The sequence below is a fragment of the Eucalyptus grandis genome, chromosome 3, assembly GCF_016545825.1.
Source record: "Eucalyptus grandis isolate ANBG69807.140 chromosome 3, ASM1654582v1, whole genome shotgun sequence".
NCBI lineage: Eukaryota > Viridiplantae > Streptophyta > Magnoliopsida > Myrtales > Myrtaceae > Eucalyptus > Eucalyptus grandis.
This window is the reverse complement of record NC_052614.1, coordinates 19,124,853-19,196,941: the sequence shown is the minus strand read 5'-3', so window position 1 is coordinate 19,196,941 and position 72,089 is coordinate 19,124,853. Positions and strand designations below refer to the sequence as shown.

The 72,089-nt window shown below is 37.6% G+C and overlaps 4 protein-coding genes and 1 long non-coding RNA gene across 8 annotated transcripts in view; 4 read left to right on the top strand and 1 right to left on the bottom strand.

Moving 5' to 3' along the window:
• Positions 1-8,860: 8,860 nt before the first annotated feature.
• LOC120291706 (strigolactone esterase D14-like) lies at positions 8,861-10,226 on the bottom strand. The gene is made up of 2 exons (XM_039309401.1): positions 10,138-10,226; positions 8,861-9,275 (listed from the first exon to the last, which is right to left on the bottom strand). Exons 1-2 carry the CDS (start codon positions 10,224-10,226, stop codon positions 8,861-8,863), a joined length of 504 nt encoding a protein of 167 aa, XP_039165335.1.
• Positions 10,227-41,594: 31,368 nt separating this feature from the next.
• Positions 41,595-46,023, top strand: LOC120286449 (disease resistance protein RUN1-like). Its single transcript, XM_039309400.1, has 4 exons — positions 41,595-42,406; positions 42,515-43,604; positions 44,508-44,789; positions 45,277-46,023. The coding sequence occupies exons 1-4, from the start codon at positions 41,853-41,855 to the stop codon at positions 46,021-46,023; spliced, it is 2,673 nt and encodes an 890-aa protein (XP_039165334.1). The 5' UTR covers positions 41,595-41,852.
• On the top strand, positions 45,746-47,463 carry LOC120291511 (protein S-acyltransferase 18-like). 3 transcript variants are annotated; one of them, XM_039308996.1, is made up of 3 exons: positions 45,746-46,272; positions 46,483-46,581; positions 46,732-47,463. In XM_039308996.1, the coding sequence occupies exons 1-3, from the start codon at positions 46,216-46,218 to the stop codon at positions 46,840-46,842; spliced, it is 267 nt and encodes an 88-aa protein (XP_039164930.1). In that variant the 5' UTR covers positions 45,746-46,215; the 3' UTR covers positions 46,843-47,463. The 3 variants fall into 3 exon arrangements, with proteins under 3 accessions (XP_039164930.1, XP_039164928.1, XP_039164929.1); XM_039308994.1 differs by having other exon boundaries at positions 45,759-46,272; positions 46,417-46,581; positions 46,689-47,463; XM_039308995.1 differs by having other exon boundaries at positions 45,761-46,272; positions 46,689-47,463.
• A 1,114-nt stretch (positions 47,464-48,577) lies between these two features.
• On the top strand, positions 48,578-50,088 carry LOC108958349. 2 transcript variants are annotated; one of them, XR_005549585.1, is made up of 5 exons: positions 48,578-48,608; positions 48,685-48,875; positions 49,122-49,384; positions 49,490-49,643; positions 49,746-50,088. It is a non-coding gene; the product is annotated as an uncharacterized LOC108958349 (long non-coding RNA). The 2 variants fall into 2 exon arrangements; XR_005549584.1 differs by having other exon boundaries at positions 48,584-48,875.
• An 11,363-nt stretch (positions 50,089-61,451) lies between these two features.
• Positions 61,452-72,089, top strand: part of LOC104436772 (TMV resistance protein N) — a 12,050-nt gene continuing 1,412 nt past the window's right edge. Inside the window, exons 1-4 of the mRNA XM_039309399.1 lie at positions 61,452-61,594; positions 61,701-62,796; positions 65,947-66,726; positions 67,317-67,430. Coding sequence (XP_039165333.1) covers positions 61,452-61,594; positions 61,701-62,796; positions 65,947-66,726; positions 67,317-67,430 — 2,133 coding nt within the window. The remainder of the gene's footprint in view (positions 61,595-61,700; positions 62,797-65,946; positions 66,727-67,316; positions 67,431-72,089) is intronic.

Here is a 72,089-nt window from a genome sequence, read left to right as displayed (position 1 = left end):
GACAATGTAATTCTCAAGTACCGATATGATATGATATCAAACGAAAAAGGATCATTTTACAAGAATAAGTTGATGTGGATATCGTACGGTCCATGAAATTGGTTATGGGGCGAACTTGGAATTGTGCCTAAATCTGTTCATCGAGGACTATAGTTATCTACCAAGCTTGAATTGCACCTTCCCATCTCATGCTTCATGATGGGTGAAAAAAAGGAAATAATATTAATGAGTTATCGAGGAACTTCGCATCTTTTAAAAAATTCAAATATATTCTTATACCCTTTGGCTGCATTTGTCAGTCGGGATAAAATTCGGGATATGATATAATTTATCCTATCCTACGTTTGGTGCTCACTCAGGATAGGATATAGTCGGATATAAGGGGGATATATACAAGATAAAATTATCACATGGGAGGGTGGGATAAAGGTGGATAGGATTTCTAACGTCCATAATAGGAAAGTTATTTTTCTTGAATAACAAATTTATTAAATTAACAAAATTGAAATGATATTTCAATATAAATAATTTTGCATTCTAATTTAATAAAATAAATATAAATATAAAAATTTATTTTTAATTAATCTTATTTTAATTCTATGTTATAATAAACATTCAATCTATAAATTAAATATTTATATTTATTATATATTTTAGGTATTTTTGTATTTTAAATATGTTAGTACAGTTTACTATTTGATAAATTTTTATTAAAGAATGATGAAAGGGAAAAAGAAATAATAATGAAAATAATATAAAAAAGAGGAAAAATAAAATAAATAATAAATAATAAATAAATTAAGGAATAATGTTACGAGATATCTTCACCATCTTCATTTATGAACATTTAGGTTCATTTATAATGATATGCCGTTTATATAAAAAAAATAAAAATGTACATGATGTGAACATATCCGACTTTAATACTATGATTCACCAAACACTAGACGGGACATAAAAAAATCCTAGGATTTCATATCCTATCCTATCCAATCTTATCCCAATTATAAATCCGGACGACCAAACGTAGCGATATCTTCAATGTCCCCATCCTAAAAACACTATAATCTTGATTTCAACTTTAATAACTGAAGTAATCGTTGCCCCAAGCTTAGTCAAACACAAATCTTATCATCCAAGGAGCATATGAATCTTCACCAACATATTCTCAAAAGTTTTTACAGATAGCACAGCTAAAGGGCCCCATGTCTAGAAGAGGGAACTGACGACGACAATGTACGTGTCATCAACGACCAGAGAAAAAGCTGTAATTTGGAACCATCCGACTGTTTTTTCGCGAAAAGCAACAACGCCATAGACCGGCCGCTTTTCGGCACTATCTTGATTGGTAACGTTTGTAAATTAAAAAAGAAAACACACATACACACACACACAAAGATAATCAAGTCGTTCTTAGACATATTAGCCGACGGGCCCCACTTAATTGGAAAGAGGAAAAAGGAAGGCATTCTTAAATAATTTCAATTACTCCTTCTTTTGGGATCGACATTAGGTTAAATTCATCTTTGGACAAAAATGAGGAAAGAAAATCAGCCCACCATCCTTAGTTATTCCCACTCTCTATAAAGAGACAGAGTAGAAGTCAAAAAGAGAGAGAGAAACATTTGTAATTCTAGTTAAATTATGCAATGCCCGAAACTCAAGTTTGCTTGGGGTTAGATGCCTCTTCATCCCGAGTCGAGAGAAACATATTATCTCGAACCCGCACGGTGCTTCTGATTGATGCAATGAACTAAGTTTGTTACGGAGGATCAATCTGCCCAAAAGGGACCGGAAGATGATCGGATGATGATTAGGCATGCAAGGCGGAGGAAATATCCAATGAACGTGCCATGACTTGCGGAACTAAACCATGAGAAGCTCACTTTGATGTCATGCTGGCCTCAGCAATTAGGTCACCATTTGTTCAATGTAGTCATCCATGTTGATTTTGGTTGGAGTTTGTTCTATGATCGGAAGCGAAGACAGGTTATTATACTTTCGCATGCTTCGCTTACTTGGCAACGGATCCCATTTTGTGCTCATAATTACATATTATATAGTCCATATAGTATATTAAAATTGCAAATTACATTCATACATACATACATGCATACATACATATTTATTTTTGTCGTCAGTGAAAAGGAATCTGATCATGTACAAATATTTTATAAATTTGTAGTTTTTTCCTATGTGGGAACTTATTTCGCGTGAATAACTCAATAAAAATAATGAATCTTTAATGCTAAACTTAAAAAGATCTCTAAACACGTGAAAGAAACTACTAGTTACTTTCTAGGTTCTAACCTACTATTTTGTGCATGTCGCTATCTATGTGGGGAAGTTGCTAACTACTAGTCACATTCATAAATATAGAGGTTAAAAGTCACATCATTATAAACAAAATGGAAATGTCCTTTGTTAAGAAATTGTTGACTAGTACAATTCTAACACAGACATTTTACTGACCGTAGTGCCTAAATCGCTCTAAAGCTGGAGGTCGGGAGATTTATAGTTAAAAAATCTTAAGTCATCCATTCAAATCTCATTGATCACGTGCAGATTACATTAGATCAATACCATCGGCACAATCCAAAATATTCTAGACAGAACTGAATCATAGATTTGTTCCATGTTGTATTGAAATTAGACCATTACTTTAACCACACTACATTAATGTATTAGTCGCTTACTTGGCAACGGATCCCATTTTGTGCTCATAATTACATATTATATAGTCCATATAGTATATTAAAATTGCAAATTACATACATACATACATACATACATACATACATACATACATACATACATACATGCATGCATGCATACATATCTATCTTTGTCGTTAGTGAAAAGGAATCTGATCATGTACAAATATTTTATAAATTCGTAGTTTTTTCCTATGTGGGAACTTATTTCGTGTGAATAACTCAATAAAAATAATGAATTTTTAATGCTAAACCTAAAAAGATTTCTAAACTCGTGAAAGAAACTACTAGTTACTTTCTAGGTTCTAACCTACTATGTTGTGCATGTCGCTATCTATGTGGGGAAGTTGCTAATTACTAGTCTCATTCATAAATAGAGAGGTTAAAAGTCACATCGTTATAAACAAAATGGAAATGTCCTTTGTTAAGAAAATGTTGACTAATACAATTCTAACAGACATTTAACTGACCGTAGTGCCTAAACCGCTCTAAAGCAGGAGGTCGGGAGATTTATAGTTCAGAAATCATAAGTCATCTATTCAAATCTCATTGATCGTGTGCAAATTACATTAGATTAATACCATCGGCACAATCCAAAAAATTATAGACAGAACTAAATCATAGATTTGTTCCATGTTGTATTGAAATTAGACCATTTCTTTAACCACTCTACATTAATATATTGGTTGAACAGAGCTCGATTAGGGAGGTTATAGGAACAGTATGATCTTCAAATGCATTAATGAAACGTTTTCAAGATGGTATTTGCCAAATTATTGCTGGTAAGTAACAAGTATCGAGTCAAGGTGGAGATTGTCTCACTTATTTTCTAGATGGGTTGAGAGAATGGAGAGAGGCGAGGCGAAGATTTTATCACATACATGTTGAATATTTATGGCTCATTTTTTACTCATCAAATTCATTCATGGGAAAAATATATAGTCGAAATTGAGGAGAGTGGCAAGATAAACGAGTGGAAAGTGGCTAATTGAGTGGGCAAACCTTGTAGTAAAGTATTGGGGAGAGTAGCTAGTAAGTTGCGGTTCCGAGAGAGGGAGACAAAGAAGGTGATTGAAACATGTGATAAATGCCAATGACCTTGTGGATACACATGAGCCTCATGAACATATTTAGTTAAAGTTTGTGAGTCCTAAAGGTAGTTTGTTTATTTTCAATGTGTAGTAATCATAATGTATATGTTTTTGTGGTCATCAAGTTAGTGGCCAAGCCCAGACTATTATAATACTAATCAAGTTAGTGGCACTTTGTAATCATAATGAGATGCTCATGCTCAAGCCATGTCATCCCAAGAATGTGTGTATTGTTAGAAGTATGAAGGGTAAAGTGGCCTTTATGACTTATTTTGATGTGTGTGTATATGATTTTACTGAATAATACAATAATTAATTCCTCTCACATGGTATTAAAGCCTAGAGCTTAACCTTAGTCAATGGACTAGCCATTCATCGCTGTTGACCACTCGTTGGAACAGTCAGTCATAAATGTCGCAGCTTGTCCTTATCAACATCCCTCTCTTACGCTTCCTCACGCGTTCTCTTGTGCTTCCTTGCACAACTCCTTCCTCGCACAACCCCTCCCTTGCATGACCTCCATCGTGTGGCTTTTTCACGCGGCTCCTTTGTACAGCTCGCTAGGTCATTGAGTTACTGGTTACCTCGCGTGGCTCGCTAGTCTTGGTCACTAAGGGCACAAATGGTAACCATTGTGGCTAGAAATTGATTTCTGTAATAGAAGGAATAGAAAGAAATTTTTCTATTTCTATTCCTAGATGAGTTTTTAAGCAAAAATATGTAATACAAACCTTTTGTTTTTGAAATAGAAGTTCGTTTATTAATGACATAAAATTTCTCCCTCCTCGACAAACGATAGTAGGTAGGCAGCGAGTGGCAAGCTAGGGGCGGCGACGGCGGCCGACCCGGTGGTGGTGGGTGGCGGGCGGCGGCAACAATGACAAACTGTTGGCAACTATGGTAGGGTGCACAACTGGTTAGTAGCGAGGATGAGTAATGAGAAGAGTTTTTATTTTTCATTTCTATTCCAAAAGTAAAAAAGTAAAATAAATAAAAAATTACTTCTCATTTATGTTCCAAACCTATTTCTAAAATAAAACTTTGTTCTAAAAATAGAAAAATGAAAATGTTTTACCAAACATATTTATATTCCAGAAACAAGTCTGGAACAAAAATAAAATAGTTATCATGCGCACACTAATTTGCTGGGTCACCACACAATTGAAGGATTTGGTCACTTTGCAAGGTCTAAATGACGTCTTGAGTCATCGATTTGGTCACCAGACCTGATGAGTTGTTGATTTGGTCATTAGACTTGGTCACCTCTTGGTATAGTTGATATATTTTCTTACGCCTCTTGGGGATGTCTTCAGGGTATCGGTATTTGTTGATTGCTGTAGATATATTGGCTGGTTTTAACATATTTGGTGATGTTTGTAGGTCATGGAGACTCTTTATGTGGTAATATTGGGTTATTGAATTATTGAGGCTGAGTCGTCTAAAGAAAACTATTGTAAGAATTCACTTATTATTATGGGGGATGGATGATTTGACAATAAGTAAAATTGAGGATGATCCTTAGAAGAATAGTTCTTTGATGACGGAGGTGATTTCCTCTTTGTCTAATCGAATTACTGACAAGAAGTTTGAGGGTAATCCTGCCTTCCATCAATGGAAGAAGATTGTGAAACTTACTTTGATAGGTAGGAATCAACATGGACAATTGACTGAGCCTAAACCTAGAGATGATGCAACTTGGAATGTTATTGATGCATGTATTCTTGGTCAAATGTTAAACTCTATAGAGAATAATATAGTCGATCCAGCAATTCGTATTGATGTAGTCAAAGAATTGTGGGAGTATTTGAATGTGTTATATTCTGGCCAAAATAACTTGTTCCTATCACGAGAGTTCTATTGATCTAAAAGGAATGGATGTTTTATTACACATTACTTTGCTGACTTTAAGAGAATGTACGAGGAGTTGAATGATGTTCTCCTTATTTCAGCCAATGTTTAACAAATGCAACTTCAGAAAGAACAATTAGTTGTAATAGGATTCCTAAGAAGCCTTGGTCCAAAATATGAAACCGTTAGGTCTCAGATTTTTGGATGAGATACTATTGCATCATTCACAGAGATGTTTGCTCGGATTCTTTGGATATTTCATAAATCTTCTTTAGATACTACACCTATGATAAATAGTGCAGCTATTATGTCCTAAACTCGAACTAGTAGTGTGTATAGGTATGATAAAGGAAACCATGGAGGATATAATAGACGTGTTGGCTGAGGGGAAGGTTGAGGCACATGAACTAAGAGAAGCCAAAGTCAATAGCATCTTTATGGACAATCTCACATGTCAATTAATAGCTTAGGGGCCACACGAACTTGTCATTACTATGGCAAACCCGGTCATATTCAAAAAATTTATTACAAGTTACATGGAAGACCAAAGCGGCAACACTAATTTGCAAATACAGCTTTTAGTACTGACTCTCCTCTACAGTCTTTTTGAATGCAAGGTGGTAGTTATGCTTGATAAGGAATTTTCTTGGTACAACTAGTTTTAAGATTTCACAGTTTGCTTCTTCCACCGTTATTTTGGTACGGACTGATAATACTACTACATGCCTTCTAGCTTCTTCTCATCCTTTGATCATTGATTTAGGATTTCTAATCACATGTCAGGTCTTTCGGGTATATTTTCCTCTCTTACTCCATCTTCGTCCATAGTTACTATAGCCAATGGATCATCTATACATGTTAAGTGGATTGACACAGTCCATCCAACTCCTTCATTACCATTGTCCTTAGTGTTTTATCTCCCACAATTTCCATTTAACATCATGTTTATCGGTAAATTAATAAAAAAAATTCGGTGTTTAGTAACATTCTATCTTGATTTTTGTACTTTCAAGGATTTGGTTATGAAGAGGACGATTGGTAGAGCACGTGAGGCAAGGGGCTATATGTACTTAAACTATGCATTAGCTGCCCCTCCTCTTGTATTTGATCTTGATCTCCCCATTGCACATTACAAAGGTACATGTACTTGTACTCAACATTCTATTGCAAACTTTGTTTCACACTCTTTTATGTATCTTGCTTTTTAGTCTTCTTCTTTTTTATCTACTATTGAACAATATCCTGTCTCGAAGTTTATAGCCGAGGCATTACAAAATTTTGCCTGGAAGATAGTGATGGAAGAAGACTTAAAGGCTCTCAAGGTTAATTAAACTTGGGACTTGGTACTTCTTCCTTCAGGCAAAGCTACTATTTGTTGTTAACGGGTATATGCTATAAAAGTCAATCCCGATGGTTCTCTTGCTCGTTTAAAGGCAAGACTTGTTGTCAAAGGATATGCTCAGGTATATGGGGTTGACTATCTTGATACATTTTCTCTTGTTGCGAAACTTATTTTTACTCATATTTTGATCTCTCCTAAAGCTACATATAATTGGCCTTGTTTCCACTTGATGTCAAAAATGTTTTTTTTTTTTTCATGGTACTCTTCATGAAGAATTTTATATGGAGCAACATCCGATGTTTGTTGCTCATGGGGAGTCTTGGGGATTGATTTGTAAATTAAAAAGTTTTTATATGATTTGAAGCAACCCCATGGGCATGGTTTCTAAGATTTTCTAAGGTTGTACTTTCTTTTGGACTATCTAGATGTGGATATGATCATTCTTTCCTTGATAGGGAGAAAAATTGTTCTTGATTGTGTATGTTGATGATATTATCATTGCGAGGGATAACTCAAGACCTATTTTCAATAATAGTTTCAAACTAAAGAATTAGGAAAGTCGAAGTATTTCCTAGGAATTGAGATGGCATAGTTACCGAAAGGTATTATTCTGTCACAATGAAAATATGTCTAAAATTTGCTCTTTGAGACAAGTAGATTGGGATCAAAGCCTCTTGATTCACCCATGGAATAAGGGGTTAAACTGGTTGGCGAGGGAGGATAGATTTTGATAATCCTTATAGATATAGAAGATTGGTACGTAAGCTAAATTATCTCACAATTACTTGACTACACTTTGCCTTTCCAATTAGTGTGATAAGTCAGTTTTTGTCTTCCCTTGTATATTTCACTAGAATGCAGTTATTCAAATTTTGAGGTATTTGGAGAAGCCTCCAAGGAATGGAATTGTTTACCACCCATGGCCATATCAGGGTTGAAGGATTCTCTTGTGCTGACTGGACAAGGTCTCCAGATGATAGGAGATCAACCACTGAATATTGGACCTGTTTAATACACATGTGCGCACACACGTTTTTGTTAATGGATGAGCCTAGGCTATATTTTTAGCTTGACTCAAGGACCTATCCATTGATCATCTCTAATAATCATATTATTATGTTTGGAGGTTTATTTAGATTGGGAGGGATGAGAAATTCTTGGGAATATCATAGTGGCATAGTGGAAGCATAGTGGATTTAATTTTATTGAGGTACACAAGAACTGAAGCAATCTGAGCTTTTTTCCGCGTGAAATTTTTGTTTGAGAACACAAAATGGTAGATTCTTAGAAATAAAGGATGCAAAAAAGAATTAAGTGTAAAATACGAGAACTTGAATATGGTATTTTTCCCATATTCAAGTTCTATCAGATGTATCTAGGTGACTTCTTCGGATAGCTCCCTTTGAACATGTGATAGACAAGACAACGAGAATAGGGTCCTACAGCTTTGTGGTGGAAAGTTTTTCCCTACATTTGTGCGAATAACCTATTCGAAAACTCTCTCCTCGAGATCAAATAAAATCCAGTCGAAACAGCTCAAGCCCAAATGGTTTAAATGCAAACTACTCAATCCAACCATAACAACTAATCTAAAGAGACAAACGACATGGAATCAACAAACCCCAATCCTCATCTCACGCATTCCCATTCACATCCACAATTACCACATCACAACATACCCCACCTGGACATTTTGCTTCGACCTTGTTCACCTACTATTTATACATAAAATCCCCACCCCCCACCAAAAAAAGAGTTTAAAAGATAAAAGAAAGAGGGTAATTCTAGTCCAGTCTAGGGCATAAGTATATATTTAAACATCTAAGAGCTTAATCATCTGCTAATGATACTCAAACCCCAAGATTTCACCCAACACATCGAGAAGCTGCCAAATGTGTCGTGAGCTGAGAGAAATGGCCATTGGCTTCGATCATCTCGACTGTCGGTTTCCCCTGGATTTTGTCGTGCATGTGATGGGTAACCGAGCTCGGCACAATGACGTCGTTCGTGATCTGAATTATAGTACATGGGGTCGTCACTCTCCCGAGGACCTCTCTATTGTCAGACAGGAAAACCGCCCTGGCTAAGGAAAGCGCGGCTTCAAGCCTCATCCTTCTCAAGCACTTGGTGAACATCTTGACCGAGAGGGCATCATGCGGATGCACCACCAGAGAAGCAAAGTTGGGTGCCCATTCATTGTAGTCGGACTCTATGCTCAATAAGATCTGATCAATCTGAGCGGTCCCAAATCCGCCCTCGTAGCCGTCCGTGTTTAAGTACCTAACGAAGGCACGAAAAAGTATGACAATGCAAGAACATCACCTTCAGCGTTTATGCTAATGAGGACTGAGAGGGTGCTTAGTTTGAAGTTTTAGACAAATTAAAAGGGAATTAGTGTCGTCGGCAGCTGTCCAAACTATGGATGATTTTATCATCTGCCATCCATATAAAAAGCAAGTAGAGAGTGAAGAGGACCAAAAAAACAAAAATTAAAATAAATAGATTTTAAATAAATTCAACGAAAAATTGAGAATCATCGAAGGATTCTTCCGTGTCCACTCATCTCAATTGTGATGGGTCCTAAAACATTAAATACACTAAAAAGAAAGTGTTTTAGAGTCCGCTAATTTCACAAAAATGAATTATTTAAAAATTATTTTCTTCAAAATGATCATATAAGAAATCAATAAGTACTTAATTAACGATTTTTTTCTTTTTTGGTTTCAATGGTCAAGGTTGTGTGCGAGAAAACGGGACAACACCAAATAAAATCTAAGAACAAAGGTCATATGTTTGTGATAACAAATTCTGTTAATTTTATTAAAGTTCTCATTTGAGTGAATTTTATAACCTGCAATCCACCAATCAAATATATAATGAGGAGAAAACAACCTTTAAAGGTATAAAGATTATCATAACTAATCATAAAGTAACTTTGACAAACTTGAATATCTCATTTCCATAAGTATTTACTTAAAGTTTCTAAAGTTATTTGATAAAGGGAAAATTCCAAATAAGAGCCTGAAGTGCTCTTATTTTTTCAAATAAGGGCCCGAAGTGGACTTTATTTTAAATAATGACCTGAAGTGGCCAAATCGTCTCGAGATAAAGACATCAATTGAAACTTATTTCAAATGAGGACCTAACCACTTTTAGACCAAAGGGCATTTTCTTCTTCCCCTTCCCTCCATCGACCATGGCATAGGTCACCCACACCCTTTCCAGCGTCATGCAAGGGTCACCCTTGCTGGTGTCGTGCGAGAGCCGTAAGCAAGGGCGATCCTCTCCCGATGCCAGTGAGGGCGACCCTTGCCAGCCCATGCGAGGGCAAGGGTCACCTCGCCTGGGCTAGGTGCGGCAAGGGTTGCCCAACGTTGGTAAAGGCTACCCTCATTAGCCTAAGCAAGGGTGACGCGCTCCCGATGCCGACAAAGGTGGCCCTTGGATAAGTTCAACGACCTTAGCCATGGCCAGTGATGGGAACGGAGAAGAAGAAGAAGAAATAAACAAAAAATAATAATTTTTACCAAAATATCCTTTCTCTAATGTTCAAAATAGTCGCTAGTCGGCCAAAGGCACTTTTTTGAGATGATATGATCACTTCAACTCTTTATTTGAAATAAAATCCATTTTGATCCCTTATTTGAAAAAACGAGAATACTTCAGATTTTTATTTGAAATTTTTTCTTTGATAAATGATCTAATGAGATTTTACTTTCACATCATTACTCTCATCATAGTTATGATTGATGTTATTGTTCTATATTTATATTAGAAAATATGTAATGATTTGTAAAGGTAGACGTTAAGAAAGGGAAAGAAAGGAAAGCTACGTCCATTAGAGGAGAGATTTCCACGGGATATCCGTTTCCACATGTCCTTTCAAACATTTAAAGAAAGGACGATTGAGAGCTTTCTAGTGCTAGACAGTTCAATGTATCTACTTTTGCATTGAAGAAGGCCTATAAAGTTGGTCTTGCTTAGCATTCTTACTTTCGGTGATTAATGGCAAAGAATGATAATTCGAGCTCCAATCCTTCAGGATGAGTGTACGCCATCACTAGAGGACAGGCAGAAAACTCACCTGATGTGGTTACAGACCATGCTTTATTTGATCTTGGCGCGACTCATTCGTTTATAGTTGAGCAATTTGTCAAGCTAGTAGGATTAAGTCCTAAGTTGTTGGGGTCAGTGGTTAGCATATCTACACCATTAAAGGATAATGTGTTAGCTGCGTTGGGTTGTCCTAGTTGCAAGTTAGTGATTGGTGAGTGAGAGGGGAAGATAAATTTGTTAGTCCTAGCCATGTATCACTTCGATGTGATAATTGGCATGGATTGGCTCACCAAACAACGAGCTAAGATAAACTCCTATTGTAAAGCGATTCAGTCTAACTCGTTAGTGGGTGAAAGTTTCCATTTTTTGAGAGTCAAGGAAGAACTTGATTTCCTTAATCTCGTCGCTTGAGGTAACCCATTTGTCATATGGGAATTGTTAAGGTTATCTAGCGACTGACGTGAATACGACAGTTGAGGAGTTGAAGATTGAGGACATCACTGTAGTGCAAGAATTTCTAGACTTGTTTTCAAAGGAATTGTCATGCATGTCGCCAGAGAGGGAGATCGAGTTTGTGATCGAGTTAGCACCCAGGACAAAGCCAATCTCTAAGGCTCCTTACCAGATGGTGTTGTTAGAGATGAAAGAATTGAAGGTGCAGATGCAGGAGTTGTTGGATAAGGGATTCATAAGTTCCAGTGCGTCACCATGGGGAGCACCAATTATGTCCTTGAAGAAGAAAGATGACTCGTTGTGCTTATGCATCGACTATCGTCAACTTAATCAGGTGACGATCAAGAATAAGTATCCGTTCCCGAGGATCAATGACTTATTTGACTAGTTGCAAGAAGCGTCGATATTTTGTAAAATAGACCTGAGAACAAGGTACCATTAGTTGAGGATAAAAAATGAGGACATATCGAAGACAGCGTTTCGTACTCGATACAGCCATTATGAGTTCTTTGTAATGCCGTTTGGTTTGACGAATGCCCCAATTTGCTTTCATGGATCGATGAACCGAGTGTTTAAAGAGTACTGGGATCAATTTGTAATCGTGTGCATCGACGATATCCTGGTGTACTCAAGAAGTCCTGAGGAGCACGAAAGGCATTTGAGGATGGTGCTTCAAACACTAAGGAACCATGAATTGTACGCCAAGTTTAGTAAGTGCGAGTTTTGATTAACTCATGTGGCGTTCCTAGGTCATGTGATTTCAAGTGAAGGAATCTCCATGGATCTGACCAAGATCGAAGCAGTTATCAATTGGCCAAGACAGACAATAGTAACAAAGATCATAAGCTTTTTGGGATTAGCAGGATATTACAGAAGGTTCATGGAAGGGTTTTTAGCACTAGCTTCGCCGTTGACTCGACTACTGAAGAAGGAAGAGAAATTTGTGAGAACAGACAAGTGTGAGCATAGTTTCCAAGAGCTTAAGTAGAAGCTGACTACCGCACTCTTGTTGAAGATTCCATCTAGTCCTGGAGGATACGAGATCTATAGTGATGCATCATTTAAAGGATTGGGTTGCATGTTAAAGCAACATGGCAAGGTTGTTGCACACGCATCCCGTCAATTGAGACCTCACGGGCTTAACTACTCGACGCATGACTTAGAACTCGGAGCAATTATTTTTGCTTTGAAGATTTGGAGACATTATTTGTGCAGAAAAAGATTCCAGATCTTCACAGACTATCAAAGTCTCAAGTATCTATTCTCTCAGAAAGAGTTGAATATGTGACAGTGTCGCTCGATGGAACTCCTGAAGGACTATGATTGTGATATTCTGTATCATCCTAGAAAGGATAATAAAGTCGCAGATGCGCTGAGTCAGAAATATTCAGTTGTGCATATGATGGTCAAGGAATGGATTTTACTTGGGAGAGCTTGAGATTCAGTTTTCAAGTTTGAGGTAGGCCACCTTGCAAATCTTATGGCCAACCTCAAAATTGAGCTAGAAGTACAGATCAGAATCAAGACGCTTCAACAAACAAACCCAGAAATTCAGAAAATCCCGCAAGATGATACCGAAAAAAGAAAGGCTGACTTTAAAATTTCTGAAAACGGAACACTAAGGTTCCGAAGACGATTGTGTGTACTCGACGATGCAACACTTAAGGAGGAGATTTTGTCAGAAGCTCATCATAGCAGTTACAACATTTATCCATGCAATACAAAGATGTATCAGAATTTGCGTCAACACAATTGGCGATTCGGTATGAAAGCGGATATCGCCAAACATGTTGCCAAGTGTCTGATGTGTCGGCAAGTAATGGCATAGGATTGTAAGCTGAGAGAACTTCTGCAACATCTCGAGATTTCGGGATTACCAAGGAGTCGGAGGGGTAATGATTCCATGTGGATAGTGGTCGATTGATTGACGAAGTCAGCTCACTTCATCACCGTACGAAAGAACCTTGATTTGGACAAGCATGCATAATTATACGTGCATCAGATTGTTCGTATGCATGGAGTGCCAATGACAATTACATTAGACTGAGACCCGAGGTTCACAATTGCCTTCTCGAAGAGTTTACAAACTACCTTAGGAACAAAGCTACAGTACTGTACAGCCTATCATCCTCAAACGGATGGCCAGTCTGAGAGAACAATTCAAACCCTCGAAGACATTCTGCAAGCTTGCGTGTTGGATTTCAAAGGAAGCTGGAAGGAACGGTTTTATCTTGTCGAGTTTGCCTACAACAACAGCTACTAGCAGGGCATTCAGATGGCTCCTTTTGAAGCGTAGTATGGCAGAGCATGCAGGATGCCAGTGTGTTGGGATGAGGTCGGAGAACGAAAGATCACAGGCTCAAAGTTGGTTCAGCAGTCAGTGGATGCAATTGCCATTATTAGGGACAAATTAAAGATTGCTTAGAGTTGTTAGAAGAGAAAAAAATATTATTACAATAATTGACCATGACCGTTTACTGTTCAAATGGTAAAGCCTTGGTTGGATGAGCCTTATTGATGTAAGTAGATGCGCCCATCCGCTTGTTTCATGAGATTTCCTTGAGTTGAAAAGTTTGCAAGTTCATTTAAAAAAAAATTCTAAAAGGTTAGGGATTCAGCTATTAGTTATATGTAATGATATTAAAAAAAAAAAATAGGGTCCTGCTTTTGTCCAACTATCCCTATTGAGCTACTTCTTCTTTCTCTTGGTTTTTTTTTCCCAAAAGAACATCGCTTATTGCTTCACCCACAAAAAAAAAAAAAAAAAAAAAAAAAAACATGAGAGTACTTATTGCCCAAAGTAGAAACAACAATGACAAGAGAAAAGGTGAATTAGATACTCAATTCAAAGAAGAGACTTTTTTCACCCAATGAGTAGTAACCCAATCAGGAGTTCACTATTAAATTAATTTTTATAGAATTAATTTTATTAAAGTTCTTATTTGAGTGAATTTTATAACCTGCAATCCACCAATCAAATATATAATGAGGAGAAAACAACCTTTGAAGGTATAAAGATTATCATAACTAATCATAAAGTAACTTTGACAAACTCCAATATCTCATTTCCATAAGTATTTACTTAAAGTTTGTAATGTTATTTGATAATGCGAAAATTCCAAATAAGGACCTAAAGTGTTATTGTTTTTTTTCAAATAAGGGCCCGAAGTGGACTTTATTTTAAATGAGGACCTGAAGTGGCCAAATCGTCTCAAATAAGAGCATCAATTGAAACCTTTTTTTCTAATGTGGGCCTAAAGTGGCTATATTAGTTTCAAAAAGGGCCTAACCTCTTTTAGACCAAAGGGCATTTTCGTCTTTTAATTTTTTTAGTTTATTTCTTTTTCTTTCTTTCTTTCTTTCTACATACCCCTTCCCTCCATCGACCATGGCATAGGTCACCGGACTCAGGCGAAGGCCACCCACATCCTCTTCGACGTTATGCAAGGGTTGCCCTTGTCGGTGTCATGCGAGAGCTACAAGCAAGGGCAACCCTCTCCCAATCTTTGGTGAGGGCGACCCTCGCCAGCCCATGCGAGGGCAAGGGTTGCCTCGCTTGGGCTAGGTGGGGCAAGGGTCGCCCAACGTTGGTGAGGGCTGCCCTCATCAGCCCAAGCAAGGGTGACCCTCTCCGACGCCGACAAGGGTGGCCCTCGCCTAAGTCCAATGACCTTAACCATGGCGACGTTGGGAAGGGAGAAGAAGAAAGAAAGAAAGAAAGAAAGAAAAAAGAAATAAACAAAAAATAATAATTTTTATCAAAATATCCTTTCTCCAATGTTCAAAATAGTCACTGGTCGGCCAAAGGCACTTATTTTTTAGATGATTTGATCACTTCAACCCTTTATTTGAAATAAAATCCATTTTGATTCCTTATTTGAAAAAACGAGAATACTTTAGAATTTTATTTGAAATTTTTTCTTTGATAAATGATCTAATAAGATTTTACTTTCACATCGTTACTCACATCATAATTGTGATTGACGTTATTGTTCTATATTTATATTAGAAATATGTAATGATTTGTAAAGGTAGACATTGAGAAAAGGAAAGAAGGGAAAGCTACGTCCATTAGAGGAGAGATTTCCACGAGATATCCATTTCCTCATGCCCTTTCTCACATTTAAAGAAAGGACGATTCAGAGCTTTCTAGTGGTAGACAGTTCAATGTATCTACTTTTGCATTGAAGAAGGCCTATAAAGTTGGTCTTGGCTAGCATTCTTACTTTCGGTGATTAATGGCAAAGGATGATAATTCGAGCTCCAATCCTCAAGGACGAGTGTATGCCATCACTAGAGGACAGGTAGATGACTCGCCTGATGTGGTTACAGGTACTATTTCACTAAACAACCATGCTACATATGCTTTATTTGATCCTGGCGCGACTCATTTGTTTATAGTTGAGCAATTTCTTAAGCTGGTAGAATTGAGTCTTGAGTTGTTGGGGTCAGTGGTTAGTATATCTACACCATTAAAGGATGATGTGTTAGTTACATTGGGTTGTCCTGGTTGCAAGTTAGTGATTGGTGAGCGAAAGGGGAAGATAGATTTGTTAGTCCTAGCCATGTATGACTTCGATGTGATAATTGGCATGGATTGGCTCACCAAGCAACAAGCTAAAATGGACTGCTATCGTAAAGCGATTCAGTTTAACCCGTTAGTGGGTGAAAAGTTTCAAGTTTTCTGGGAGTTGAGGAAGAACCTTGATTTCCTTAATCTCATCACTTGAGGTAACCTGTTTGTTAGATGAGGGTTGTCAGGGTTGCCTAGCAATTGACGTGGATACCACAGTTGAGGAGTTGAAGATCGAGGACATCACAGTAGTGCAAGAATTTCCAGAGGAAGCATAGTCATTATAACAACTAGAAACAAGGATGTTCTTGACCAAGCTAGTGCAGACCACATGTACCATCTCAACAAGTTGTCATTGGATCAATCATTGATTTTATTTAGTAGACATGCATTTCAATAGGATTCTCCTCCGAGTGATTATGAAGTTGTCTCTCGTGATGTTGTATCTACTACTGGGGGGCTCCTATTAGCTCTCAGAGTTGTAGGTTCATTCTTATGTATAAAGAGAAAAAACGTATGGAAAGATACATTAAAAAAATTAAAGAAAGTGCCCCATGAGAAAGTGCGAGATAAGCTGAAAATAAGTTACGAAGCATTAGATTATGGGGAGCAACAAATATTTTTGGATATTGCATGCTATTTCATTGGATCATGTAAACAAAATCCAACTTATATGTGGGATGCTTTTGATTTTTTCCCTGGGAATGGGATTGAAGTATTAAGTCTTATGTCCCTAATTAAAATTGACGAATACGGAAAGTTATTGATGCATGATCAATTGAGAGATCTTGGAAGGGAAATTGTTTATCTAGAAAATTCAAATGAGCCTCAAGAACGTAGCAGATCGTGGATCGATGAGGAAGCCCTAGATGTGCTTGACAATTGCAAGGTATGAGTTTTTCCACTTATCTTAGTTAGTGAATGTGGGTCCATCTTCCCTTTCTTGTTTGAAATAAAAATAAGTATTAGTCTTGAGTCCCCATAACTTGCTGCTTCCACAAGCAAAAGAGTCCTTTTGATTAATTGTTGTTTGCCACGATCCTAGAAATCTATGGTAAAAGTAAGCAAAATTTAGATGACTACTACTTCACCGTGACAAAATCAACACGAAAATGAAAAGATAGCATCAAATATCTGTAGCAATTCATAAATAGAATATTTGATATTACCTATTTTCCTTCATCTATAATGAAAAACACTCACAAAAGAAACACATGATAAGAAAGGAATGTAAAACACATGCATACCTTTTGCAATGACATTCTTGTTTTCATTTTGATATGGAGAATTGCTAAAAAAGTAAACCAAAATAGTGAGGGAATTCTACAATTGGGATTCTTTAATTTTGATAGTTATATGATGGCAAGTTTAATTGATGTTTTTGGATGGTTAGAGTTGTATTGGTTCACAAATACATGATAGAGTAAAGGTAGTGTTATTTCACATACAAAGGGCATGAATTTTGATAGATATATTTGAATTAGTGGATGCATGAAGAGAGGCCTTCCATTGTAGTTGCAAATGGACACAAATTTTATGAATTCAAAAGGTGCAAATTGCGAAGGGTATAGTTGGATGAGGAAAAAGCGCAGAACCAACTGATTGAGCTTCTCCATCTTTACATAGATTAGATGAATAATATGCATCCACAACCTTTCATTTCACAAAGAAGGGAGAAGTGTACACCATAGTAGTATGCCAGCAAATTGAAATAGGTAAATTTTATTTTATATCAATTGGTCTAATCTCATCATTCAAAACTTATAATCTACAATGTTGCCAAATGGTAGGGTACTAGAAAGATTGAGGCCATTGCTCTTGACAAATGGGGTTATGAAAGAAGATACACAGCTGAACAATTTAAAGAATTGACCAACTTAAGATTCCTTCGAGTGGATGGTGCGAATTTCACTAGAGATTGCCAAAGCTTATTTCCTAAATTAAGATGGCTTTGGTGGAAGTATTGTCCCTCAAATTTCACTACGGCCAACTTTCATTTGAAGAAATTAGTTGTACTTGATCTGTCAGCCAGTGCAATTTCGGAGGATTGGGGAGGATGGGTTCCATTCAAGGTAAGATGTAAAGAAGGCATTTAAGTATTTTTTTAATAATATTTTTTTCTTGTATGTATAACATTTGAAAATTGATTTTCATAATTAAACAAGCTGTTTCTCTTTAATTTCATTGTATTAAAGGAAAACACGGTGCCCAATGATTGCATCTCTCTTTCATTTGAATTTGTCATGTGCTTTTTTGATAATATAAGTGGCTTATGTCTAATAAGCAAATATCTCCTTTGTAATGTTATTCAAAATTACATGCAGTTAGCACTTGTACACCATAACATTTTTTTGCAATCAATATGCTTAAAAGATATTCATCTGTTGGTGTGGCCAAACACTAATAAAAGAGACATTCAAAATTAAATAGGACAACCGTGAAGGAGTAGAGGAGCATGGGTAATTTTTGAGGAATTCTAAAAAGTAAAATACATAAGGAGTAGTAACAAATCACAAGTTGCAATAGTCCAATTACACTAACATATCCTTTCTTTCTTCTAGATGGCGACTGAACTCAAAGTTCTCAACCTCACGAATTGTTTATCTTTGAAAAGAACTCCCGACTTGTCCACTTTCAAAAGGTTGGAGATTTTAAATCTTGAAAATTGTTGGAATCTAGAAGAGCTTCATCCTTCTATTGGGGACATCAAGACTCTTGTTTCCTTGGATGCCTCTAGATGTTGGAAACTCAAGGAGCTACCAGAAGGAATAGGTAGAATGGCATAATTGACAAGGCTTGTCATACAAGAAATGGGTATACAAGATATTCCTATTTCGAGTGATAGTTTGATGAAGTTGGAGTGTCTATCTCTCAGTCATTGTAAAATTTCTCAACTTCCGAATCCATGGGCTCCTTGGTTTCATTAACTCAATTACACATACGTGATTTAGCAATTGAAGAATTACCTAAATCCATTGGTGCCATGAAGGAACTTAAGGTTATTCTTGCCAATCAGTGTAAAAAGTTAGTTCATTTTCCTAGCTCCATAGGCAATCTAGCATCTCTGCAAAGCTTGTTCTTACATGGCTGCTCCTCATTGATAGAGATCCCCAACTCGATAGGAAATCTGGCATCACTGATTTAGTTGGTCTTAGGATGGACATCAATTACGAAATTACTTGAAAGTATTGAGAATTTGCAAAATCTGAGGATCTTGTATATTTTTGGAACTGACATAATGGAATCGCCTGATGCCATAGGGATGTTGGCAAAACTCCAAGAGTTGGAAGCTTTGGTTTGCAAAAATCTGGAGTGACTACCTAATAATATATGCAAACTAATTTCGCTAGAGAAGCTCAACCTTCATCATTGTGCAAAGCCGGGAATTACCGGAGGCGCCCTCCGGCTTAACAGTTCTAAATGTTTTGCCGGGGGCGATCCTTGCCCGTCTTTCCCAGCTAACCGGTCTCAACAAGCTCGCTCTTCATTTTGCCACCGGCTTGAATGTGTCCCAGAGCTTCCCATTGGACTATCGGGGCTTTTTATTTCATTCTGCAGAAAATTAAAAGCCTTGACGAATTTGTCAGACTTGAAACACTTGCGATATTTCCAAATTTCTGAATGCCCATCTCTCGAACGATCGCTCGACGTGTCGAATTTTAGGCGTATGCAGAAGACGGAACTTGCTTGAATGTGTCACAGATTGGTCTATCATAGCTTACCATTTGACCATTGGCCTTCCTCTTTGATATCGAGCTTCGAGTCTGCAAGCGGACCTCAAGAGCGAGGGGGGGTAGGAGAGAACTACAGCTCGACGTCCATGGAAGTTTCCGAGGCCCGAAGATCGAAGCCACCGTTCGCACTGCGCGTCCACCGCAGGCAAGTGGGCAGGTCGGTCGGCGTGGCGGAGTTGACAACGGCAACGGTGACGAGGCGACGCCACGGCTGGCAACGCCCTCTCCATCCGCTCCAGGTAAACGCACGCACGCATCTCTCGAGCTTTCCTGCGGTCTCTCAGCTTCAGCTGCATTTTAGAACCCCAATCAGACCGCTGAATTTCTGTGTTCTTGGGGCATGAACTTCTGTCTTCCCACATAAAAGCCCGCTTCGCATTCCACTTCAAGTGATATTAAAGGAGTCAAAATTATTTGATGACACTGATACTTGGACATTCACACATGTTAAATTGTTTTCCCTGTATTTAATTGCCCCTAAACTTTCTTGTAATGAAAGAAGTATCTTACACTCCTTTGTTCGGAGTAAACGGGGTTGTCCAGGTTAACCAATGTCCAAGTATTTTCCTTTTCATCTCTGCTTATGGGTGATAAGCTAGTGGAATTTTCATTCTTCATTGATGCTATTGAAGATGTGATGCTGAAAGCTGATTAGTTCTCTGGATTAGTCAGAGCATTATGACTAGTGGCTATTAATACAACTATCCAAGGTTTTTACCTTGTAAATCTTTTTTAGGATTGCTATCTGTATAGGATGCAATTAAAAAGATGGAAGTTAGTCACATCAAAAATCATTCCCACTTGGGATCAATAATAGGATCATTGGAGATGTAGGATGGGATTTATTATCCCTGTCCCAAATATCCTACTATGCATATTTAATTATCTCTCAACCTCATGGTAAACCAAATTAGGCCCCAATTCTCATTGTGCATGATGCATTGTATGTCTAAAACAATATCTAAAGGCCGAAGCTACTAATTACGGCTACCTTTGGGGATTGAACTATAAGGGGATTACAAATGAGAATGAGGTGTTGCCCCCATCCTGAATTAGATTGGATGGAAGATTTAATTGGTGGTTGTGGCAAAAGTGAAGATACTTTCTATACAGACTTGGGAGAATCCATAAACTTTTCGCTGGAGTAAGAATAACATTTTTATTGCTGGAGTTGGAAGTGGGCCCTCCCTTCATTAGAGCTTGGGTTGTGGGAAATGGAAGGTCTGATGTACCTCCACAACCAGCAATGCAGCACAATGCTCTCATCTTTGTACGGCAACCATCTCTTCTAGCTGAGGACGGAATTCTTTTTTACGTCATAGCATATAGCTCTTTACCTTTTTTATTTTTTTCATCCTTCTGTCTTCTTTTCACTTTGCCATCATCTGGTTTTGTGTTTGTTTTAATCTCTTATTTACTTATGCCCTAGATGCTTCTCTAGTTAACCTTTTTTTAAGGGAAACAAGAGCTTCTTCACTAATATGCTTCTGCTGTGGTGACGCCCGTGCTTTTGTCTTCTATTTTTTAGCTTCATCCCCTCTTTTCAAAGATAACATACAAGTGTTTGTACAGAAAACAGATTAAGAATTGATCACTCTAGACCTTAATTTTCTATGGAGTCTTATGATCATTGATCCAAACTGCGGTCCAATTTTAATCATTTAGGATCAATCTTAACAACCTTTTACCTTGAGGGTTAGATTTTATACTCCATGAATTGTCTCCTATATGTGTACAGATTAGATCATGAACCATCATTATGTGTAGCTACGACATGCCATCTATATATCTAAAAAACAAATGTGCTTGGCATATCTATATGAGAATTGGCTCTAGGCAATCTGTCGGTATGCAAGATCTCAGGTTTGGTACTTGTACTCTAGAATCTAGTATGGTGGAATCCTTTCGAATCTAATATTGTGGAATTATCTTCAGTTTCTCACCTTGTGTATCTAGATTCTCTCCCATGATTGTCCCAAAATTTTACTTTTTGTTCTTCTACTCTTGTATGAATTGTGTTACCTCTTTTTCATGTCTAGTTTGGGATTCATTTCATGATATATCCATTATGGGGATCTTATAGTGTTTGTGTTGTTTGCAAGTTTTCAATTGGTTGGGATCCTCTTCATGAAGATACCTGTATTTGTATTGTACCTTGCTATTGTCCCTTTTGCTTCCTTTTTTGACCATATTTTCATTCTAGAGTGACAAATTTTCTGTGCTATAAGACCCTACTTATAGCAGAAGCTACCAATTTGATGCAAGAAATTGGAATAACTAGAAGTTGACTTCAGTTGTCACTGATGTGTAATTGGTTTTTCCTTGTCCAACATTCCTATGATGGGCTTGAAATGCAGGTAGAAACTTTTGGAGCAATGGCAAAGACATGGAAAAGAGTCCCTTTATTTTTGAACAAGAACGAGTTTTTGTATTGCTTTTAGCCATTTATGCACTATCACTGTGATTGGCTTTCTGATCGACGAATTTTGCAAGTTCGTCTGTTCATAGATTGCTAGGATTATGTCTGTGCACATCCTTTCCCGGAAGATCAGGCCTCGAGTGTTCGATGTAGATCCTTCCAAAGAGAAGAAAAAGTATAAAGGTGTTGAAAACATTTTGGAACAAGCGCCATCTGATATTCCAACTCTTTTGGAGTTGAAACCGTTATGCTATGACTCATGATGCGGTAAATTGGTGTTTCGCTTTTTCTAATGTTGTGTCTACCATCTTTTAACTATTTTGTTTTTGTCGATCAATTGCCACCTTGTATTCAAGACCATGAACTTGTATGGCTTTATATATCTGGCACATACTCTTCTTCATTTCTAGCCTTATCGCAAACTCTGACGTTCTAGATGTTCGTAATAAATTTGAAGGTCGCATCTCATTATACCTTGCATTTATGTGGTTAACAATGTAGGTATAAATGATTACCTTGAGATTTGTCGATACTTGTAAGGCAATATATGAGATTCCATCGGTGAAGGCCAACCCAAAGATACTGTTGAAGCTCTTTCCTTGTTAAGTCTATTCTGAGTTTTTCAAGGCACATCTGTTCATTCTGTGATTTAATTAAATGCATGTTCTAAGGAAAATCTGCTGCTACTTAGTTCTATCACCACATAATTCTGTGCAGTTGAGCCTTCTTAATGCCACTTTAGAAAATAAGCATCTCTCGGAAATTCTCATTCCATCTTTGAAGTGTTCTAGGTAATTGTTTGCACATCTTGTAATATCTCAATAATGCACCATAGAAATTGGTCGACCATGCCTTTGTTATTATAACACAGGTTGTTGCTGAAACAATTGGTCATGGTGGAGGTTATCCAATGGGCACTTCTTTAAAGTACTTTCAAAGATGAATTTGAGAATGAGAAAACTTGCTAGGAGGTGCACTTGTTGAGAAGGCAGCAGAAAATCTTAGACAGGGCCCAATCATAGTCAAAAGAAGAATTTTGGCTTCTCCTAGGCGAGACAAGCTACTTTTAGCTAGGAGCCTTTTCAAAGAATCATCAATCATGTAATGACAGAACTCATCATTTTTCTTCTTTTAATTGGATCATCACTCAGATGTGACTCACTCTATTTTTGCAAAATATTATTGTTGATTTGAAGTATTGCTGGAGAATTACCTTAAAGAGACTTGCAGGGCTTTTATGCCTCATTATCCAGGTTTGATTTTGTGGAACAATTGTTTATGTTCATTGTCCATGTCACTCTTTATGAGTGATTGTTTAGACCCCTCATTTGACCCTGAGCTGCCTCTCTCCCTGTGATCCCTGATTGGCATGGCTGCTGGACTTGGGTACAAGTTCGAAATATGTGTAAAAGAGGTTTTGGCGTGTTGAAAGCCAAAGGCTTGTCATGGATTTGAGAGTGTTCTCTTCAAAGTTTTGTTCCGTACACGTGGCTTAGTCAATTTCTGCTAATAAATTTGTTGTAGCTGTGAGTGTCATTTTCTAGCATTGTGAAGCCATTTCTTGTGCCATGGAACCTGAAATTCTAATGCACTTTAGAAGTGTGGGAGGAATTCTGCTATATTGCTAGAAATAGTTGAGCAAGCTTTTTCTGTTAGTATTAACACTTACCATTTCCTGTGTTACAAAAGTATATCTTGATGGAGATCTTGATTAATTTGTTCAGAAAATCTTTGAAGCTGTTTCACTATAGAAAAAAAGCTTTGTTTTTGGGTTCTCGTACTGCTGTTGTTGAGAGCTTTAATCGATCACATGCCTCAATTTATTAAATCATTGCTATCATCTGATAGAGAGACCATTTACTGATAATTATTCAAGATTTTATGATATTCTATCAGCATGATCTCTCACCTCTATATTACCATTTTAGGAAGCTGAGAAGCATCTCTCCTTAATGGTTGTTTCCAAGTCCCCGATGGCAAAGATAGACCAGCCAATGAGAATTGTCAGTTTCCAAACGACAAAGGACAGCAATGAGATTTTGAGCTCGGGGGAGACAATTTTGGAAAAGCTGCTTGACCTTGTCAAGAAAAGTTGCTGCCAAATCCCAAAGGAAACCACGATTCATAAGGCTGCCTTGCGAGCTTGAAGGTGTTTTCAGTTGAATGAATGATATCTCCCCTCGAGCCTCTCTCCCTCCCTCCCTCCAATGAGTGCTATTTCACATTGTGGTCTGAAGTGTGGACAGGAGATATTTATCAGTGAACTCTCGAGTGGCTGTCTTAAATTTGATTGCGTATTTTGCAAGATGACCAAATCTGGGCCTTGTTTCGGATTATACTGAATACACTTTCAAAATCGGAATGTAGTTTGGTCTTTTCATCTTTCCTCTTTACCCCCTTCATTTTAATTGAAGATTTATGGGTTTTCAGGTCCAAAACTTGTACCAATGGAACAGGTATTAGCACAAGATGTGTACTCATTTGGACTGAAATAAGCGTATCGTTACTAAATTCTGTTTCGCATTACAAATGTTGCCGGTGCTTGTGTTTTTCTAACATTGTGAATAACATTAGCTCTCCATGGTAAATGCTACTTTTCCATTTCATTTCACATTTAAAATGAGCATCCTGTTTCTAGAGAACTTCATTTCAATAAGATAACTGCACCTTTTATCTCTTTGAGGGATGTTTTTTTTCTCCTTCAAGTTAATACCTTATACAGGATGGACCTTGTTCTTTAGATTTTCAGCTCCCTTGTTTTCTTCACGGAAATTGAAAAAACTAGGAAAAGCTGTGGCTACGACACCTTTTGGCTGTGAAAATAGTTGTGCCCCGTGAGTAAAAAGCACCATTTTACTTTCTTCTCGAAATAAATGTATTTATCATTTATTAAAGAATGTGATTATAGAACTTACTTAGCATGTCGAAGAAAATTCGTGATTTTCACTATAGTAACTTTTCTTGTTATATATGGCATTAATGTGTTGGAAATTACATAAATCATTAAAAAAATACACTTAAAAGTTATTCTTGAGGTCCTCATTAACACGATCACACGATCAATTATTTATGAGAAGTAAAAAGTTTTTTTTCCTTCAATTTTTGATTTTTAGTTTAAAGCAGCCTGGAACATGTTTTACTACCTTTAGTTAACTTAATTAGTGTTGTAGTATAATTATCAACGCCTTATTTCAAGTGTGGAGAAAATTTGAGATATTGCAAAAATCAATATTTTGGCCATTATTTGAAGATCTATTTTCGTCCCATACTTGGAACTAATTAAAATTCTGAGGAAAAAAAATTGCTATGAAGCATTCAAAACATTTGATTGGACAAAAATTACTGTAAGAAAAAGTTTGTGATGTTCATTACGGTTAGGGTGGTGATTGCATGCTTGATGAAGAAGACTCCATCGATTTTAATAGACAATTTTCCACAAATTAGAGCGGCACCAATTTGAAAACCCTAATGCATTTTCCCTTTCTTTGTTTCTTTTTTGAACCTCAAACCCCATCTTCCCCTTCTTTTATCCAATTCTCTCATTTTCAAATTTTTTTTTTTCCTATTTTTGCTATTCCGTCCTACCAATAATGGCGTCATGGCATCTGCCAGGAGCCGCTTTCCGGGAGGCCGTCTCGCCTTCGCGAGCGACCCCCTCTCTTCGCGTGCTACGATCTTTGGAGGTGAAAAACGTGACCCCAAATTTCACTTTCCTCCTTAGAGCTTCGAGTTCGGTCCCTGTCGAGAAATCGCTATGGTTTCTGAACGTGGGTTTCTCCGTTTGCGGATTAAAAACAGCGCGGCTGAGACGAGAAGTACCGGCGGGAGGAAAAGCGCTTGTCCCCACCGATCTGAGCATCGCTATACCCGAAGGAACATGTGCTCGAGTAGCCAATGTGCAACTTCTCATCTCAAAACATTGTCTCGATACCTTGGTTTGGCGTGGAAGCATTAGATCGACGTCGGCGTGGGCGTGATCGATGCGGACTATAGAGGCCCGGTTGGGGTGATCCTGTTCAGTTACTCGGACGTCGACTTTGAAGTGAAGGTGGGTGACAAGATCACGCAGCTGATCCTTAGTCCGTGATGATGGAGATTAAGGCATATTGTTTAAGTTAAGTAGTTTTTATTTTGTTTTATCATCTTTTCAGTGTTTAGTGAAGTCAGTTATCGGTGCTCCACTCTGTTTTTATTCTGGTTAGTAGATTTGTTTTAGGATTGAGTTCTCTTGTATAGGGATGAATTCTTCTTGGTTTAGATGGATAGGTATTTCCTTGGTGCCTTACTTATTATACCTTTTACACAACAAAGAAACCGGGGAGAAAAGAAATTGAGATTGGGTGCCAGACGAGTGATTCAAAATACTAATCAACTGAAGATAAACAATAAGTATGGGCTGTACCTGTCCATTGCAAGAAGGGTTTGTTGTGGAGTTTCTCCCTTGCATGAACACAGCAATGCGTTAGGTTTGCTGGTGGCAAAATGAATATTAAACAAGCAGGAGCCAAGATTATTGTGTTCAATCATCTACTGAATTCATGGGGCATGAATTTTTGTCTTCCTAGCTCAAAGCACTCTTTGCCTTCCTCGTCAAGTGATCGAGTCAATAATATTTGATGGCACTGATAATTGGATATTCATACCTGTTAAGTTGTTTGTCCTGTATATAGTTGCTCCCAAACTTTCTTGTAACAAAGGAAGTATCTTACACTCCTTTGTTATGAGCGAATTGGATTGTCGAGATTAACCGATGTCCAGGTATTTGCCTTTTCATCTCTGCTTTTGGGTGATAAGCTAGTGGAATTTTCACTCTTCATTGATTGTATTTCATTGATATGCTATGCTGAATGCTGATAAGTTCCTCTAGATTAGTCAGAGCATTATGACAGGTGGCTATTTATTATACCTATATCAGATTTTTGCCTTCACAATTGTTATTAGGATTGCAACCTATCTAGGAGGCAATTAGAAAGATGCAAGTTGATCATATCGACAATCATTCCCAGTTTGGATTAGGAGTAACATCATTGGAGATGTAGAATGGGATTCCTAATCCCAGTCCCAAATATCCTACTTTGCCTATTTAATTGGGACTCAACCTCATAGTAAATCAGACTAGGGGCCACTTCTCATCATGCATGACCAATTGTATGTCTGAAACAATACATAACGCCGAACCTGCTAATTGGGGCGAACTTTGGGGTTTCGACTATAAGGGGATTATATATGAAATTGAGGTGCTGCTCTTGTCCTAATTAGATTTACTTGGTGGTTGTAGCAAGGCTGAAGATACTTTTTATACAGACTTGAGAGAGTCCATATGCTTTCACATGGATTAAGAATAACCTTTAATTGCTGGAGTTGGAAGTGAGCTCTACTTCTATGAGAGCTTGGGTTGGGGTATATGGAAGGTCTGCTGTGCCTCCACAACCAATAGTGCAGCACAATGCCATCACCTTTGTACAACAACCATCTCTTCTTGCTAAGAACGGAATTCTTTTTTACGTCATAGCATAGAGCTCTTTACCTTGTCTATTTCTTTCACCCTTCTCTCTTCTTCTTTTCAATGTCATCATCTGGTTTTGCTTTCATGTTGTTTTCTTCTTTACTTTCGCCATCATCAGCAGTGCAGAGTCTTATGATTATTGATCCAAAGTGTGGTCCAGTTTCAATCATTTGGGATTGATCTTAATAACGGTCACCTTAGGGGTTTTATTTATAAGGACTTATACTGCAGCATTGCCTCCCATTTGTGCACTGATTAGACCTTATACTATCATTTTGTGCAGTCGTAACATGCCATCATACATGACTATTTGAAAAATGAATCTTGTTGGCATATCAATATGGGTATTGGCTCTCGGCAATATCTAGAGATGCAAGAATTCAGGCCTGGTGCTCATGCTATTTGCAAGTTTTTTCATTTGGCTGGGATCCTCGTCATTGAATTTCTATTGCACCTTGCTATTACCCCTTTTAGTTCCTTTTTTCACTCTTATCTTTTTTTCTTTTTTTTTCTAGAATGAATAATTTTTCTTGCTGTTAATCAGATAGTTCAACTGAAAGTTTTAATTATGCGCGGGACATAATCAAGTAATGAATTAATTGGATGGTGACATACGCATTGCTATCTACTTATAAACAGGCTATTGCAGCAATGGAGAAGCAGGCTATGCGATATATTGACCAGACACCTGATTTGAGACCAGGATTGAGCTTATTAAGACACTTAACTCTGTTTCTGCTTATTAAGACACTTAACTCTGTTTCTGCTGAGAAGGTAAAAATGGGAAATCAAACTCTATTGTGGGCTACGTTTGTGAGCAATCTGTTTTGGTTTCGTGGTTTCTATAGCTAGTGTCATTATGCAGCTATTTGTGGAAATTGAGAGAGCACGGTTGCTAAAGAAACTTGCAAACAGTAAAGGAAGAACAGGGTCTTGTAGCAGATGCTGCTGATTTGATACAAGAAATTGCAGAAACTAGAAGTCAACTTCTGTGGTCACTTATTTGGTAATTGGTTTTTCCTTGTCCAACATCATGAGTGGTTTGAATTGCAGTGGAAAATTTTGAAGCAGTGGAAAATATAGAGAAAATTGCCTTTATCCTTGAACGATATGGGATGTTTATCTTGCTTTTAGCCATTTATGCTCTATTACTATGATTGGTTTTCGTCGATGGATTTTGCAGGTTTTTTTTGCTTAGATTGCCAAGACTATGTCTGAGCACAGATCCAGACAATTAGCCCCCAGTATTTGATGCAGATCCTTCCAAAGAGTATAAAAAGCCCAAAGAAGTGGAAATTATTGCGGAAAAAGTGCCAGCTGATATTCCGTCACTTCTGGAGTTGAAATGGATATAATATGAACATAATATGAACCCATGATATGGTGAATTGGTGCTTTACTTATTCTAATGTTGTGTCTATTATTTTTTTAACTAAGTTTTTTCACCAATCAAGCGCTACCCAGTATTCAGGTTGTGGTTCAAGCCATGGCTTTATTCATCTATCGCATTCTCTTTTTCCTTTATATCTTTATCACAGACTCTGATGTTAGAGATGTACTTAATGGATTTGAACACACATCTTGCGTCGCATTCATGTGGTTAGCATGTAGTATTACCCACATTACAATGGTTACCTTGAGATTTGCCATAGCTATATGGTGATATATGAGATTCCATCAGCAAAGGGGAAACCCGGAGCAGTGGATACCAGCGAAGCTCTTCCATATGAGGCTTTGTCAAGTCTTCACTGATTTTTTTAAGGCACAGGTTTTCATTCCATGATTTAATTAGTTGAAGTTTCTAAGGAAAATCTGCTGTACTTAGTTTGGTTACCACATGATCGTATGCAGTCAAGCCCTCTTAATGCCACTTCAGAAGATAAAGATCTCTAAAAAATTCTCCAATTCAGGTACATCTTTGAATTGTTTCTCGGTATTTGGTTGTACATTTTCTTGCAATATCTCGATATTCTACCATAGAATTTGGTCGGCTGTGCCTTTGTTATTTTAACACAGGTTGCAGCCGAAACAATTGTTCACAACGGAGGTTATCCAATTTACCGCTCTTTGGAGTACTTTTAGAGATGAATTTGAGAATGAGAAAAAACATGCTTGAAGGCACACTTGTTGAGAAGGCAGCAGAAGATCTTAGACAGAGAATGAGCTAACATGTAATTATAGAACTTCGTCGTTTTTTCTTGTTTTCTTTGGATCATCATTCAGATGTGACTTTATTATCTGTAGAATATCAATGTTGTTTTGAAGTATTACTCAAGGATTGCCTTGAAGAAACTTGCATAGCTGTTATGCCTTAGCATCTAGGTTGATTATGTTGAACATTTATTTATATTCTTTATCAATATCAATCTTTATGACTGATTACCTAGACCCCTCATTTAACCCTTAGCAGCCTCTCTGCCCTAGATACCTTCGTGGTATGGTTGCTGGACTTGGATGTAAGTTCCAAAAAAGTGGAAAAGAGGTTTTGGTGCTTTGAAAGCCAAGGCTTCTCTTGAGGTTGAGAATGTTGTCCTTGTAGTTATTCCATGAACATTTCAGACTGATATATATGTGCACACTATGCTTAGTCAACTTCTTCTCATAAAATTTGTTGTTGCTATAAGTGTCGATATCTAGCGTTGTGAAACCATTTCTTGTCCAGGGAGCCTGAAATTCTAGTGATTCACCATTTCCAGTGTTACGAAAGTATATCTCAAGATTAGAGCTTTCTTAATGTGCTCATAAAATCTACATAGCTTAATCACTCAATTAAAGGAACTCTATTTTTGAGGTTCTATTACCACTGTTGTAGAGAGCTTTAATCATTAACATGCCTCAATCTATTAAATCAACACATCACCTACTAGAGAGACTGCATAATAGTAATTATATAAGCCTGTATGATACTCCATCAGCATGACCTGTTAGTTTTATGATCATTTTAGGAAGCTGAGAAGCATCTCTCCAAAATGAATTTTCCAAGTCTCTGGTGGGAAAGACAGACGTGTTGATGGGAGTTGTCTGTTTCCAGACGACTAAGGAAAGCAATGATATCTTGAATTCAGGCTACAAATTTGGAAAAGCTCCTTGATCTTGTTGAGGAAAGCTGCCACCATATCCGCAAGCAAACTATGGTTCACAAGGTTGCTTTAAGAGTTTAAAGATGTTCTTAGTTGAATGTATGATCTCTCTCCCTTGAGCCTCCCTCTCTCTTACCAAAAGAGAGAAGCTGAAGATTGCGGTTTCTCGTTGTCCTCTGAAGTCTGAAGTGGGGACTAAAGATATCATAAACTCACGTGTAGCTGTCTTAAATTTAATTGCATATTTTGCAGGTGGACCAGATCTGGGCCTTGTCTTGGGCTGAAATGATACACTGAATACACTTTCTGCATTGGAATGTATTTCAATCGTTTCATCTTTCCTCTTCCTCGTTCCTTTTAAGTGAAGATTTTGGGCTCTTAAGGTCCAAAACGTGTAACAATGGAGTTGGTATTGGCACAAGATGTGCGCTCATTCTATCAGAAATGAGGTGTTGTTACAAAATTCTGTTTTGCATTACAAATTTTACTGGTGCTTGTGTCTTACTAACATCTTTAGTAATATCGGGGATAACATTAGCTCGACAGAATCACCTCGCATACAAGATGGATTTAATGTAAGCCGGTAACTAAATTAGTTGTTGATTGTAAGATTGTCATAATCGTCGAACTTATTCATGTAAGGACAAACAAAACCTCTCGTATTTATTATCAATTGATTGTCAGTTGCCTCAATAATGTAATATCCATATACTAGATTCTACGGTCATTATTGATATGTCAAATGTCCAAGTATCTAGTAGCTCCATTTAAATTGGGATATAGAGGCTCACCCAATTCTAGTCTTCCGCAAAATGTGTGCATCTAATCTTTTCAATTGACCTTACTCTGAGCATCAGCGTTGCCCGTTGGTTTTCTTTTTGAGTGTTTCATTTAGGGTACGTTTGTTTGTATTTCTATTCAAAAATTGTTCGGGGAACAGAAATAGAAAAAACTATTTTTGTTCCAAGGAGCAATTTTTGACCGTAAAGCACGTTTGGTAAACTTATTCCAAAATAAAAAATTAATTGAAACACGTTTGATAAATTTATATTCTTTTTTGTTTATTCTAATTTTTTAATATTTTTATTTTATTTTTCATTTTTTTCTTTCTTTTTCCTTTTTCTTTTTTTCTTCTTTTGGTCGGTCGCCGACCATGCCAAGGCGGCAACCGGCGACAAGGGCCGGCAACCTCGCCTAGCCATGGCGAGGCTCACCGTGGTGGGGTGAGGCTCGGCCTCGCCTTGGCTAGGCGAGCTCGAGCTCGCCCAGATCGGGCAAGGCTAGCCTTGCCGGTGGCTAGGCGAGCTCGAGCTCGCCCTCGCCCAGCCAAGGTGAGGTCGAGCATCGCCGGGGCCGACGACACTCCGGCGAGGTCGCCGGCCATGGCCGAGGCCGGCAACCGGCCAAAGAAAAAAAAAGAAAAGAAGAAATGAGAGAGAAAATTTGTTCTTCAAAAGTGTTTTGAAACAAAAAAATAACTTTTTTTTGTTTATTATTTTCGTTCCAATTTTGTTCCGGGAACAAAAAAATAGATTTTGAACAAAAATACAAACAAACGCATTTCGTTCATTTTTTTTTCCGGGAACAAAAAAACAAAATTTTTTGTTTATAAATAGAAAATAAAAACACAATCATACACGCCCTTACTTAGAAAAGTAAGTCAAGTCAAGATATGATTAGATGCTGAGGAAATTACGCCTGCAATTATTGCCCTTTGCTTTTTATTTTCTAATTGTTTTATTAATAGAAAAAGCAAGTCAAATCGAAGTCAAGTTGTGCTCACTTTCAAACGAAAGGCCTGCGTAGGCGCTACGCTTTTGCTGCGCAATGCCGTGGAAGTTACGCATGCAATAGTTGCCCTTTTCGTGCAGCATGCATCGCCCCGGTTCGATTAGTTCAACAGTCTATTAACGTTAAATTTTAATCTTCTTACTTGTGTGCTTTTGATCCTAGAATGATCAGGTGTGGTTAGTCACTCTCATACTAAGCCGTTGAGCTTTTTTTTCCTATATTATCTTATCATTTCAGGGTTTGATTAATACTGTGCAAAGGAAAAATGCGCTTTGGTGGAGAAGCTGTTGGCTGAAAATGCCAACATGAAATATAAAGCTAAACAACAAATGAAATAAAAAGTTAACGGGTATTCACGAAATAATTATTCGATGGTGTAGAGAACTTGTTGGTCAAGAATTTTTAAATGTGATACCGAACATATAAACTCACAATTGCCACCACTCAAGAGGAGCCAACTGAGTCCATGAGAAGAAAAAAAACAGGTCAACGGAATTATCTCATGTAAGTAATGAGATTGATTTAACATAATGCCACAGCTCAATTAGCTGTTGATTATACAAACAAAATCGTCTTAATTTTCTAACCTGCCCAAACAAAAACGAACAAAACCTCCCATGTTTACTATTTATCGATTATTAGTTACCTCGATAATTTTCGTATATTATAAATTCTTCGGTCATTATTGATATATTAAATGTCCGGATATGCTTATAGAATGTGTGCACTAATCTTCGGCCAACCTTGCTCCGACCATCAGCATTGCCCGTTGGTTTTCTTTTCAATTTTTTCATTTACCTGGAAAAGCAAGTCAAGTCAAGAAGCACATGCATAGGTAGGTTCAGCGCACCTTCCGCGTAATGCAGCGCAAATTACGTCTGCAATGATTGTCCTTTGCCCGTTGGTTTTCTTTTCACTTTTTTCATTTACCTGGAAAAGCAAGTCAAGTCAAGAAGTTCAGGTAGGTTCAACGCACCTTCCGCATAATGCAGCACAAATTACGTCTGCAATGATTGTCCTTTGCCCATTGGTTTTCTTTTCAATTTTTTCATTTACCTGGAAAAGCAAGTCAAGTCAAGAAGCACATGCATAGGTAGGCTCAACGCAACTTCCGCATAATGCAGCGCAAATTACATCTGCAATGATTGTCCTTTGCCTTTTATTTTCTAATTATTTTATTAAGAGAAAAAGCAAGTCAAGTCGAAGTCGCGCTTGCTTTAGAAAAAAGGCACCTGCGTAGGCTCTGTGCCCCTTCCGCACAATGCGGTGGAAATTACGCGTGCAATAACCGCCCTTTTCGTGGAACATGCATTGCAATCGCAATGGTACGATTAGTTGAAGATTCTTGGACCGTTGGGTGGCAAGAACTTGGCATTGTTCAAGCACACACTGTAGAGTGTTGTGATGTCATTTCTCTCTAAACTTTGTCATTTTTGTTTTTCCTTGTGTCAATGTTGATTTTATTTATCTTATGAAAATACTTAGGTGCACATCTCTGTTTTCTATCATATCAACACTCAGATTACGGTAATACATCGTAAAGTCATAAAACAATTTTATTTCACATTATATTCTTGTCCTTAATTATTATAATGTGTCATAAGTATGTTATAATAGACATACCATTTATTCCTATATCTTTCATACTTTGCGACAATCTAATGGCTTCGAACACAACAATTTTATTATGCTTAATTTGACAGTTAACACCGAGAAAGTTTTGATTGAACAACTACCAAAATAAATCAAATAAATCAAAAATGGATGATAAGGGATATGGCATGATCGATGTGTGCCTTCTCCATAGGTTTTAGAGGCCCTAGAATCGATATTTCTCTTTCTTTTTTTCTAAATTTGTGCTCACGTGCATCACGACTCCGATGGCATGAAAAGAAAAGCAATCAACAGCATGACTTTCAGTGCACAATAGTTGCTTATTTTTTTGGAAAAAAAAAATTCTTATTAATCTCAACCGTTAAAAAAGTAAAGTTGACATGAGATCCACGTAATTGGATCTTGTAAATGAGTACTCAAGAGCACTGTTTACTTATATACAATACAAGAATCATTTTTATTTTTGGTATACTAATTAGACATATTTAGTATTGTGACATATTTAGTATTATCATGCACGCTCATGCCTTTAGACTAAAAGAAAAATCAACGTCATTCATGGCTAATTCTTCCAACTTGTCTTGCTGTTACTGTTCCAGCACCACAAATGGTGCGAATGATAACGTTCGTTTTTTTTTTGTTAGGGAACATAAACAAAAAAAAAAATATTTTTGTTCCGGGCAACAATTTTTGAACAAAAGAACGCGTTTGGTAACGTTTGGTCGAGAATGAAAAATAAATAGAAACACGTTTGGTAAAATTTATTTTATTTTTGTTTCTTTTAATTTTTTGAACATTTTTATTTTATTTGTCATTTTTTCCTTTCTTTTTATTTTTTCTTTTTTCGGCCGGTCACCAGGCCTTCGGCGATCGGCCGACGGGGGGGAGCCTCGCCTCGCCGGCGCGGGCGACGCCGAGCCTCGCCTTGGCTGGGCAAGCTCGGGCTCGCCCAGATCCGGCGAGGCCAAGCCTCGACGGCCGGTCACCCGCCATGGCCGAGGCCGGCGACCGGCGAAAGAAAAAGAAGAAAAAAGAAGAAGAAGAAAAGAAGAAGAGAGAGAAGAAACGTTTCTTCAATTTTGTTTTCAAAACAAGAAACAACAATTTGTTGTTTCTTTTTTTGTTCTTATTTTGTTTCGGAAACAAAAAAATAAAAAAAGAACAAAAACGTAACCAAACGTGTTTTATTCTTTTTTTGTTCCCGGAAACAAAATCCGTACGGAAGTGTTCCGGAAACGTTTCTTAGAAACGTTTCCATGCACACCCAAAATTGCCTTATGATTTCTTCCTAGGGAAGGGTCCTTTCGTACACAGAGAAAAGAGCACTTTTTGTCCAATAACACGGAATTGCTATATACGGAATTAGTCTCGCGGATTCCGAAAGGAATTTTTTTTTTTTTTTCATCTCTTTTTATTTGGAAGTGTTCTCGAAAATGAGACAAAATAATTTATATCCCTTTTGAGAAACAATTATCAGATGGTGTAGAGATCCCGTTGACTAAAAATTTCTAAACGTGACACCGATATATAAACCCACGATTCCATCCACTTGGGAGGAGCTCACTATAATGACATGTGAGTCCATGAAAAGCAAAAAGAAGGTCGATGGGATCACCTCGTGTATGTAATGAGATGGATTTAACATAATGCTATTGTTGATTATACAAGCAAAGTCTTCGTAATCGTCTAACTAGCAAAACATCTCACATTTACTATCAATCCATTATCAGTTACCTCGATAATGCAATATTCACATACAATAGATTACGCGGTCATTGTTGATATATTAAATGTCCGAATATGCTTGTAGCTCCATCCGAATCAGGATAAAAAGTCTCACCCAATTCCAATCTTCCATAAAACGTGTGCATATAATTTTGGATAAAAGTTATCAAAAATCCCAAACTTTACTTACCGTAATATATTTACCAAAAACTTCTTTTATGACATAAAAAACTCAAAACTTATATCGATGTCACATTTATCTCAAACTTATACAGTGTGACACATTTACTCCCAATCTTTTTATTTTTTTACATCAAAAACCCCAATTTTTTTCGGTGATACCAAAAACCCTAAATGTATAACATATTTATCCCAAAAATTTAGTGTCCTAAAAAAAATTAGGATTTTTGGTATCACAAAAAAAAAATTAAGGATAAATATATCACACAGATAAAAGTTTCGGATTTTTTTTGTATCATAGAAAAAAATTGGGATAAAAATGTTACAAGTAAGCAAAAATTTAGGATTTTTTATGTCATTACAATATTATATGATAAATGTGTCACTCTAAGCAAAATTTGAGATTTCTTGTAGTTAAATTACAATAATCTTCAGCTCGCTGGTTTTCTTTTTAACTTTCCATTTATTTGGAGGAGCAAGTCAAGTCAAGGAGCACATGCATAGGTTGAATGCACCTTCTGCATAATGCTGCGGAAATTACCCCACAATAATTGCCCTTCGCTTTTATTTTCTAATTATTTTATTGATAGAAAAAGCAAGTCAAGTCCAAGTCAAGTCGCGCTCGCTTTCTAACAAAATGCCTGTGTAGGCTCTACGCACCTTCCGCGTGACCGTGGCTCAATTAGTTGAAGATTTTTGGACCATGGGATGGCAAGAACTCAGCATCGTTCAAGCATGCACAGCATTGTTGCGATGTCATTTTTCTCTAAACTTTTATCACTAGAATGTGTTCGATGTCGACTAGTGTTGACATCAATGTCTCTTGGCATGTATGTGAGTAATATAGTGAGAAGCTTGAAATATTGAGGATGATGTATTTCTACGACAACTCTTATCAAATTTCAGATTTACTAGAAATTCTCTTTACATAGTCTCTTCCCATTTTCAATTTACTATTAGTGCTTCCAAGTAGCAATTTCAGATTATTTCTTTGTCTAGTTGTTTTCGCTTTTATCTTTTGGCTAACAAAGTATAGAAACCATCACATATTTCCTATTAATCTCAATATTCGATTGATTTCATCAATCATATGATGTTTGAAATCCCTTTTCCTTACGAAGGAAGATACAAAGGATTTGAATATCGTGTCACAGAATGAAATAGGAAAAGAATGACTCCTACAAAAACCATAGAATAATTCCTGAACTTTAATTCGTTTAATGGAACCTATTTGAATGGAACCACAAAAATATTATTCACTCCTTAAGCTTTCGATTATACTTTTCCGTATAGCAAACCCTCATGGAAGTACGAGAAGCAACTTAGTGAAAAGTCATCATCTCTTCTTCACTCGAAAAGCTGATTAATCATTAATGTCGGTGTGCAGAGCTTTGGATACTTCATTTCTTTTCATATTTTGCAAACTAAGTATACAAAAAGGCTCATGTTGAATATGACAGTCCAAAATTTACATCAACCCAAATAATATAAAAGAGAATATGATAAATATGAATTAATTGATTAGGAAAATCATGTATAATCTGTTCTCCAATTTTACACTTGAGTTGATGGAAGAGTCATATCGAGAAATATATTTCTAATTGAGTTGAATTTGAGAAAGCCCATTCATCATCCGACTTACTAGCAATAAGTGACTCTATATTTTGTTGTTAGGATTGGTAGATTATCGCCATGCCAGAGAAGAGAACACGTGGGTTCAACAACATTGTATATTGATTTGCATGTCTCATAGTCATTAGTTAGAGTTAAAGTGGTCTATAAAATGCATGTGAAGGAATTCGAAAAGTACACTTGTAAGATTGAACTTGGTGGAGACAATGTCAGAGGCATTCATTAAAAAAGTTGGGTTGAACAGACCAAATTAATTTAGATATCTGTAGTATAAGTTTCATCGTATTGATGCATTTCGTAAATTAGTTATTTGGATCTTGAGGAGAAGTTTCAATTGCATCCACTTACGGCTCGACACGTATAGATGGACATAAATGATCGGCAACACATTTTCAAGGGTTTCCTTTTCCACATTTTTTCAAATTTCTGCACCTTTAAAAAAAAAAAAATCGGCCAATGAATGAAAAATAGGGGGGACATTATGAATTCAAAGATGTCTGTGTCGGTATTTGGTGTCAAATATTTATCTGATTCAATACTGCTTGAGTTTAGACAGTACACTAGTAGATAAGTACTACACGACTCATATTGACATGACATGAGTTAAAAGCCATGAAGATATAAGCGAAACATTAGCAACACTGACAATATTTTATCTAGCAAGGCTCGGGTGGAGTTGCCTAGCACAACAATGTAAGAACCAGGATTGGGATGTTGAGCATCTAATCGATGTTGGCACTTGATATAACTCTTGTTTATTGTTATTACTACTAATTATTCATCCAATCATAATCCTAAATATGGAGTATGCATTTCAGGCATTCTGTACATCTCCAATTAAAGGAATCTATTTGGACCTTGTCATAGGACATGTGACTGATTGTACAGTTATAACTTTGTGCAGCAAGGGTTTTCCGGTGTGTTGAAACTTCAAATCACATGATCATGTGATACAATGTTCCATCATAATCTATTAATGTATTAGCTTTTGATCCTAGAATAATGAGGTGTGGTTAGTCAATTGCGTACTGAGCCGTTGAGCCTTTTCTGTTTCATCTTATCAAGGCAAGAGGAGAATTTTTGTAGCTTTGAGTAATGAAGTGAGTATCTGCTCTTACCTTGGTAGGTTTTATAAGCTAAGCTGGTTTTCAAAGTAGCAAAAAGAGCAAACTATATACCTATAATACACCAAGTGTCAAGGTAATCACACGATGGTCTCGTGTTTAATGCTCTCTCTCCATTTAATAGCTCAATTTTTCAAATCATATCTCCTAATGTCATATAAGATAATATTTGAATTTCCTCTATTGCGTTGTAAAAAATTATAATTTGGAGAAGAACTCGTTGGCCAAGAATGTTAAACATGAAATAAAAAATTCTGACAAAAGATGACATAAAAAGGAAAAAAAAGGCATCACTGAATACTTATTCAATTGCGGAGAACCATTGGCTGGTAATTTATTTACACTTCATCGAAAAAAATGAAATATATGTAAAATGTTAAAAATAATTCCCTTAAGGAGAGAGATAAAAGTGACTTAGGCGGAGGGTAATGACTAATAATCTTTAAACATGATGTAGCATGGGAAAATCTAGTCTTTCGTGGAATGTGTGCACTAATCTTCGGCCGACCTCACTCCGAGCATCAGCATTGCTCGTTGGTTTTCTTTTCAATTCTTCATTTACTTGGAAAAGCAAGTCATGCCAAGGCGCAAGTGCATAGGTAGGTTCAACGCACCTCTCCCATAATGCTGCGGAAATTACGCCTGCAATGGTTGTCCTTTGCTTTTTATTTTCTAGTTGTTTTAACGATAGAAAAATCAAGTCAAGTTGAAGTCGTGCTTACTTTAGATAAAAAGCGCCTGCATAGGCTCTACGCCCCTTCCGCGCAATGCCGTGGAAATTATGCATTCAATAATTACGCTTTTTGTGCAGCATGCATCGTAATCGCAACGGTTCAATTAGTTGAAGATTCTTGGACGGTTGGATGGCAAGAACTCAGCATTCTTGGACGATTAGTTGAAGATTCTTGGACGGTTGTAGAGCTTTGGATACTTCATTTATTTTCATGTTTTGCAAATTAAGTGTACAAAAAGGCTTATGTTGAATAAGATAGTCCGAAATTTACATAAACTCAAATAATATAAAAGAGGATATGCACAAATATGAATTAATTGATTAGGAACGTCATGCGGGATATGTCTTCAATTATACACTTGTGTTGATAGAATGTTTGTACCTATGAGTAAAGAAGTGAGTACATGGTGTTAGGAGGTTTTATAAGCTAAGCTGGTTGTTAGAACAGCAAAAGTAAGCTAATAGTATATAGCTACAATACACTAGGTGTGAACGTAATCACTCCTTAGTGTCGTGTTTAATGCAATTCCTCTCCATTTAATAGCTTCAGTTTTTCAAATCACATCTTGTAATGCTAAATAAGTTGATATTGAATCCTCCTCTATTTTGCTACGAAAAATTATATTTCGGTGAAGAACCCATTGGCCGAGGATGTCGACATGAGATAAAACGTCTGACAAAAGATAACATAAAAGGGAAAAATGAATTATTATTCGACTACGAATAATTATTGGCTGAGAATTTATTAACGCAACACTAAAAGAATAAAATTCTATGTAAAATGTTAAAATCTATTAATTTAAGGGGAGAGATAAAAGTGGCTTGGATGGAGGATATCCACTTGATAATTTTTAAGCAAAAAGTGGTATGGAGAAATCTAGTTTAAATTATTTTGAAAAAGATTTATTTTGGAGTTACTTTTCTAGACGAATAAAAAAAGTTAATGCGTCCTGTCAACTTTTAATAACAAAATCCTCTATAACCCCCGAAAGTCATGGGCTCATGTACATTAGCAGCATATAAGAGAATGAAAGCAAGTCAAGAGAGTGATGGATCTCTCCAATTTCATTGAAAGCACGTAGATATGTTCCAAGCTAAGTAGCATAGACATATAACACGACACGACATACATATTAACGTAGACATTTATTAAAAATAGAGAATTTCGACAGCGTATTTGTATTTTTAATTAATTTGATTTAAATTCATAATTAATTAATTAATTAAAAAAAAAGAGCCTACAATGAATTTACACTAATAATATTAGTAAGTCAATTCATTGAAAATTCGAAAAACATATTCATAGTTAATGTGTATCAATATTTGGAAACGTATTTTTAACTTTAATAAAAGTTATTAATGAAATTAATGATTAATAAGAAATTATAATCAATTTATTTAAATAAAGCCATAATTTTATATAAATGACCAAAATTTATCATTATTCAAAATTCAATATTTTTATTTTTCAAAATTATTTTTTAATACCATTCATTTATTTTTCCGTTAAAAAAAAAAAAAAAGTCCGTACACCCTCACTCTCTACTTTCCCTCGTCGATTCCCCCTCCCCCAAATTTATTACACTTTTATTTCCCTCCCCACCACCTGACAGTGACAGCTTATCTGTCACTTCCTCTTCCCCCCCCCAAAATTAAAACTCACGACATCGATCTCCTTTTTAATTTTTTTTTTTGAGTTTTCTTATCAAAAACCCTAACCAGCCCTTCTTTTTCCTCCTCCCCGCCGCTCGCCGCACGACTCCCTTCGCTCTCCTCTTCGCTCTCCTCTTCCTCTCGATCCTTCTCCTTCTCCTCCTCCTCCTCGCCGCACGACCGCCTTCCTCTCCTCTTCCGTCTCTCGCCGTCGCGGGCTCGCCGTCGCTCGCAGCTCGTCTTTGCTCCCTCGCCCTCGCCTCCACCCTCCTTCTTCCGGACACGCGTGTCAAAACGCGTTTGACCCATAAAATGAAAAGGTCATGAAGCTGCGGAAACTACGCGTGCAATGATTGTTCTCTGCTGTTTGAGCATTCCTCTAGTAATCAACGACGCCTTCCTCTTTTTCTGTTTCCTGTTCTGATTGCTCCATTTTCTTCTGATGATTTGTCTGAGAGTTTTTATTTCTGTTTGAATGTAGCTTCGTGTTTGACCACTGAGACATTTCTGCTAGTCCTAGATCTGGGATTTTGCATCTCTCCTCTGTTTCCTCCTCTATCAATCTCGTTTACGATCCTTTCGAGATGAAAAGAACTCATTCAGAAGCGTCGATCTACGAGGTGTCTTCCTCATCGACTTCCCCACATGTAGGTGATTATAAAGGCGGAACCAAAGGGTTGAAAGGAAATGAATACGATGTGTTTTTGAGCTTTAGAGGGGAAGACACTCGCAAAGGCTTCACTGATTATCTCTATACTAGCCTTGATGAGAAAGGAATTCGTGTGTTTAGAGACGACAATGAGCTCCGTGTTGGTGAGAAGATTGGTCCGGAGCTTCTCTGCAGCATTACGCAGTCCACAATCTCTATCCCAATTATTTCCGAGAACTACGTTTCCAGCAAATGGTGCCTTCGTGAGTTGGTTCAATTGTTAGAGTGCAAGAGGAGTAAAGAGCAAATAGTGTTGCCCATATTTTACAAAGTGGAACCCTCACAAGTGCGACATCCTACAGGGAGATTGAGAGAAGCTATCGATGCACATAAAAAGAATATGGAGGAAACGGTTGTGAAGGAATGGGAAGAAGCACTCAAAGAAGTTAGCTCCCTGAAAGGATGGGAATCGGAGAAAATTGATAATGGGTACCTTATTCTCCAACAAAACATTGTTTAATTATTCATAAATAGATCATTTTTCAAAAAGAATACACATATTGCTATCCTATACTGATATTCATTGTTATTTGACAGGCATGAAGGAGCATTGGTCAAAATTGTTGTCACAAAAGTTCTAAGCAAGTTAAAAGGAACATTTCAGCTAATTGTTCCCCAACAGTTGGTTGGGATTGATGATTGTATCGAACATATTATGAGCTCGATAGATGCTAAATTCAATGGTACATGGATTATCGGAATTTATGGAATGGGTGGCATCGGTAAAACGACTCTTGCGAAGGCATTATACAACCAGTTCTTTGGTCAGTTTGATCATCATAGCTTTGTGGCAGATTGTCGAGAAGCATACCAGCGTGACCAGCGTGAGGGTATTAAATCCCTACAAAAGCAGCTCATATCTAGCGTAGGAGGTCCATGTGATGTGTCTAATGTGGATGAGGGGATCCGTCTCATCAAATCTCGATTTGCACATAAGAAAGCACTCATTTTTCTTGATGATATAGATAATAGTGCTCACTTGAAATATTTGGTCGACCGTAATTGGTGTAAAGTAGGAAGTATAATCATCATAACAACTAGAAACAAGGATGTTCTTGACCAAGCTAGTGCAAATCACACGTACCAACTCAACGAGTTGTCTTTTGATCAATCATTGATTTTATTCAGTAGGCATGCATTTCAAAAGGATTATCCTCCAAGTGATTATGAAGATATCTCTCATGATGTCGTATCTACTACTGGGGGGCTCCCATTAGCTATTGAAGTTATAGGTTCATTCTTATGTAGAAAGAGAGAAGACGTATGGAAAGGTACATTAAAAAAATTAAAGAAAGTGCCCCATGAGAAAGTGCAAGAGAAGTTGAAAATAAGTTATGGAGCATTAGGTTATAGGGAACAACAGATATTTTTGGATATAGCATGCCTCTCCCTCGAACAATATGCAACTTATATGTGGGATGATTGTGATTTTTACCCTGGGATGGGGATTGAAGTATTAAGTCTTATGTCCCTAATTAAAATTCACAAATTTGGATCGCTATCGATGCATGATCAATTGAAAAATCTTGGAAGGGAAATTGTTTATCTAGAAAATCCAAGGGAGCCTCAGGAGCGTAGCAGATTGTGGATCTATGAGGAAGCCCTAGATGTGCTTGACAATTGCAAGGTATGAGTTTTCTCTACTTTTCTTAGTCAATGCATGTGGGTCCATCTTCCCTTTCTTGTTTGAAATAAAAATAAGTATCAAGTCCCCATGAATTGCTGCTTCTCTAAGCAAAAGAGCTTTTTTGATTAATCATTGTTTTTGCCTGATTCTAGAAATCTATGGTAAAAATGAGCAAAATTTAGATGACTAGTACTTCATTGTAACAAAATCAACACGAAAATGAAAATATAGCATCAAACATCTGTAGCAATAAAAAGAATCATATATAGAATGTTTGTAATTATCAATTTTCCTTCCACGTATAATGAAAAACCCTCATCGAAGAAATACATGATAAGAAAGGAACGTAAAACACATGCGTACCTTTTGTGATGACATTCTCGTTTTCATTTTGATATTGACAATTGCAAACAAAGTAAACACCAAAAAAGTGAGGAAATTCTACAATTGGGATTCATACATATATTGATGGCAAATTTGATAGATGCATTTCGACGGTTAGAGTTGTATTGGTTCACATATACATGATAGGAGTAAAGGAAGTGTTATTTCACATACATAAGGGCGTGAATTTTGAAAAATATATTTGAATTACTATATGCATGAAGAGAGGCCTTCCATTGTATTTGCAAATGGACGCAAATTTAGAAATTCAGAAGGTGCAAACTGCGAATGGTATAGGTGGATGAGGAAAAAGTTTTGGAGACAATCGCTTGAGCTTCTCATCTTTAGATATATTAGATAAATAATATGCAACTACAACCTTTCATTTCACAAGAATGAAAGATAGAAGCCTACGCGATAGTAGTATGATAGCAAATCGAAATCAATGCATTTTATTTTATTTCAATTGGTCTCATCTCATCATTCAAAACTTATGGTCTACAATGTTCCAAAATGTAGGGCACCGGAAAGATTGAGGCCCTTTCTCTTGGCAAATATGATGAGGGAAGAACATACGCAGCCAAAAAGTTTAAAAATATGACCAAACTAAGATTCCTTCAAGTGGATGGTGCTAATTTCACTGGAGATTTCCAAAGCTTACTTCCTGAGTTAAGATGGCTTCAGTGGAACCGCTGTCCCTCGGATTTCGTTGCGGTCAACTTTCATCCAAAGAAATTGGTTGTACTCGATCTGTCAGATAGTGCAATTTCGGAGCATTGGGAAGGATGGGATCCACTCAAGGTAAGACGTAAAGAAGGCATTGAAGTATTTTTTTTAATATAACATTTTTTTTCCTTGTACATTTGAAAATTGATTTTCATAATTAAACTAGCCGTTTCTCTTTAATTTCATACTATTGAAGGAAAACATAGTGCCCGATGAATACATCTCTCTTCCATTTGAATTTGTCATCTAGTTTTTGATAATATAAGTTGCTTATGTCTAATAAGAAAATATCTCATTTGAAATTTTATTTGAAAATAAATGCAGTTTGCACTTTTGCACTCTAACATTCTTTTGCAATTAATATGCTTAAAAAAAATTTATCTATTGACGTGGCCAAACACTATTAAAAGTTGACATTTAAAATTAAATAGGACAACAGTGAAGGAGTAGAGGAGCACCGGAGATTTTTGAGGAATTCTAAAAGGTCGAAAACATGAGGAGGAGCAAAAAATCACAGATTGCGATAGTCCAATTACACTGACGTATCATTTCTTTCTTTCAGAAGGCGACCGAGCTCAAAGTTCTCAATCTCCACGGGTGTCTATCTTTGAAAAGAACTCCTGACTTGTCCACTTTCACAAGGTTGGAGGTTTTGAATCTCGCATCTTGTTCGAATTTGAAAGAGCTTCATCCTTCTATTGAAATTCTAGCATCATTGGTTGAGCTAAAACTTTCGTATTCAAAGATTACAAAATTACCTGAAAGCATTGGGAATTTGCAAAATCTGAGGATCTTGGATATTAACGGAACTGGCATAACGGAATTGCCTGATGCCATTGGAACGTTAACAAAACTCCAACAGTGGGACGTTTCAGGTTGCGATAACCTGGAGGGACTACCTAGTAATATATGCAAACTGATTTCGCTAGAGGAGCTCTCCCTTTTGTATTGTGAAAAGCTTCAAGAATTACCAGAATTGCCCTGCGGCTTAACAGTACTTTATATCACCTGCCAGGGGCAGTCTTTGCCCAATCTTTCCCAGCTAACCCGTCTCAACAGACTCCATCTTAATAGATGTCGTCGGCTTGAATGTGTCCCAGAGCTTCCCATTGAACTATTGGTGCTTTCTATCTATCGTTGTGGAGAATTGAAAGCCTTCACGAATTTGTCAGACTTGAAAAAATTGCGACATGTCAGTATATCTAAAAGCTCATCTCTCGAAGGATCGCCCGACGTGTCTATGCAGATGAGAGAACTTGGCTTTAAAGAGTCCGAGGACATATTTGGGGGCTTAATATTCGAGCGTTAGCAGACGTGAAGAGCTACGGGGGGCAGAAGAGAAGGACGGCTCGACGTCCATGGAATCTCTCTCTCTCTCTTTCTCTCTCTCTGTCGCTACTAGTCAGTCGCCCTGCTAGTTTCCCAGGCTCGAAGATCGAAGCCACCGTTCGCGTCGCCCATCCACCGCAGGCAGGCGGGCAGGTCAATCGGCGCGGCGGAGATGACGACGGCGACAAGGCGACGCCACGGCTGGCAACGCCCTCTCCATCCGCTCCAGGTAAACGCACGCACGCGTCTTTCCTGTGGTCTCTCGGCTTCATCTCGCATTTTAGAAACACGTCGCTCCGGCATGTGAGCTCATCGATTGTTCGGATTGGAGATTTCAGTTTTCTCAATAGTAAATGTGTAGGGCGTGATGCAGATGATCGATCAATCGCATTTGAAGTTTAGAGTCGATCCATCTCATGTCGTAAATTTGCAATTGCAGATAGTTGGGATGGCGGTGTTCAGTTTCTACATCTTCCTGGGACTGTTGCTTGGGAGCGGGGCTGCTGAAATCACCGTGACGACAATATTCTCTTTTGTGGTAACTCCCTTAGCGTTTACTTTGTGCCATCATGATATTGATTGCTTTTCTTTCGTCAGTTTTCTGGGAATTGATGGGATTTTCCACATATTTCCCCCGATTTTCAGGTGTTCTCGGCGATGTTTCTGTTCATCTGCTGTACTGCGATAGATCCGATGGATAAGACCAGTTACAGAAAGAAGAAGAGAGGCTCCGAAGCGATGGTGCTCACGGACTTTTGTGCCGATTCCTCAAGCTTGCTCTTCCAATTTCGATGCTTGATTTGCCTGCGTTGGTACTTCTTCTTTCTCTTTTTCTTCTTGAATGATGATGGAAGGAAGGTTGGGGCTGATATTCCTGTGGAAGTCTAATGGTGGCGCCTCTGTATGTGTATACGAAGAGATATGTAATAAAGCAAAGAGATTAGCCTGGGGAGATATCCTTTCTGGCAGCATATCAGCGAGTCTTCAGCACCTGACTGCTTAGCTTTGGAGGAGACAGCGAACTCAACAGGTAGAAGTCAGTAGCTGTGGCATATGGATGAGCTGAGTAGGAAAGTAGTGCACAAAGTTCTGTGGATAAGCTGGACCTTTTTGTTTGGGGTACTATCTAGGAAAATACTTTGAACTTGTACTTTTACAAGATGGGCCCACCCTCCTTTTGGGATTGAGGCTAAACGTGTGGGAGTGAAGGGTTGAAAAATAAAAGAATATCCTTGATCTATGATGACAGAGAAAAAGGCGCTTTGTCTTAGTCAAGTAGTTTTATTTTGTTTTATTGCCTTTTCAAGGTTTAGTGAAGTCGGGAGTTGGGGCTCCTCTTTGTTTTTTATTCTGCTTAGTAGATTTGTTTTTGGGGTTTGCATTGTCTTTTATAGAGATGGATAGATATTTCCTTGTTGCCTTACTTATTATACTTATTGCATAACAAAGAAACCAGGGAGAAGAGAAATTGAGATTGAGTGCTGGAGGAGCGATTCATAATGCTAATTTGGGAATTGATGTTCGTCTACCCACTGACAAACTAATATACAATCAATTAAAGATGAATTGTGATTACAAGTGGTACCTCTCCATTGCAATTAGGGTGTGCCGTGGAGTTTCTCCGTTGCATGAACAACAGCATGTTATAGGTTTTTGGTGGCGAAAGTCATATTAAAAATGCAGGAGCCAAGATTTCTGTGTTCAGCTGTGTACCTAGTTCTTGGGGCATGAACTTTTCTCTTCCCAGCTCAAAGCACTCTTTGCCTTCCTCTTCAAGTGATACAAAGGAGTCAAAATTATTTGATGACACTGATACTGGGATATTCATCCATGTTAAATTGTTTTCCCTGTATTTTCTTGCTCCTGAACTTTCTTGTATAAAAGAAGCATCTTGTACACATTTTGTGTAGTCGTAATATGCCATCATGTATGACTATTTGAAAAATGAATCTCATTGGCATATCTATACGGGTATTGGTTCTTGGCAAGCTCTAGAGATGCTAGAACTCAGGCCTGGTGCTCATGCTGTTTGCAAGTTTTTTCAATTGGCTGGAATCCTCGTGATTGTATTTGTATTGCACCTTGCTATTACCCCTTTAATTCCTTTCTTTACTCTATTTTCTTCCTAGATGAATATTTTTTCTTGCTGTTAATTAGATAGTCCAACTGAAAGTTGTAATTGTGCTCCAGAGATAATCAAGTAATGAATTATTTTGATGGTGACACTTAACTCTGTGCTGCTGGGAAGGTGAAAATGTGAAATCAAACTCTATTGCGGCTCGTGTTCGTGAGCAATCTGTTTTGGTTTCGTGGTTTCTATAGCTAGTTTCATTATGCAGTTATATGTCGAAATTGAGAAGAGTGCGGTTGATAAAGAAACTGGCAAAAAGCAAAGGAAGAAGGTCTTATAGTAGAAGCTGCTGATTTAATAGAAGAAATTGTAGGAGCTAGAAGTTGAATTCTGGGGTCTTTGATCTTGTAATTGATTTTCCCTTGTCCAATATTACGAGTGGTCTGAATTGCTGTGGAAAATTTACGGAGAAAATTGCCTTTATTCTTGAACATGTACGGGATTTTTGTATTGCTTTTAGCCTTTTATGCTCTCTTACTATGATCAGTTTTCTGATGGATGCTTTTGCAGGTTCTTTTAAGCTTAGATCGCCAGGACTATGTCCAGGCACAGATCCAGAAAATCAGCCCCCCGGTGTCTGATCCAGATCCTTGCAAAGAGAAGAAAAAGCCTAAAGAAGGGGAAAGTTTTGTGGAAGAAGCGCCAGCTGATATGCCGTCACTTCTGGAGCTGAAATGGATATAATAAGAACCCATGATATGGTGAATTGGTGCTTTACTTATTCTAATGTTGTATCTACTATTCTTAACTAGAATTTTTTTGCCGATCAAGTGCTTCCTGGTATTCAGATTGTGGTTCAAGCCATGGTTTTATTCATCTGTCGCATTCTCTTTTTCCTTTCTGTCTTTACTGCAAACTCTGATGTTAGAACTGTACTTAATGGATTTGAACACACATCTTACCTTGCATTCATGTGGTTAACGATGTAATTAGTACTCTCATTACAGTGGTTTGCTATATGGCGATATATGAGATTCCATCAGCAAAGGGGAAACCCAGAGTTGTGGATACCAGTGAAGCTCTTTCATATGAGGCTATGTCAAGTCTTCACTGGATTTTTCAAGGCACAGCTATTCATTCCGTGATTTAATTAGTTGCAGGTTCTAAGGAAAATCTGTTGGTATGTAGTTCGGTTACCACATGATTGGTTACAGTCAAGCTTTTGCAATACTTTAGAAGATATAAATATCTCAGAAATTCCCCAAATCAGGTACATCTTTGAATTGCTTCTAGTATTTGATTGTACATTCTCTTGCAATAGATCGATAATCTGCCATGGAATTTGGTTGGCCGTACCTTTATTATTTTAATGCAGGTTGCAGCTGAAACAATTGGTCACAATGGAGGTTATCCAATTAACTGCTCTTTGAAGTAATTTCAGAGATAAATTTGAGAATGAGAAAACCATGGTCGAAGGTGCACTTGTTGAGAAGGCAGCAGAAGATCTTAGACAGAGAATAAGCAAATATGTAATTACAAAACTTTGTCGTTTTTTTACCCTTGCTTTCTTTAGATCATCATGCTGATGCGACTTACTCTATTTTCTGCATAATGTTATTGTCGTTTTGAAGTATTACTCGAGGATTACCTTGAGGAAACTTGCATAGCTGTTATGCCTCAGCATCCAGGTTGATTATGTTGAACATTTATTTATTTCTCTTATCAATGTCAATCTTTATGACTGATTGCCTAGACCCCTCATTTAACCCTGGGCAGCCTCTCTTCCCCTGATACCTGTAGGTTATGGTTGCTGGACTTGGATACAAGTTCCAAAAAAGTGGAAAAGAGGTTTTGGTGCCTTAAAGGCCAAGGCTTGTCTTGAGGTTGAGAATGTTGTGCTTCTAGTTTTTTTCTATGAATATATCAGACCGATATATATGCATACACACTATGCTTAGTCAACTTCTCATAAAATTTGTCGTAGCTATCAGTGTCAATGTCTGGCATTGTGAAACCATTTCTTGTCCCATGGAGCCTGAAATTCTGATGCGCTTTAGAAGTGGGGGAGGAGTTCTGTTATGACTCACCATTTCCAGTGTTACAAAAGTATATCTCATGATTAGAGCTTTCATAATTTGCTCAGAAATCTATGTAGCTGAATCACTCAACGAAAGGAACTCTGTTTTTGGGGTTCTGTTACCACTGTTGTAGAGAGCTTTAATCATTCATATGCCTCAATCTATTAAATCAACACTATCATCTGCTAGAGAGACAGCATAATAGTAATTATACAAGCCTGTATGATATTCTATTAGCATGACCTGTTAGTTCTATGACCATTTTGGGAAGCTGAAAAGCATCTCTCCAAAATGGATGTTTCCAAAGCCCTAGTAGGAAAGATAGACCTGCCGATGGGAGTTGTCTGTTTCCAGACAACAAAGGAGCGCAATGATACCTTGAACTCGTGGGCCACAGATTTGGAAAAGCTCCTTGATCTTATTGAGGAAAGCTGCCACCAAATCCACAAGCAAACTATGGTTCATATGGCTGCTTTGAGAGCTTGGAGATGTTCTTAGTTGAATGAATGACCTCTCTTCCCTTGAGCCTCCCTCTTTCTTACCAAAAGAGAGAAGCTGAAGAGTGTGGTTTCACGTTGTCCTCTGAAGTGGGGACTAAAGATATCATAGAACTATCGTGTAGCTGTCTTAATTTTGATAGCATATTTTGCAGGTGGACCAGATCTGGGCCTTGTTTTGGACTGAAATGATACAGAATACACTTTCTGCGTAGGAATATATTTTGGTCTTTTCATCTTTCCTCTTCCCCCTCCTCGTAATTGAAGATTTTTGGACTATCAAGGTCCAGAACTTGTACCAATTGAATTGGTATCAGAACAAGATGTGCACTCATTACAACAAAAGCGCGTGCCTTGTTACTAAATTCTGTTTTTCTTTACAAATTTTGCTGGTGTTACTGTTTTTTTAACATCAGGAATAACATTGGCTCTCAAAAGTAAAGGTGAATAAATGTTATTTTGTATTTCATTTCACATTTGAATTTTGTTTTCAGCAGCCTGTTTCCTTTGGACTTAATCTTGACCGTTGGCAGTTCTAGAATCCTCTGTTTAGGGAGCTTATATATTGTCAATAGACTTAGCTTTTCTCTAGGATGATGTTGTGATGTCATTTCAAAAAGTCACTATTGTGATATCATTTCTCTCTGAACTTTCAGTCACCGGAATGTGTTTCGATGTCAACTAGTTGACATTTCTCCCAGCTCTTGGCATGCATGTGAGTAATAATACAGTAAGAAGCTTGAAATATTGAGGATAATGTGTTTGTTATACAACTCTGTTAAGATTTGGACTTAATGGAAGTTCTCTTTACATAGTTGATTCCCATTTTCATTTTACTATTGATGCTTCCAAGTGGCAACTTACGACGATTTCTTCGTCTAATTTGTTTCCGATTTTATCTTCTGGCTGGCAAAATATAGAAACCATCACATTTTGCTTATTAATCTCGACATTTGATTGATTTCATCAATCGGTCGTTGTCTCAAATCCCCTTTCTTTACAAGAAAAGATGCTGAGGGTTTAAACATTGGGTCTCAGAGCAAAGTGGGGCAAGGATGACTCCTATAGAAACCATCATATGGTACCCGAACTTTTATTTGATTCATGGGACATATTTAGTTGATGAATGAAAGACTGTTTTTTTTTTTTTTTGGGGGGGGTGGAAGGATTTAGGAATTCAAATTGTTTGTGCTGGTTGTAGGTGTCAAATATTTATCTTATTTAACATTGCCCGTGATTAGATAGTAAATTGATAGATAAGCATCACTATTAATACCTAAATTATGGTGGCCCAATTAGTTGTTTATTGCATGAAAAAAATTAGGGATTAATTTTTAATACCTAAACAAAAATATTAGAATTAAATTGCATAACATATAGCTTTATGAGCATTTATTATTTGGTTTATTTTTTTATTGTATTTGCATTGGACCGGTGATGGATGGATTCAAATTGATGGTTGTGAGCTTTAATTTAGCGAGTTTGTCCAAGCACATTATTCTTTGAGTGACCGAAATCATGTGTGCCACATTAGTAATTTCATATTATTGCCAAGATTTGATCATTAATAATCCCTGGGGTAGATGTGCGTACGTGCATTTTGGAAAATTCGGTCAAGATTATGGAATGTGAGAAGAGAAGTTGTGGGAGGTGTGGAGCCCAATAGAGAGGGAGGCGATTTCTCTGGAGGTCAGCAGCAAGCTCTGGCACTCGTCCAAGCCACGCCTCGTGCCCGACGCGGCACTGCCCGTCTCCTTGCCGCTGCAGTTCATCATCTAATTTTGCCCTAGTCTGATCTGGGGAATTTCCGACAACGATGAAGCACCCCTCAGCGAGTCCTTTGCATGCCACAGCAGCCCCCGTGGTCTCTTGCTTAATTCTTTGCAGGTTCCCGGCGAAATGACAAGCACTTGTCGAGCCCTTTGAGCGAACTACTGGCCAGGCCCCCACGCGTTGCTGTTGTCCCGTTTCTTTAAACCTGACGCCGCCGCCTGCTGTTTTGTCTGTCATGCTCGACTGTTCTTTCACAGGCTGTCCAGAACAAACCAACGCCCCTGCATCAATCCAAGCGAGTGCAAGACGGCTCCTGTAACGATGAATCTTCATCAACATTAGCGGATTTAATGATGCTTTATGAATAACGCTTTTTATAGGTTCCAACTTTGGTGACATATCAACCCAGCAAATCTCTGAGAAGCTTTGCAGCCCCTTAGCCGTGTTCACTCAAGTTCTCCGTAGAAGTGTGCTTTCGTGATCTAGGAAGTGAGTGAGTCATAGTGTTGTAAAAGGTACACGTTTGATAGAATCATCTACTGAGCTTTATGTAAGAGTAGCATCCTCTACAAACGGTAAAATCTCGAGGATTACTCAGCCTTGTTGTGGGAGGACTAGGTTAAGAGGAAGTTCGATTCAGTACAAATCTGTTTTGCATCTCTTCAATCTCTCTTAACTTCTTTATTGTCATTTGGATACAAGGTACTGCATCTGCGTGATAGTTTTCCTCCTATAGCAATACATGATCCACGTTCTTCTTGAAAAAAAAAATTAATTTTCTTAAAACAACCAATTCACTCTTTATACCAAGACACTATTGTACAAGTTTTCCATGAAAAAGTTTCAATTTTCTTAAAATAATCAATTCACCCTCTCTCCACTGTTGCGTTAATCATTTCATTAATCTCTTTATACTCTATTTGTGTTTGTTAATAAGAGCAATGAAAAACCTATCTCACTTACCAAAATGAATCTCTTAAATAATCCTTTCTGGATGACCATTCTAGTTAGTGGGAAATTACTGAAATCACAATATCCTATTCTTCTTGCCTAATTAAAGGGGATTCACATACCATCATTGAGATTTAATGGCATTAGAATTTAATAATTATCTCCTCTAACATCATAAAGTACAATGAAAAAAAAATTGAGGAAACCTCTTTGAAGCTTCTTGTAGTTGTAGCTACCGATTGAAAAGAACAATGCTTGTAGCTTAAAGAAAAGCTTCAACCTTCATAATGTTAGGACGGATTTTGGTTAACATGGAAATGCTTTAATTAAATAATGAATTTGTGTTCCAAAGTATCCAATCTCACATCATCGAAAAAATGGAAATTTGATCGGGCTGAACCTAGCTCTGGAGAATCAATAGGGTAGAAGCCGGAAAATATAAGCTGACCGCTTATATAAAATAGTCGGGCACAATGTGCAACTGCTTGATTACTTGAAGGGCCATTAAACACCACATTCCCATTCCCATTCCCATTCAAAACAGTTTCAAATATGAAAATATCCTTTCTCGACCAACTATGCAAACTCTTAAAAGGATTGAGCTTCCAATTTATATTGACGTAATTAATATGAGGCCCAAAATATATTTAACCTTTGTGTCACCTTCTATAAAGTTGGACAAACCAGACATTTTTCAAATATTATTCCATCGCATTGATCAAAATGAACAATTTTTTATTTATTTATTAGAGAGATGTGTATATATCTTTGGTTTTCTTTCGTATTCCAATTTCAAACCCGCTCAAGGTGCCCAACCCATGGAAGGTCCAGAAGCAGCGTAAGATGCTCTCATTTTATCATCTTTTTTTTTTTTAGAATAATTTCTACCGAGAAGAAGGCAGAATTAAGGCTCATTTGTAGTCATCAATCCACGGAAATCGTGCATCCATTTCCTGCGGAATTTGTGTCAGTGTTGATTTTATTCGTCTTCCCGAAATATTTAGTCGTCGATTTTCTTTTGTGGGTTTGATCTCATAGCTTTCGTACATTCTTGAACGTCGGAGAATCATGATAACATTTTGGACCCCACATCCATAAAACCAAATAACGGGAGCACAGTATGGAGGTGATGAGGGTTTCGAGGAAGCTTCCTCGAAAACCCGCGGGAAGTTTCTTGCATCTTATGGGAGCAAATTCATGGTCACTTCATGACCCTTTCTGGTGCAATTTGCCAAGTGATTTTCGTGAAAAATGTCATGAAATTGAAACCGAAATTAGCTGGATCTCTAACAGTTGAAAAAAAGTAGCACTTGAATAGATCAGTTATCATCCAAACAAAAAAGAAAAAATCGCATTCATTTCATCATATAAATAAGCAATGCAAGATAATAATCTCATTAGTAGGATTTATGCAACTGCATACATTCAATTTAACAATCAATGTTTAGGTAATGACCTATATTTGATTTTTATTTTTAGCAAACATTTCCATTCCATAAATGAAGTGATATTCTATTAGTTCTTGTGAACAATTATCTAGATATAATTGCAATCTCTTTATGTAAAAACCCTCTTTTGAAAATCTTAAAAGTTTATTGGTTGATGTAGGACAAGTTGCGAATAGTTTCTTAGAATGAATCGATCAACAAATGAATAGAGTTTAGCACATCATTCATCAAAGCGAATAGATAAAGGTCGGTCCGCTACAAGCAAGAGCTACGTACAATCTAGTGTAAATTATGTCGATAGGGACTTTTCATAGCAATGCCACGGGTTTTAATTATAGATACCGGTGAAGAGCAGATGTTGCTGAAGATGCATTTGTCCAAGTCTTTAAGTTAACTTTGGAACTGTTCTTGTCAATCCTCCACAACTTTTACCGAAATTCACTACTCCATTCCATTCCCTGTTTAGTCACACCAATTTTCCCAAACTCCTCACTTGGCTCGTGCTTCGCACTACTTTACCCTTCTGTTTTAGCATGCAGTAACGTAATCGTGCTGTCCTGCTCGCTTCACCTTCCCATTACACTTCCCCGATGATTCCATTTATTAATGGAAAAGCAAGTCAAGTCAATCAAAGCACCTGTGTGGGGGGCACACACCTTCCGCATAATGCTAATGAAATGATGCGTGCAATAACCCACCTACAGTGATTGCCCTTTGCTTTTTATTTTCTAATTTTCTATTAATAGAAAAAGCAAGTCAAATCGAAGTCAAGTCATTGCTTTCGAAAAAGAGCGCCTTCGTAGGATCTACGCCCCTCCCGCGCAATCCCGTGGAAATTATGCGTGCAATAATTGCCCGCAGCATAGAGTGTTGCGATGTCATTTCTTTCTTAACTTCATCATCTTTTTTTTTTTTTTATTCTATTCATCATCCGAAAATACTCGGGCTCACATCCATGGTTTGCATCATATCAACACTTGGTTACGGTAATACGTCGTGATGTCATAAAACAATTTTATTTTACATTATATTCTCATTCTTAATTATTATGACATGTCGTAATATAGTATGTTTCAATATACGTACCATATATTCTCATATCTTTCACTTTTTTGGGATGATCTAGAAGTGGCTTTAAACCTAACAATTTTATTATGCTCAATTGATAGTTGACACTAACAAAATTTTGATTGAACAGTTGATGACACAAATTAAATAGACGGATGACATTGAAACACTTGCATTGGACGGATGACAAGGGATATGGCATGATCAATGTGCGAAAACACTGATTCAAAAAACGGCCCCATCTTCCTCATAGTTTTTAGAGGCCCTAGAATCGATATTTCTTTCTTTCTATTTTCTGAATTTTTGCTCCCACGATTCTGATGGCATGAAAAGAAAAGCAATCAACAGCATGACTTTCGGTGCACAATAGTCTTGTTACTTTTCAGGCAAAAAAAAAAATCTTATTAATTTCAATCATTGAAATTATAATCAATATGAGATTCACATAATTGGCTCTTCTAAATGAATACTCGAAGAGCAATTTTTACTTATATGCAAGAAAATAATTTTTATTTTTTATTTTTGATATACTAATTAGACATAATTAGTATTTTCATACGTGCTCATGCCTTTAGATTACAACAAAAATCATCGTCATTCATGGCTAATTCTTTCCAACTTGTCTTGTTACAGTTCCATCACCACAGAATAGCCTTATGATTTCTTCCTTGGTAATTTCGTGCACAGAGAAAAGAAATTGTTTTCTTTTTTATCCAGTAATACTTATTTGGGCCCACTCCGATAGGACACTCGCGCGAGACCGGTCTATTAGGAATTGGTCTCGTGGATTTCGAAAGAATTTTTTTTTTATTTCTTTTATTTGGAAGCATTCTTCGAAAATGAGACGAAATTATTTAAATTTCTTGTGAGTATGTTCTCCTTAAATTGTAGTTATTTTATGATTGATGGCAAACAATGAGAAAATTGCATTTCATGTTCTTTCCTATAATATCTTTTGCATTCTCGAAACTTGTATCGCTGCATCCCAGCAAAAGTAGAGAGCTCAACTTTTCTGGGGATTTAGTCTAGGAAAGGACGTGTATATAGTAACTTTTGCATGTGATTGGCCATTTGAAAATTTAAGTAGAAAGATAGGAAAAATTATAAAATCGAGACTTGGAGCATGACATGACAATTATTTTCTGAGAGTCTATTATTATCATGAAAAAATAATTTTGGTATACGTATACCTTAGAGCATGACATGAAAGATTTCATGATGTAGGCAAGTTTGGTTTCAGGTACGTAGTGTGTCATAAGTCCATGACAAAAACCTGCGTTCTCCATTTTGGTTGTGTTTTATTAGATTAATAAAGGCTGTTGTAATTTCTTCTATTGGTCAATTAAACAAAGCCAGATTATAATAATTTGCTGTTGCTTGCTTGCTCCTATTCGAATTTGCCCCTTCGAGAAGGACTCAAATGTAACACTTTTGAGTTTTGCCATTTTGCACAAACCAACCTGAATTAATATTCTAATCACTCGGGGTTCGCCCTAGTGGCCACCCTTCCAACTTGGAATAGAGAGGTTAAGGGTTCAAATCCCCACCTTCTTAGGGGTGATTGGAGTGGAGACGATTTCATTTCAGGAGTGGGTTTCGACTCTCATGCCCTGTAAGGAGGTAAGGGCAAAAGTCTGAGAATAAGTGTTAGAATAGGATTAGAGTAGGACTGACAAAAAAAAAAACTGAATTAATATTCAATTAAGGCAATTTCCCTGTTCATAACACCAATCTAAATTTATGCAATATTCCTGCAGGTACGAGGAACGTATTATAATCCGAGTTAGTTAGCATACGTTAAGAATTTAATCAACTCGAGGCCTTATTCGGGTAGACAGTCTTATGGGAAGAAAGCAAGGCCGCCCTATATTCAGAAGGCACTAACTAGATTGTAGGATGTCATCTTTTTCTGCTATTTCGTTGGAACAAGCAGTCAGCGTTTTGAGAAACACTTCACTTCTTGGCGAGCGGATTTAATGGGAACATTCTCTTCATTCTTCTTATGGAAAGAGGGATCCGTTTCCTCCCTCTCGTTTTCTTGACATGAATGAGGGTCATGAGGTTTTCCGTTTTGCCAGTATAATTGATAGGTACATTTCTTGATATTAACTGCCCTCCTAGATAGACGATATGCTTCCCTGCGGACCTTACTTAACCCTCTTTCCGTTCACTCTCTTCATCGATTTCCACATTTAAGCATGTATCGAAGGCTGACTTCTTACATCCCCTCTTATACGGTTGGATTTGGAAGAGGCACATCTACTTATGTTAGGAGCTTGCGGGAGATTGCAGGTCATTGAATGCATACCATGATGCTTCAACTGCTGCTAGATGACTTAACTTGTCGAGGATGAAAAAGACCGTGGAAAGTGGTTCAGGATGGCAAAAGTGCATTTGCTTTTAGATTCAATCAAGCCCATTCTCAGCTGATTAGCCATGATACATGTTTGTTTTGTTCTATTGGATTATATTGTCCTTCAAAGCAGGATATGTTACATATGCTACTGTCAAGAGAATGGCTTGTCATGCTAATATTAAGTGGCTATTCAACTATCAATAGTCGCATTCACATCTATACAAGCACGGGGTACTGCTCAGGGAATGTCCCACTCTCCCTTCACGTGATGCACGAGTTTTGCTGACCGAACATATGTGACAATCTTTGCCAGCCCAATTCCAACCTGTCCACTCGTCGGCTGAAAGAAAGAACCTGTTCAACTACTGGGCATCACAACATGATCGCACGGCTTGTAATGATGTCTTACTTGACTATGCAAAAGTGGTTGTGAGATCGTTATTGTCTATAATAAGGCAACTCTGAATTACTTGACTCACTTTGCTCTTGCTTTTTGAGAGGAAACCTTTGAAAGCTCTCTAAAGCAAGACCGTTATGCTTCCTTCAATTCATGCCTCATAGTCTTAAGCTGCATGCCGTTTTTCAGGTGTGTTCTGGATAATTTTAGTGTGATTTTGTGTTCCCAAGCATAAGAAATTCTTCTATTTAGTATCTAACAAGACCCAAGGGAAAAATGTATATTTATGCTTTATTTGGGAAGTAGGGGAAGAGGAGCACAATGAAGTAAATTTTTGTAACCTTTACGAGAAGAAGGGGGAGGAAATTCATCACTTTTCTCTACTCCTTTACTCGATGTATCCAAGCAAAGCAGCTTTTCCTTTATCATGAAGGTGCTTGCTTGCTAAATAGACCATAAGCATAGGGTAAATCATGCGTTGTTGCTACCATAGGAGTCATTATCAATTGAAATCAACTAAACATTAATTTCATTCTTCAAATGCGTGGAACTTCACTTGACTTCCAATTGATGTACATCGGCCATTATCCACAAGATGCTCCATTGAACAATCAATGTGTCCATTCGTGTGGTGAAATGTATTATGGAGACAGACATATGAAGTTGATCCTTGGAAAGCAGAGGTGTCGCGCAACCTAGCAACTCAGTCATTCGGATCCTCCTCCTCCTCCTCCGGCTTGTTTTGTCTATATGCTTTTAGAGGAGGAGGATTTGATGGCACAAAGGAGTTTGTAGACCAACTAACAGACTAGTTTAAGAAAGAAAGGGATTCTCCCGCACAGTTTGCTTGGAGATTAAAAGAAATAATAAGGAAGAGGGGTACTGATGGCCATGTGACCGTCAAGTTTCCAACTAGTACATATTTGAAGTGCTTGGTATTGTGGGCCTGAGATTTTTTATTTTGACGTGGATTCTCTTTTAAGGTTCCGAGTTGGCAGAATCATATTCACATTCAGGTCCCCACATTCATATGACAGGGTGAGGTGAGCACAACACCTTTCGGTGGATGAGATGATGGGGGTTTCGAGGAAGCTCAATCGAAAGCCCTTGGGAAGTTGCTTGCGTCTTTATGGGAGCAAATTCACGGTCACTTGATGACCCTTTCTGGTGTGATTTGTTAATTGATTTTTCGTGGAAAATGTCATGAAATTGAAACTGAAACCAACTGAATGTGCAACATTTTAAAAAACAGAGCACCTGAATACTAAATAGATCTATTGCCATCCAAATTTAACCAAACATTCATTTCATCATTTAAATAGACTAACACGAGAAAATATTTCCCTACCTGAGTTTACACAACGACATACATGCAATTTAAGAATCGATGTTTAGGCAATGATCCATATTCAATTTTTACTTTTAGCAAGCATTTCGGTTCCATAAATAAAGTAGTATTTTATTTGTTTGGGTAAACAGTTATCTAGATATAGTTGCGATTTCTTTACGTAAAAATCTTCTTTCAAAATAACAAAGTCCATCCTTATCAATTGATGTGGGACAAGTTGGTAACAATTTCCTAGAATGGATCGGCCGACAACCTCTACGGAAATTCACCGGGCAGCAGCGTAATCGTGGTGTCTTTGCTCGCTTCACCTTCCCATGACATTTCCCCAACGAATCCATTTATTCATGGAAAAGCAAGTCAAGTCAAGTCGTACTGTTTCCCAAATTTTAATCAAAGCACCTGCGTAGGTTGCACGCACCTTCCGCATAATGTTGACGACATTGTGCGTGCAATAACTCAGTATTTTTCAAGCAGTCAACATCATTCAAGCGTGCACAGTAGAAAAAGCGAGGACAAGGAGCATCTTTATTGCAAGTTGGTTTTCTTTCCTGCTTTTTTGTTAAAAGAATAGGCAAGTCAAGTCAAGAAGCACCTGCGAAACTTCCCCGTAACTTCCGCATAATGCTGCAAATATTACGCGTGCAATAGCCAGCATTCTTTAAGTACTCAGTAATCAGCAATTTGCAGAGTTCAACACACAGTATAGTGTTGTATGTTGGTGATCCAACGTCCAGGGCTGAGGATCGATGCATATCACAACAGTGGGTGGGTCGTGTCGTATGAGCACTCCTAAGGTAATCCATGACTCCATGTCCTTATCTATTTCCCGCTTTGATTGCTCCATTTTTTTTCTGATGAGTTCTCTGAGAGTTTATATTTTTGTTTGAATGTAGCTTCAAGTTTGAGTCTTGAGAAAAATTTATGCTATTCTCGGATTTGGGGTTCCATATTTTTCTCCTCCGTTTCCTTCTCCCATCAATCTCTTTTACAATCCTCTCGAGATGAAAAGAAAAGAACCCTTTAATTCAGAAGATCCGACCTATGAGGCATCTTCCTCAGCGATCCCTCTACATGGAGGTGATTATGATGACAGGATGAAAAGGACAAAGGGAAATGATTACGATGTGTTCTTGAGCTTCAGAGGGAAAGACACTCGTAAAGGCTTCACCGATTATCTCTATACTAGCCTTGTTGACGCAGGATTTCACGTGTTTAGAGATGATGATGAGCTTCCTGTTGGTGAGAAGATTGGTCTAGAGCTCCTCTACAGCATCACACGATCCACAATCTTGATCCCGATTATCTCGGAGAACTACGCTTCCAGCAAATGGTGCCTTAGCGAGCTGGCTCGAATGTTGAAGTGCAAGAGAAGCAAAGGGCAAATAGTATTACCTATATTTTACAAAGTGAAACCCTCGGAGATGCGACATCTTAGAGGAAGATGGCGAGATGCTGTCAATGCACATAAAGAGAATTTGGGCGAAATGGTTGTGAAGGAATGGGAAGAAGCACTTGAAGAAGTCTGTTCCTTGAAAGGATGGGAATCAGAGGAAATTGATAATGGGTACATTACTCTCCACATAATTGTTATTTAATTTCTCACAAATAGTTCTTTCTTGAAAATGATATACGCATTGCTATCTTATACTAAATTCATTGTTACTTGACAGGTATGAAGGAACATTGGTTAAAATTGTTGTTAGAAAAGTTATGGCCGAGTTAAAAAGACTTTTTTTGTTATGTGTTCCTGAACAGTTGGTGGGAATCGATGATCATGTGGAACAAATTATGAGTAAGATAGATGCAAAATTCAATGGTACAAGGATTATTGGGATTTATGGAATGGGCGGCATTGGTAAGACAACTCTTGCAAAGGTGTTATACAACAAACTCTCTAGTCATTTTGAAAATCGTAGCTTTGTGGCAGATATTCGAGAAACATCTCAGCGTGAGGGCATAAAATTTCTACAAAAGCTGCTCATTTCTGACATAATAGGAAGTTCATTTGATGTGTCTAGTGTCGATGAAGGAGTCAATATCATCAAATGTCGATTTGCAAGTAAGAAAGTCTTAATTCTTCTAGATGATATGGATGATCGTACTAACTTGAATGCTTTGATTAAGGATGGTAGTTGGTTTGAAGTGGGAAGTATAGTCATCATCACAACTAGAAACAAAAGCATTCTCGATGAGGCTAGGGCAAGCTACATGTACCCACTCAACGAGTTGTCTTTTGATCAATCATTGATTTTATTTAGTAGACATGCATTTCGAAACGATTTTCCTCATGGTTATTACAAGGCTATCTCTTGTGAAATTGTATCTACTACCGGGGGACTTCCATTATCTCTTGAAGTTGTAGGTTCATTCTTATGTGGAAGGAAAGAAGAAGTATGGAAAGATACATTAAAGAAATTAAAGAAAGCGCCCGATAAGACAGTGCAAGAGAAGTTGAAAATAAGTTATGAAGCATTAGATGATGAGGAGCAACAAATATTTTTGGATATTGCATGCTTTTTCATTGGATCACATAAGGAAAACCCAACTTACATGTGGGATGCCAGTGATTTTCTCCCAGGGAGGGGGATTGAAGTATTGAGTTCTATGTCCCTAATTGAAATTCATGAATATGGCAACCTATTGATGCATGATCAATTGAGAGATCTTGGAAGGGAAATTGTTCGTCTGGAAAATGCAAAGCAGCCTCAAAAGCGGAGCAGATTATGGAATTATGAGGAGGCTGCAGATGTAATTGATGGAAACAAGGTAAGAGTATTCTCTACTTGTTGTAGTAAGTGAATGTGATTTCGTCTTCCCTTTCTTGTTTGAAATAAATATACTCGTCAGTCTTGACTCCCAACATTGCGATTCTACTTGGAAAAGGGTTAATTGCTATTTTTGCCTGATTCCGGAACATAATTGAGTATCAATTTCTTGGTTATGGATAAAGGATGTATATCTTTGCCCGATGGTATTTTGTTGGGGATGCTCTCCACTTGGTAACTTTAATGCAACAGCAAAACTACAAAAGCAGAATTTTTGACAAATTACTTTTAGATAAAACCTGACATTTATAAATTTTTGCAGCCATGCTTTCCCCACATATTTGTTTGATGCACAATTTGATGTTTGGATCCGTCATTTGATTTCCTGCGAGGCCTTTTTTTCAACTTTTTCTTTCTTACACTCAGTATTGACTTCTTATGAATTGTTTGGTATGATAAATGATACCTCCAATCATCCGTGACGATTTAGCTATCTTGTTTCCTGTATTATTTAAGTTGGGGTAAGTTTAACCCCTAAATATTATTGGTTGTGCAATTTAGTCCCCCATTTAATTTTTGCTTTTGATCAATATAGTCCTCTAACTTTCACTTTTTCGTGCAATTGAGTCATTTGTGGTCAATCGTCAGTTGGCACCGTCAATTTGCTGATGTGGCATGATTAACTGCGTAATTTAACCCTTTAAACATATATTATTTCCATTCTATATACTTTTCATGATAGTGGCTAGTTTCTTTCTATGAATCTGGTAATACCTTTTCTTTTTGTGATGATGGATGATTTTTTGATTAATCTCCCAATATTATTTATTTGCTAAATGTAGGCTATCATGTTATAATAATAATTTGTTTATTGTTCGATTCTTGGTGAGCATCTTATTTAGCAGAGAATTAGTTAACATTAGAAACATTATCTTAGTTTTGTGAAATGAGAACTAGTTTGAGGTAAATGTGACACGAGTCTATCAGTTTGGAACTTTTTGTGACACTAAAATTAGTGTGGGCTAAATGCCGAACAAGTCTATTGGTTTGGGACTTTTGCTATTATTAACCGAAGTATATATGGTTTTGAATTTTGTGTGATGATAAATTTTATTTTATCAGCGTGAAAGTTAAAAGGAATCCACTAAAAGCAATTATAACATATGGAAGATTCGTACAAGCATCAAACAAGCATGTGCTAATGTCACGAAAACCGTTAATTAACAAAGAATAAACATAAACATGGGATGCAAAACATAATGATATGCCAAAACTATTGAAAAAAATGCTACCAATACTTTTCAGCGAGCATATTTTCGCACAAAGAAAAACGTAATTAACTAAATAGAACATTTCTTAGAATTTTTTTAAAAAAAAAATGGTATCTATGAAGTTGTTGACAAAAATACAATAAATACAGAGGAAACTTTTAATGTAAAAACGAGTAGGGATTCATATGAAAGAATAAAATTTTGAAGGAAAAGTTGAAACCACCAATGTGCAATTCGTCACCTAAAACAAGAAACAAATTTGAGTTTGTAAAATATTAGGTTACAATAAAAGAAATATGTAGAAGACTCGTTGTTCCTTAAGAATACAAATTTTATCAATTTTCATGTCTAATCTGTTCAGAAAGAAGATCTCATTAATCCATGGGAAAATGGATCAAAATTTAGATGACTACGACAAAAAGATAGCATCAAACATCTGTAGTGATAAAAAGGAAAGTAAGGATCATTGTATAGAACATCTGATGTTATCAATTTTCCTTCCACATATAATGAAAAACCCTCAACACATGATAAGAAAGGAACGCGAAACACAGACGTATCTTTTGCGATGACATTCTTGTTTTCATTTTGATATTGACAATTACAAACAAAGTAAACCAAAAAAGTGAGGAAATTCTACAATTGGGATTCTTTAATTTTGATACTTATATCGATGGCAAATTTGATAGATGCATTTGGATGGTTAGAGTTGTATTGATTCGCATATACATGATAGGAGTAAAGGGAGTGTTATTTCACATATAAAGGGCATGAATTTTGATAAATATATTTGAATTACTATATGCATGAAGAGAGGCCTTCCATTGTATTTGCAAATGGACACGAATTTGGAAATTCATAAGGTGCAAAATGTGAATGGTATAGGTGGATGAGGAAAAAGTTTTGGAGACAATCGCTTGAGCTTCTCATCTTTACATATATTAGATAAATAATATGCAACTACAACTTTTCATTTCACAAAAAATGAAAGGTAGAAGCCTATGCCATAGTAGTATGACGGCAAATTGAAATCAATGCATTTTATTTTATATCAATTGGTGTCATCTCATCATTCAAAACTTATGGTCCACAATGTTTCCAAGTTGCAGGGCACCAAAAAGATTGAGGCCCTTTCTCTTGGCAAATGTGGTGAGGGAAGAAGATACGCATCCAAACAATTTGAAAAAATGACCAACCTAAGGTTCCTTCAAGTGGATGGTGCTAACTTCATCGGAGATTTCCAAGACTTACTTCTTGAGTTAAGATGGCTTCAGTGGAAGAGCTGTCCCTCGAATTTCGCTGCGGTCAACTTTCATCCGAAGAAATTAGTTGTACTCGATTTGTCATATAGTGCAATTTCGGAGGATTGGGGAGGATGGGATCCACTCAAGGTAAGATGTAAAGAAGGCATTGAAGTATTTTTTAACATAACATTTTTTTCCTTGTACATATAATTTGAAAATAGATTTTCATAATTAAATTAATTGTTTCTCTTCAATTTCATACTATTGAAGGAAAACATAGTGCCTGATGAATGCATCTCTCTTTCATTTGAATTTGTCATCTGCTTTTTGATAATAAAAGTTGCTTATGTCTAATAAGCAAATATCTCCTTTGAAATGTTATTTGAAAGTAATTGCAGTAAGTACTTGTACATCCCTAACATTCTTTTGTAATTAATATGCTTAAAAAACATTTATCTATTGACGTGGCCAAACACTACTAAAAGCAACATTTAAAATTAAATAGGACAACTGCGAAGGAGTAGAGGAGCACCAGAAATTTTTGAGGAATTTTAAAAAGTCAAAAACATAAGGAGTAGCGAAAAATCATAGGCTATAATAGTCTAATTATACTGATATATCCTTTCTTTCTTTCAGAAGGCAACGGAGCTCAAAGTTCTCTACCTCACAAATTGTCAATCTTTAAAAAGAACTCCCGACTTGTCCACTTTCAAAAGGTTGGAGATTTTGACTCTTAAAGATTGTCACAATCTGGAAGAGCTTCATCCTTCTATTGGAAATCTGGCATCATTGATTAAGCTGAACTTAAGTGAGACATCGATTATGAAATTGCCCGAAAGCATTGGGAATTTGCAAAATTTGAGGGTCTTGAATATTCATAGAACTAGCTTAACAGAATTGCCTGAATCCATTGGTGCCATGAAGGAGCTCAAGGTTATTAAAGCCTATCTGTGTACAAACTTAGCCCACATACCCAGCTCTATAGGCAGTCTAGCATCTCTGCAAACGTTGGACTTATGGGGATGTCATTCGTTGACAGAGATCCCCGACTCGATTGGAAATCTAGCATCATTGATTGAGTTGGAAGCTTGCTATTGCAAAAACCTGGAGCGACTACCTAGTAACATATGCAAACTGATTTCGCTAGAGAAGCTCCTCCTTTTCGACTGTGAAAAGCTTCGAGAATTACCTAAACTGCCCTCCGGCTTAACGGAACTAAGTATCACCTGCCAGGGGCAGTCTTTGCCCCATCTTTCCCAGCTAACCCGTCTCGAGATACTCTGTCTTATAGATTGCCATTGGCTTGAATGTGTCCCAGAGCTTCCCATTGGACTATCGGAGCTTTATATTGATGGTTGTGGAAAATTGAAAGCCTTCACGAATTTGTCAGACTTGAAACACTTGCGACATTTCCAAGTAGGAGGATGCCCATCTCTCAAAGGATCGCCCGACGTGTCGAATTTTAGGCGTACGCAGATGAGATAACTTGGCTTGGAAGAGTACTGGTACCCTTATGGCTTGGGCTAAGTATTCGAGCGTTAACAGACGTGAAGAGATACGGGGGGCAGAAGAGAAGGACGACTGGACGTCCATGGAATATCTCTCTCTCTCTCTCTCTCTCTCTCTCGCTACTAGTCAGTCGCCTTGCTGGTTTCCCAGGCCCGAAGATCGAAGCCACCGTTCCCACCGCCCATCCAACGCAGGCAGGCGGGCAGGTCGGTTGGCGCGGCGCAGATGACGACGGCGACGGCGACGAGGCGACACCATGACTGGCAACGCCCTCTCCATCCGCTCCAGGTAAACCCACGCACGCGTCTTTCCTGTGGTCTCTCAGCTTCATCTGCATTTTAGAACCACGTCGCTCCGGCGTGCGAGCTCATCGATTGTTCGGATTGGAGATTTTAGTTTTCTCAGTAGTAAATGTGTAGGGCGTGATGCAGATGATCGATCAATCACATTTGAAGTTTAGAGTCAATCCATCTCATGTCGTAAATTTGCAATTGCAGATAGTTGGGATGGCAGTGTTCAGTTTCTTAGCGGTGCCCTTCTACATCTTCCCGGGACTGTTGCTTGGGAGCGAGGCTGCTGAAATCACCGTGACGACAATATTCTCTTTTGTGGTAACTCCCTTAGCGTTTACTTTGTGCCATGATGACATTAATTGCTTTTCTTTCGTCAATTTTCTGGGAATTGATGGGATTTTCCACATATTTCCCCCGATTTTCAAGTGTTCTCGGCGATGTTTCTGTTCGTCTGGTGTACGGCGATAGATCCGATGGATAAGACCAGTTATAGAAAGAAGAAGAGAGGCTCCGAAGCTATGGCGCTCGCAGACTTCTGTACCGATTCCTCGAGCTCACCCTCCCAATTTCGATGCTTGACTTGCCAACCTAGGTACTTCTTCTTTCTCTTTTTTCTTGAATAATGATGGAAGTAAGGTTGGGGCTAATATTCCTGTGGAAGTCTAATGGTGGCGCCTTTGTATGTGTATACGAAGAGATATGTAATAAAGCAAAGAGATTAGCCTGGGGAGATATCCTTTCTAGCAGCATATCAGCGAGTCTTCAGCACCTGACTGCTTAGCTTTGGAGGAGATAGCGAACTCAACAGGTAGAAGTCAGTAGCTGTCGCATATGGATGAGCTGAGTCGGAAAGTAGTGCACAAAGTTCTGTGGATAAGCTGGACATCATTTGCAAGGCACAAAGAAATTAGTTGTACTTGAACTTTGTACTTTTACAAGATGGGTCCGCCCTCCTTTTGGAAGTGAAGTTAAACCTGTGGGAGTGAAGGGTTGAGAAATTAGATAATATCCTGGGTCTATGATGACAAAGAGAAGAAGGCACTTTGTCTAAGTCAAGTAGTTTCATTATCTTGTATAGAGATGGATAGCTATTCCCTTGGTTCCTTACTTATTATACTTATTGCATAACAAAGAAACCGGGGAGAATAGAAATTGAGATTGGGTGTTAGGGGAGTGATTCATAATGTTAATTTGGGGATTGATGTTCGTCTACCCACTGGAACGAACTAATATACAATCAATTAAAGATGAACTGTGATTACGAGTGGTACCTCTCCATTGCAATAAGGGTTTGCTGTGGAGTTTTCTCCCTTGCATGAACATAGCATATTGCTACATTGGCTGGTGGCGAAAGTCATATTAAAAATGCAAGAGCCAAGATTATTGTGTCCTTGGGGCATGAACTTCTGTCTTCCCAGCTCAAAGCACACTTTGCATTCCACTTCAAGTGATATTAAAGGAGTCAAAATTATTTGATGACACTGATACTTGGATATTCATACATGTAAATTGTTTTCCTGTATTTAGTTGCTCCTAAACTTTCTTGTAATGAAAGAAGTATCTTACACTCCTTTGTTAGGAGTAAACGGGGTTGTCCAAGTTAACCAATGTCCAAGTATTTGCCTTTTCATCTCTGCTCATTGGTGATAAGCTGGTGGAATTTTCATTCTTCATCGAAGGTATTTCATTGTGATGTGATGCTGAATGCTGATAAGTTCCTTTGGATTAGTCAGACCATTATGACTAGTGGCTATTAATGAAACTATCCAAGATTTTTACCTTGTAACTCGTTTTGAGGATTGCTATCCGTATAAGATGCAATTAAAAAGATGGAAGTTAGTCACATCAAAAATCATTCCCACTTGGGATAAGGAGTAGGATCATTGGATATGTAGAATGGGATTTCTAATCCCTACCCTAAATATCCTATTATGCCTATTTAATTAGCATTCAACCTCATGGTAAACCAAATTAGGCCCCAGTTCTCATTGTGCATGATGCATTGTATGTCTAAAACAATATCGAAAGGCCGAAGCTGCTAATTAGGGCCACCTTTGGGGATTGAACTATAAGGGGATTACAAATGAGAATGAGGTGTTGCCCCCATCTTGAATTAGATTGGATGGAAGATTTAATTAGTGGTTGTGGCAAGACTGAAGATGCTTTCTATACAGACTTGGGAGAATCCATAAGCTTTTCGCTGGAGTAAGACTAACATTTTTATTGCTGGAGTTGGAAGTGGGCCCTCCCTTCATGAGAGCTTGGGTTGGGGGAAATGGAAGGTCTGCTGTACTTCCACAACCAGCAGTGCAGCACAATGCTATCACCTTTGTACGGTAACCATCTCTCCTGGGTGGGGACGGAATTCTTTTTTACATCATAGCATATTGCTCTTTACCTTTCCTATTTTTTTCATCCTTCTGTCTTCTTCTCTTTACTGCCATCATCTGGTTTTGCGTTTGTTTTAATCTCTTCTTTACTTATGCTCCGGATGCTTCTCTAGTTAACTTTCTTTAAGGGGCATGAGAGCTTCTTCAGTGATGTGCTTCTGCTGTGGTGACGCTTGTGCTTTTGTCTTCTACTTTTGAGCTTCATTCCCTCTTTTCAAAGATAACATACAGGTTTTTGTACAGAAAATAGATTAAGAATCTATCACTTTGGACCTTAATTTTCTATGGAGTCTTATGATTATTGATCCAAGTGTGGTCCAATTTCAATCATTTAGGATCAATCTTAACAACCTTTTACCTTAAGGGTTAGATTTTATACTCCAGGGATTGCCTCCCATGTGTACTGATGAGATCATGAACCGTCGTTCTGTGTAGCTGTGACATGCCATCTATGTATCTAAAAAACAAATGTGCTCGGCATATCTACATGGTAATTGGCTCTAGGCAATCTGTTGGTATGCAAGATCTCAGGTCTGGTGCTTGTGCTCTAGAATCTAGTATGATGGAATCCTCTAGAGTCTAATATTGTGGAATCGCTTTCAGTTTCTGACCTTGTGTTTCTGGATTCTCTCCCATGATTGTTAGGGGTGTGCAAAATACCCGGGAACCGCCCGGACCGCCCGGAACCGGCGGTTCTTGAGGGAACCAGCCCGGTTCCGGTTCCAATTTTTGGGAACTGGTGGGAACCGGTCCGGTTCTCGGTTCCATGGGCGGATCCGCCAGCCCGCCCACCCGGACAGGACCGGTTCCCTTTTAATATTAAAAAAAAAATTACTAAAACTGGATACAAAGCAATTGTTTTGTGGCAATTGTTTATGCTGCAGGATGAATACAAAGCTGAATATTAGGGAATTATTATGCTCTTTGGTTGTTTAGTTTATTTATTAATATAATGAAGGTGATGTATTCAATAAAGTCTTGTTTAGTTGCACTTCCTTTGTTTTCTGTGTTTGGATGGTGCCTCATTTCACCTCCTTTGACTTGTCTGTGCGACTTGTGATATTTTGCTTGACTTGATGAGGAGTATGTCCAATTCATAGCATTAAGAGAGACCCATTTTTCCTGAACACTTACTACTCTCTCTGCCTCTATATCAACTTACATACATCCGTTCCTTCATTGGTTGCATTTATAGTTGTAACAAATGAATCTTTGTTCCACGTACTTAAATTTGGTTTTTCTTTCTATGGTTTGTTTTGATGTCACGTAGTCGTTCTATGTTGAAAACCAAAATTATTTCGCGTCAAGATCAATTCCATGGATCCACCCAAGAACCGGACCGGACCAGTGGTCCGGTTCCCGGGTGGATCTATGCAACAAACGGGTGGATCCCGGTTCCAATTTTTCGGAACCGGTCCTTAGCAGGCGGTTCCTAATTCTAAGTCGGGAACCGCCCGCCCGAACCATGCACACCCCTGATGATTGTCCCAAATTTTTACTTTTTGTTCCGCCACTCTTGTATGAATTGCATTACTTCTTTTTCATGTCTAGTTTGGGATACATTTCATGATATATCATTTATGGGGATCTTATAGTGTTTGTGTTGTTTGCAAGTTTTCAATTGGCTGGGATCCTCTTTATAGAGATACCTGTATTTGTATTGTACCTTGCTATTGTCTCTTTTGCTTCCTTTTTTGACCATATTTTCATTCTAGAGTGACAAATTTTCCATGCTATAAGACCCTACTTATAGCAGAAGCTACTGATTTGATGCAAGAAATTGGAATGACTAGAAGTTGACTTCATTCATCATTGATCTTGTAATTGGTTTTTCCTTAGCCAACATTCCTATGATGAGCTTGAAATGCAGGTAGAAACTTTTGGAGCAACGACAAAGATGTGGAAAAAAGTCGTTTTATTTTTGAACAAGAAATGAGTTTTTGTATTGCTTTTAGCCGTTTATGCACTATTACTATGATTGATTTTCTGGTCGATGGATTTTGCAGGCTTGTCTGTTCATAGATTGCTAGGATTATGTATGTGCACACATCCTTTTTGGGAAGATCAGCCGTCGAGTGTTCAATGCAAATCCTTCCAAAGAGAAGAAAAAGTCTAAAGAAGTTGAACACATTGTGGAACTAGCACCAGCTAATATTCCAACTCTTCTGGAGTTGAAACCGTTATACTATGACTCATGATACGGTAAATTGGTGTTTCACTTTTTCTAATGTTGTGTCTACTATCTCTTAACTAATTTGTTTTTGTCGATCAAGTGCCACCTTGTATTCAGGACCATGAACTTGTATGGCTTTGTATATCTGGCACATACTCTTCTTCCTTTCTAGCTTTATTGCAAACTCTGATGTTCCAGATGCACTTGATGGATTTGAACCCGCATCTTAGTATACCTCACATTTATGTGGTTAATGATGTATGTAAAAATGATTACCTTGAGATTTGTCGATACTGTAAGGCGATATATGAGATTCCATTAGTGAAGGGCAACCGAGAGCAGTGGATACCGGTGAAGCTCTTTCCTTGTTAAGTCTTTACTGAGTTTTTCAAGGCACAACTGTTCATTCTGTGA

What these genes read in the sequence shown, in the direction of transcription:
- LOC120291706 (XM_039309401.1), bottom strand. Translation starts at nt 10,226, where the DNA reads ATGACGCTGGAAAGGGTGTGGGTGACCTATGCCATGGTCGATGGAGGG. An exon ending in TTTGGTCTAAAAGTGGTTAG is followed by an intron (nt 9,276 to 10,137) that starts GTCCTCATTTGA and finishes TGCCTTCGTTAG; the next exon opens with GTACTTAAACACGGACGGCT.
- LOC120286449 (XM_039309400.1), top strand. Translation starts at nt 41,853, where the DNA reads ATGAAAAGAACTCATTCAGAAGCGTCGATCTACGAGGTGTCTTCCTCA. An exon ending in TCGGAGAAAATTGATAATGG is followed by an intron (nt 42,407 to 42,514) that starts GTACCTTATTCT and finishes GTTATTTGACAG; the next exon opens with GCATGAAGGAGCATTGGTCA. An exon ending in ATGTGCTTGACAATTGCAAG is followed by an intron (nt 43,605 to 44,507) that starts GTATGAGTTTTC and finishes TCCAAAATGTAG; the next exon opens with GGCACCGGAAAGATTGAGGC.
- LOC120291511 (XM_039308994.1), top strand. Translation starts at nt 46,216, where the DNA reads ATGACGACGGCGACAAGGCGACGCCACGGCTGGCAACGCCCTCTCCAT. An exon ending in GCCCTCTCCATCCGCTCCAG is followed by an intron (nt 46,273 to 46,416) that starts GTAAACGCACGC and finishes GGCGTGATGCAG; the next exon opens with ATGATCGATCAATCGCATTT. An exon ending in CGACAATATTCTCTTTTGTG is followed by an intron (nt 46,582 to 46,688) that starts GTAACTCCCTTA and finishes CCCGATTTTCAG; the next exon opens with GTGTTCTCGGCGATGTTTCT.